The sequence below is a fragment of the Melanerpes formicivorus genome, unplaced genomic scaffold (genome assembly GCF_026170545.1).
Source record: "Melanerpes formicivorus ecotype bairdi unplaced genomic scaffold, bMelFor1.0.p_v2 SCAF_89, whole genome shotgun sequence".
NCBI classification, from domain to species: Eukaryota; Metazoa; Chordata; class Aves; order Piciformes; family Picidae; genus Melanerpes; species Melanerpes formicivorus.
In genome coordinates, this window is record NW_027142441.1 from 2,625,984 (window position 1) to 2,693,623 (window position 67,640).

The window sequence follows — 67,640 nt, forward strand, 5'->3', positions numbered from 1 at the left end:
AGGTACGGGGCACTGGAGATCGAGGGTGAGGTGGTCCTGATGCCGGAGGACACACCATCTGGGGTTCTCCCTGAGGTTAAACAGCCTAAGGTTAAACAACCTAAGGCAAAGCAGCCTAAGGTTAAACAGCCTTCCCCTGGCATCAGGACCTGCTCCCTCAAGAAAAAGAGGAGGGTAATTGTTATTGGTGATTCCCTTCTGAGGGGAACGGAGGGCCCCATATGTTGGCCAGACCCATCTCATAGGGAACTCTGTTGTCTGCCAGGAGCCCAAGTTGGAGATGTTACCAGAAGGCTGCCTAGCCTGGTGCAGCCCTCTGACTACTATCCTTTACTAGTTATGCAGTTAGGGAATGATGATGTTGTAACCAGAACTCCCAGAGCTATCAAAAATGACTTCAGGGCCCTGGGAGACCTGGTTGAGGGGTCAGGTGCTATGGGCGATGGAGATTGGAATCAATACAGCTGACCAATATGATTGAGTATTGTTCCTTTATTGTTCCAGTGTTGCAGGCCGATGGTGCAGGCCTGCGGTGTGAGTATAGCACAGTAAAGTAAAGCATAGAAGGAGAAGAGACAGGAAAGGCAGAAGTGTGTAGCGAGGGAACTGCTACAGCTTATATAAACTGGGAGTGCCCTGTTGGCACAGCTCCATTGGTTCCCTCTGAGTGACCACACATTGCACCATTACAGATTATTGGTCCAACTACTAATGACACAACGAGGTTGTTGATGCAGGTGCATGTCCTGTTGTCCCAAGATAACTGTCCATGTTTATAGCTACCAGTGTCTTGTTTTAGTTCCATGCTGCAGGCACAGCACTGTTTTGCTCCACTGCTGAGCATGGCCTAGCACCATGTCAGGCTCTAGGCCTGCACTGCCAGATTGCTCACACTGTTTGTCGCTGGCATTGCCACAGGATGGAGGCAGATGGGGCCCTGGATGATGGCAGTGCATGTGCTGGAGAGGATGAGGAGGAGTGCAGGAATCATCACCTGTAGCCCACCCTGTCCCTCCCCTCCCAGTGCTGCCTCTGGCCAGCAGGAGCTCAGAGAGACCATCCAGAGACCCCTGGATGCTTGATGCCCTGGGGAGCATGGTCATGGAGCTGGAGAACTGCTGCCCCACTTGCCTGGGCAGCTGGGAGGAGGCCAGCTTTGTGAGGCCATGCCTCCACCGATTTTGCTCCTCATCAAGCATCCTGTGGTGGGCTGAGAGGAAGCCTGAGATGCCCCAAGGCAGCCAGACAAGCTGACAGACTTTGCATGTCTCTGTGGGCAGGACATGGTGTTGAGCTTCACAGAAGACATGGAAGAGAGCGGCTCTGCTGGCGTGAAGCAGCCACCCCAGCCAGGGCTGGCACAGGCAGCAGCAGAGTCCCAGTGCCACATCGACCTGGGAGAACTTCCAGAGACCTTCCAGAGACCTTGCAGAAACTTAGACAGTTCTACTTGGCTGACTGACCTGCATAGAGGTCCTTTGAGGAGGAGCTTTAATCCATGTTCAGCTCTTGTAAAGTCAGAACTTGTTGGAGCCAAGAGGCAGAAAGACCAAAGGCAGAATTCAAATCCCTTTGTTGGCCTTGCAGGTGTAATTTTCGGGGTGCTTTCTCCTCTGTGGGTTTTGGGGCAGCTGGTGGAAATAGCCAAGATGGGAGGTGTAGGTCTGGGGCTTTTGGAAGCACTACACTTGCCTGTGCTCCTCTTCTGATCTCTTCTGTTTCAGTGTGCAGCTCAAGTCACTCCAAGAGGAATGGGGTGGAGGAGCCCAGAGTGAGCATGACTGAAATGGGCTGAACAGCCAGGCCCTGAGAGGGCTGCTCAGTGGCACCGAGGCCAGCAAACCGCAGGGTCACCCCCGGGGGTCAGCAGTGGGCCCGATCCTGTCTGCCATCTTCCTCAATCAGTGCTCTGGGTGATGGAGCAGAGTGTAAGCTCAGCAAGCTGGCTGATAACACCAAACCGGGAGGAGGAATGGTGCCTAGGCCAGAGGGGCCATGCTGCCATCCTGAGGCAGCTGGACAGATAGGCTGAGAGAGGGACCTCAAGCTATTCAGCAAGGGCAAGTGCCAAGTGTGCTCTGCAGGTGCAGAGCATTGGCACAGGGAGCCTGTGGGGTCTGCACCCTTGGAGATGTTCCACAGCCCTCTGGACGAGGTTTTGGACAATTGGCTGCGGATGGCCCTCCTTGAGCGGTGCCGTGGTGGGATGAGATGACTGCACCCTCCCGGTGACCTCCTGGCCATCCCTAAGTATCTTGTGATTCCGTGGAATGTCTGCCTAGAAGAGGATCCCACCAGCAGCACTGTCATCTTCAGGCAGCCATTGGCAGCTCCACCAAGAAGCTGTGGCCCCTGGAGAGGCATACAGGGAGCGAGCAGGTTGGCATAGCTTCATTGGCTCCCCACAACTGACCCCACATCCTACTGCCACACATTATTGGTTGAACTACTAATATCACACGAGGTTGTTGATGCAGGTGTGCCTCCTGTTATTCCCAGATAGCTCTCTGTGTTTAGAGCTCCCAGTACCTTGCTTTAGTGGCATGCTGCAAGCACAGCACTGTTTTGCTAAACTGGTAGCTACTTCTACACTTGGGCTGAGCATGGCCTACCTCTATGTCAAGCTCTAAGCTTCTATTGCCAGATTGCTCACACCACTTATTGCTATGATTGCCACAGTTCTCTGACTGGAGTAGTGGCCCATGGGGCCCAGATGGGAGTAGGGATATGGTTTGAGGAGGTAGGGGTGGCAGAACCCCCACTCCCTGTGCACCTGAGTGCCACTCAGAAGGGAGAGGGTGCTGGGGGATCAGGAAGGGAGGATTAAGGCTGAGCCTGAGAAGAGCAGGGCTGGGGGAAGCTGTTTCAGTTTGGTTTTGTTGCTGCTCTCCTTTCATTGGCAGCAAATCACAGCAGCCTTGCCCTGGTACCAGCAGTGCATCTCTCCAGGCTGCCCTAAGCTCTCCAGAGCAGCAGTTAGATTCATTCTGCAATCTAAACACAGACAAAGCCTGGGAGTGGAAACAACTTATGGCTTACATCCTCACGCACAAAAGTGACTAACAATAGCCAATAATAACTCATGCAGTGCAGCAATGCTTTTGTTGGGGCTCTTCTGCACTTTCATGTAGGGGCTGCACAACAGAAGCTGCTGTATTCTGTGGATGCTCACAGAGACGCTGTGTGAATAACAAAGGCAGTGTTTTTTCACACCAACCACCTCTTTACTGTTTGAAAGACTCCATTACAGACCCAACACCACCACACCAACCAGACCATGGCACTAAGTTCCACATCCAATCTTCCCTTAAACACCCCCAGGGATGGTGACTCCACCCCCTCCCTGGGCAGCCCATCCCAGTGTCCAGCTCCCCTTTCCATGAGGAAGTGCTTCCTAACATGCAACTGAACCCTCCCCTGGCACAGCTTCAGGCCATGCCCTCTCACCTTGCCCCAAGGTGCCCGACCCCTGCCTTACTGCAACTTCCCTTCAGGTAGTTGTGGAGTGTGATAAGGTCCCCCCTGAGTCTCTTCTTCTCCAGCCTAAACACCCCCAGCTCCCTCAGCCTCTCCTCATCAGACTTTCCCTCCAGTCCCTTTCCCAGCCTCATCACTCTCCTCTGGACCTGCTCCAGCACCTCAAGATCTTTCCTGCCTTAAGAGGCGAGAGGAGAGGAGAGGAGAGGAGAGGAGAGGAGAGGAAGAGGAGAGGGAGAGGAGAGGGAGAGGAGAGGAGAGGAGAGGAGAGGAGAGGGAGAGGAGAGGGAGAGGAGAGGGAGAGGGAGAGGGAGAGGAGAGGAGAGGAGAGGAGAGGAGAGGAGAGGAGAGGAGAGGAGAGGAGAGGAGAGGAGAGGAGAGGAGAGGAGAGGAGAGGAGAGGAGAGGAGAGGAGAGGAGAGGAGAGGAGAGGAGAGGAGAGGAGAGGAGAGGAGAGGAGAGGAGAGGAGAGGAGAGGAGAGGAGAGGAGAGGAGAGGAGAGGAGAGGAGAGGAGAGGAGAGGAGAGGAGAGGAGAGGAGAGGAGAGGAGAGGAGAGGAGAGGAGAGGAGAGGAGAGGAGAGGAGAGGAGAGGAGAGGAGAGGAGAGGAGAGGAGAGGAGAGGAGAGGAGAGACCTTCAAGATAATCGTGTCCAACCTATCATCCAACACCACCTCATCAACTAACCCATGGCACCAAGCACCCTATCAAGTCTCCTCCTGAACACCTGCAATGATGGTGACTCCACCACCTCCCTGGGCAGCACATTCCAATGGGCAATCATTCTCTCTGTGTAGAACTTCCTCCTAACATCCAACCTAAACCTCCCCTGGCACAGCTTGAGACTGTGTCCTCTTGTTCTGGTGCTGGTTGCCTGGGAGAAGAGACCAACCCCCACCTGGCTACAGCCTCCCTTCAGGGAGTTGTAGAGAGCAATAAGGTCACCCCTGAGTCTCCTTCTCTCCAGGCTAAGCAGCCCCAGCTCCCTCCTGTCTAACCCATGTCTCTCAGCACCACATCTCTGCCTCTTTGAACCACCTCCAGGGATGGGAATTCAGCCACCTACACAGGCAGCCTGTGCCAGGCATTGGGAACCCTTCCAGGAAAGAAAATTCCAGTATCTGACCTAAACCTCCCCTGGAGCAGATTAAGTCTGTTTACCCTTGATCCTTGGGAGAAGAGACCAACACCCTGAGATCTGGGACTGCTTCACCCAGTTACAATGCTGCAGCACGTTTCCAGCTGGCACTGGCAGCGCTGGGCCATGTGGCAATGGCAGCACTGGCAGCACTGGCAGCACTGGCAGCACTGGGCCGTGTGTCACTGGCAGCACTGGCAGCACTGGCAGCACTGGCAGCACTGGGCCATGTGTCACTGGCAGCACTGGGCCATGTGTCACTGGCAGCACTGGCAGCACTGGCAGCACTGGGCCATGTGTCACTGGCAGCACTGGCAGCACTGGCAGCACTGGGCCATGTGTCACTGGCAGCACTGGCAGCACTGGCAGCACTGGGCCATGTGGCACTGGCAGCACTGGCAGCACTGGGCCATGTGGCACTGGCAGCACTGGGCCATGTGGCACTGGCAGCACTGGGCCAGGTGTCACTGGCAGCACTGTCAGCACTGGGCCATGTGGCACTGGCAGCACTGGCAGCACTGGGCCATGTGGCACTGGCAGCACTGGGCCATGTGTCACTGGCAGCACTGGCAGCACTGGGCCATGTTTCCAGCTGGCACTGGGGCTCCCATTCTCTCACATCCATCCCATCTCTATTGCCCTCCCTCCATCCCAGTCCCTGTCTCCATCCTGTTCTCCACCTGTTCCACCTCCAGCCCCATCTCCATCCCCTTGCCCACCTGGTCCCCTCCTCTGCCCCTCCAGCCCAGCCTGTCCCTGTCTCCATCCCCTGCTCCCTCCCTGGGGCAGGTCTGGCTCCACAGTGTGCCCAGGCTGGGGCATGTGGCACAGATGCTGCCCATGACCCTTGCCCCCCAGAGGCGTCCTCAGGGAGCAGGAGGCTTCTGGCACAGCTCAGGGGAGCGTCCCCGCCTCAGGCTGTGCTGCAGGGCCTGGCCCTTGCCTGAGCACTGACCTCTGATTGGCTGCCAGGGCACTTGGAGCCCCTGGTTGGCTGCTGGCCACCTGTCTGTCACATACCTTCCCTGCCTCCCGGCTGGGATTGGCTGCCTGGGCCCTGGGGCTCCCTGAGCTCTGGGTTTAGGCCTTTGAGCCTCCAGCTGGGCCTGGGGAGCCTGAGGGCAGGGCTGGGGCAGGGGAGCAGGCTGGGACCCTGGGCAGCAGGCTTTGGGCCTTGAGATGGGCGCTTGGGCAGCAAAGGTGTGGCACTGGAGCGTGGGGGAAAAGCCTGGGCCTCGGGAAATGGCCTTGGGATCCAAAATGCTGTTGTGCCACCTGGAATGGGAGCTCTGGCCCCTGAGCAAAGGGGCTCTGAGGGCAGCTTGGGACCGAGAAACAGATCTCAAACCCTAAAGGTGAAACTGTGGGCCCCAGAACTGGCAGTTTGAAAATGGAAGTTAAGCTTTGGTCCCCGAAATACTGCCTTGGATGCAAGAAATGAGGCTTGGGATGCTGCAAACGAGACTGTGAACTCGGGAGGCGTGCAGCTGGCCTGGAACGGCTCCAGGGCCGAGACTCCAGCACAGTGGAAGCTGCCTCTGGGCTGGCAGGGCAAGCTGAACCCAAACCCTGACACTTCAGTCAGGGGAGAAGAGATCCTTGGCTTTCTTCCAGCAAAGAGCTGAGGAGCTGGTGGAGCTTCCTCCTCAGCTCCTGGAGAGCTCCAGCGAGGGACATCCTCTCTCTTGCCGCCCGGCTGCTCGGCCCTGGGGACAGCGCTGGTGCTGAAGCGGAGAGGCGGCAGGGAGCGGCCCCAGCCGGGCAGCCCGCAGCGGCCGAGCGGCCGGGCGCCAGCCAATCAGCGTGCGGCAAGGGCGCGACAGAGGTTACCAAGGCGACGGCCGGTGGCCCTTTGGGCGAGGAGCAGGATGCCAGGGTCTGAGAGCGGTCGTGGGAGGAGAGAGGTGTCAGGAGATGTGTGCCAGGGTTATCGGGCACAGCTGCAGGGCCTGACACTCAACAGCAAATCTGCCATCACCGAGCTGACTGTCCTGGCAAAGCAGAAGGTGGCCTTTGCCAGCAGCATTGCCTCCCTGGTAGAGGCACAAATGGCCAAGGTTTGGATGTTCCACTGCTTGCTGCTCCTAGCTGTGCTGCTGGGGAGACCAGCTGGGGCAATGGGCTGGGTGGGCTTGGGGCTAGGAGGAAGGGTCTGGGGAGATGTCCTGCTGAGGAGGGTGGGCAGAGCCAGGCAGCAGTGGGCTGAGGGGTGGCAGGAGGAGGAGACAGGGTAAAAGGGGACAAGGAGAGACAGGGAAGAAGGGAGGTGGGAGAGGGCCTGAGAGACTGGAAATGGGATGAGAGAGAGAGGGAGAGGCTCTGGAAGAGACAAGAGGATGGGTGGGATGAGTACAGCTGGGCTTGGACAAGTTGGGTGGAGGGCAGAGAGCAGGGGTTTAGGGTACATGGAGGTGGTGATGGTGAGCTGGTTAATGAGGGGACAAACATGAAGAGGAAGATTTTGACAGCCCAGAGGGCGCTGGGGATTTGGGGCTGGGTTGGCCCCCCAGCTGGGTCATTAACTTTGCCAGACTAACACAGTGTTTCTGTTGTTAATTGTAAATCATAGAATCAATAATGAATAAGGTTGGGAAAGACCTCAAAGATCATCAAGTCCAACCTGTAGATATTGTAAAATCCTGTATGTTTTGTACACATTCATTGCACTCCACTGTAGATTGCAGTTTTGCTTGTAAATACTTCCTTTTGCTTCCAACTGAGTTAGTCTGGCAAAGTTAATGTGGGGGGGAAATTTCAGCCTACCACAGTGGGGATGTAGACAGCAGTCCAGGCAGCCAGGAGGCTCTGGTTGCTGTGGAGGAAGCAGGCAGAGGGAAGCCTGTCTCAGATGGGAACCAGGAGCATAGGGTGAGATGTCAGGGGCTTCTTTCACAGCTAAGCTTAAGTTGCTGCTTCTACTCTCCACCCCATAGGGAGCTGGGGACTGGAGAGAGTGGAACAGCCCCCACATCACCCTCTTCCTGTAGCCAAGTGGTTGGGACTTGCCCCACCAAAAGCTCTGGGAGGTCCGTGTGGCTTGTGAGTGAAGCCCTGTGCCAATATCAGCCACAGTCTGATGGCCTGGCAGGCAGTGGGCAGCAGCCCCTTGCCCTTGCTATTGGCTTTTGCCCTCACATGGAGCCAGAATGCAGCATCTCAAAGATGGTGCCTAAGCCCTTGCCTTTAGCACTACCTGGAGGTTCAGGGTGAGGAAGAAGAAATTCTCCCTGACTGTAGAAACTGCATTAAGGTCCTAATCTGTCATCTGAAAGACATGGGCCAGAGAGAAAGAGGAGGCTTCCTCTGAGCCCAGCCCAGGTGCTTGGTGCCAGCAGCCCCAGCACAGGCTGTGGTTTTACAGCACCTTTTTAAACAAGAGCATTTTTTAAAGGAGAGGCTTCTTTCAACCCCCCTCCCATTTCTGCCAGTCCCCCCAGTGCAGACCTGTCCCAGTGGCTGGCTTTGCCTGGAAGAGAAGACCTCGATATTCCAGCCCTGCTGAGGTCCTTCTGCGATCCTGGAGCAGGTTACATTTGCAGCAGGCTGCACTGCTGAGGTCTGAGTCCTGCTCACAGCACAATGGCAGTGGCACTTGTCACAGAGCCTTCACTGCTGCACCATTCCCCTTCTGCTTGCATCTGAGCATCCATTGGCCAGATTCAGTTTCCCTATCAACAGGAAGTGCCAAGCCCAGACTCTTGGTGTTTGTAGTGGCAAGCCAAAAGAGGTTTCTGAGCCTGGCAATCCCTGGGTTTGCAGTGCTTCAGAGGGGCTCTGGTTGTGCTGAACTTCTCCCTCTCTTCTCATGATTCCAGGCTCCTCCATCGCAGAAGCTTCCTGTCATCTATCTTATGGACTCCATCGTCAAGCATGTGGGAGGAGCCTACCTGCAGGCTTTTGCCCCAAACCTGGTGGAAACCTTTCTCTCTGTCTTTGAGAAGGTCTCTGCACTTCAGAAGAGTTCTGTAAATGAATCTGTGCCTGGGAAATGAGCACTGTGCCCAGGGTTGGGTTTATTGGGTGGCTTTTATAGATCCTTGTCCTGGCTCTGTGCTGGGGGAGACTGCCCCTGCTGCTCTCACACAGGTGAATCATACTGAGATGAAAGATGTAAAGTCTTGGCTTGGGTCATAAGAGTCTGGCATTGTCCTGGACAGTTTGGTTACCCATGGCTCACCTGGGTGGATTTTTGTAATGTACAGATGAGGGAGTTAACAGATTCCTGGTTTAATGTCAGTGAGTAAATAGTCCTTGTGCCAAGAAGAGCCTGAGAATCAGATCCTTGTGGATTTCTGTCCCTCCTGTAGTTGGATTTGTCTCATTTGCTTCAGCTGTGGTGTGTGCAATGAGTGCTGACACTCTGAGGAGCGGCACTGAGAGCTGTTTCTGTCCTAGTGGGCTGGGATTTGAAACTAGTGCTAGAAGGGGAAAAGGCTCTTGGCAGGTGTTGCTATGCTGCAGTGCAAGTGTGTGTGTTGACTTCACTCAGCACTGAGAATGCTGCCAGGTCTTGGAGTCTTAACCAGCTCTAAACCCAGTGCAGTGATTGTGGTGTTCCTTGTGAGACCTGCACATCAAAGTCAGGGTTTGAAGGACTGGACTGGGATGGATTTCAGCTTCTGTGGCTCCCTGTTTGCTGTATGAAAGTGGCATCTGCTCTGGATGAGAGGAATGGAGCTTTGGTGTAATGATCTACCCTTAGGTACCAGTGAGGGTCTAAGTTCCCAGGATGCTTTCTGGATGGTTTCCAGAAGTCAAATGCCTGATGAAAGAGAGACTGCATTGTGATGGGGAGCATAGGAGACTCCAGCTCCTGTGTGCAGTGCAGATGGGGAGGGAGATACTGCCTTGGGTTTTCCCTCTTTACTGGTGACTGTTCTGCTGAACTGTGCATTTGAAGTTGCAGCTGAAGCTTGGCATGACTCATGTGGATAGTTTTCTAGGTTAAGTGCCTGCTGAGCTAACCAGAACTACTTAATTAATGTGTATTAATTAAATGCACAAAGTGGCAGTCACCTTTACTGGCTGGACTGGCCCTGTCGAAAGAAGCAAGCAGAATCCCAGCACTGCCATGGCCATGAGTGTTGTTATCAGTCAGTCCCAGGTCACTCTGCCTTAGTGACCATTCAGACACTTGATGAAGTCAGAACCTTTTGCTTAGCCACTTCTGCTCCTTTAGCAGTGATCAGGATGCTTCTCATGAAAATTGTACGATGCCTCCCCCTTCTCCCCACCCATGGGCTAAGGACGAATTATTTGTGCTGGAGTTCCTGCTCCTCTCCAAAGGCAGCTCCAAACTTTCTAGGCTGTTCTGTGTCTTTCTGTAACATCCCAACAGCACAGCCAAAGCCATCCACACAGTCAGTGCTCAACGGCTGAACTCAGAGACTGGCATTAGGACAGTTGCAGAGATTTTGTCCTCAGGTGGTTTGAGTTCTTGTTTAACTGAACTCTCAAGTTGTGAGATGAAGGAAATGTTACTTTACTGTAACTGCCTGACTTTCCTAAGGTAATCCAAACTGTTTAAAGAAATAAAATGGGCACTGACCCTGCAAGGAGGTTTGGTCTATGACTCACAGAGGGGTCCAACGGTACAGCTGAACTAAACCCGAATTGATGGCGAACAGCCCTCACCTGGCATCTGGTGGGAAAAGGCCTTCAGGGGCTGAAGAGCTGAGCACCAACACTTGCAGCAGTTTCTTTTCTCAGAGGCTCTTGTTTTGCAAGAGTTTTCCACCTTATTTTTTCAAGAGAAATTTGGCAAATGAACTGAGAATTTTGGTCAGGGAAAAGTGGACAGGAAATGCTCAGAAGATGGTCATGGACAATAAAGCCTTCCCATGGCCTTGAAACAGCAATTCCACAGCTGAGCCTCTCTGATGCCCTTGGCATGGGAGTGTGAGCTGCACTGCTGAGAGCTGCTGCGCAGCCAGGCCAGTGTGTTGAGATGCCAAGTGCTGAGAGCAACAGGACAGCCATGCAGCCTTCCTTCTGGCAGCAAAGCTGCAGGCTGTGTGTGGCAGGAGCTGAGGGAGCCCTGGGGTTGTTTTGTTGTTGCAGGTGGACACAGAGACTCGCAAGAGTTTATTCCTCTTGCGCTCAACATGGGACAGAGTTTTCCCCCTGGAGAAGCTGCATGCCCTGGATGTCAGAGTCAAGTCCTTAGATCCTGCTTGGCCAGTGACACCTCTGCCTGCAGCTGGGAGTGCTGCTGGCAGCCCTGTGAGCCCTCAGCCTGCAGCTCCCTCGGTCAGTGTGTGTGCCTGCTGTACGGACAGAGGGTCCCAGAGCAGCCATCCTTGTCTGTAGGCTGCTGGGTGAGAGTGCAGTGCCTCAGGAGTGCAGGGCCTGGGCTGTGGAGGCAGGGCAGAGGCACTCCTGAATGCAGAGCACTGGGGGGGCTTGCTTTGCCTATGTCAAACCTGTGCTCTGGAGGGTGGCCATGGAGGAAGTGCTGTTAGGCGACGTCCCCCTGTCACAGCAGCAAATTGGAGTGGGGGCAAAGGTTTCAAATGAGTTTGGTTCCATTGTGCCTGAAGAGTGCAGCTCCTAACAGCTGCAGAGAGTGAGCTCCAGTGCTGGAGGGTGGCAGCAGGGAAGGGAGCTGGAGTGAGCTGAGCATGGGGGCCGTGGGGGTGTTAGGTTGAGGCTGGGGCTGGGTGACCTTGTTCTAAGCAAAGCAGCTCCAGGGCTCCCTGGCTCCCTCAGTTTTACAGAGAACCACAGGCACCATGACAAGGAGAGAGAGATCCCAGAACATACCCAAGAACGTCCCATCCCCACCTGGGGGTACACCCAAAACCCCCCAGGGCTCTTTCCTCTGCCCCCAACCCAGCCTCAGGCCTGGGCAGGCCAGGGGAGGCAGCTCAGCCATTTCCCTAGGCAGCAGCGGGGGGCGAAAGAGGAAGCCAAGACCCCGCGTGGATATTTTACAGAGGAGCAGAGGACTGTGGGTGAAATACCTGGTTTGCTGTGACCACCCAGTGGGCTGGACCCTTTTGGGACCTCCCAGGTGTGGTCTGTGCAGTGGCATCCGGGCCAGCACCCAGCCTAAACCACCACAGTGGTGACACTTCTCTAGGGGGTCTCAGGCTCTTTGGGACAGTTCTTAGCTGTGCTGGCAGATGCCAGCCATCACTGTGCTTCTGCCTGGGAAGCAGAGCTCTGTGAGGAGTGGAGCTTTATGAGTTCATCTGGGGTGCTTGGACAGTATTTGTTAATTTAAAAGTGTTAAGGATTACACTCAAAATTGAGGCAAAACCAGGTGAATGTGCTGGGGCTTTGTTCTGAACTTCCCTCCAAAGTGATCCCTATGTATGATCTTGCTGCTGCTCAGACAGGAGAGAGAACTTCAGCACAGTCAGAAGCACAGGGTGGAAAACAAAGGAGAGCAAGTGCCAGAAAAGGACCTGTTGAGACACAGCCACCAGCTACACAGTCTCCACAAGGACTAGAGAGGAGAGCACTCAAAAGAAGACTGAGAAGTTTGTCTCCCATTTTGTCATCTCCTAAAGTTAGAAAGAGACATCAGATATGCCCTAAGCAGCCTCAGGTAGAAGAAGACACACAGGCAGCAAGAGGTGGCAGACATTCTTATCAGAGTAACATCAAAGCAGAGGTGCAGGATCAAAGGGCAGTGAACAGAGCCCAGGAAGGCAGTCTCCAAGGAACAGCAAGCCAGCATCCAGAGCGTGCAGCAAACTGGGATGGAGCAACCTCGGGCAAGAGGCGGCAGTCTGGTTGGGGAGAAAATCCAAAGTAAGTTACTGCTTTTGAAACAACTTCTGTGTCAAGTGGGTGGAAATTCTGCTGCTGCCTCCAGGCTTTGGGAGGCAAGGTTCAGGTTGCTAAAGCTGATAACTTGAACTCACTTCTACTGTGAAACGTGGAAGTGCCACACACTTAGATCCTAAGGCGATGCTGAGGTTTGGCCGTGATCAGTTCTAACAATGGAACAGCTCTGGCCTGAAGGACAGAGAAATCCCTGTCTGAAACCTGTCCTTGCTTTCAGCTCACAGCAGGGTGAAGAATACCAAGCACTTGCTGAATGCCCTCACCAAAGACACCAGGAAATATGGCCTGCTGCTGGAAGGATGTTATCACCCCGAGCACCAACGCAGCAGCACTGCTTAGGCCTCAGGTTTGAGGGACCTCCAGGTCAGCCCTTGGGGCCTGTGACAGTCTAATAAGTTTGTCTCTCTCTATGTGAGTCAACAAAGATAAAAGTGATAGCAGAGCCACTGGAAAGAAGGTGGAAAGAATCCTGTCCACCAATCCTGGATGCAAATCAGCTTGTGATTGCATCGTGATAACACGGGACTACAACAATGGACCCAAGGACCCAGCCATCACACCTTTAGGGCAAGATAATCACCACCTGTTTCCTGAGCTTTGTCTGGATGGAGACAGGGTAGACGGAGATTCCCCCCTCCTCCAGCCAGGGTCTTGCCCAAACACACAGATTTCCTGCCACTGGAATTCCTGAGGGACAATATTTGACTACATACCTAAGGACTAAAAAACTGTATAAAAGACTTGAGCAACTACTGGTTTGTAGAGAGAAACACAGGAGAGAAACACAGGAGAGAAACACAGGAGAGAAACAAAGGAGAGAAACAGAGGAGAAAAACGGGGAGAAAAATGGAGATGAAGAAAAACACAGGAGACGGGCCAGGCCGCTGAGAAGCCGGGACAATGCTGCTCCGGAGAACAGAAGCTGCCCGGAGGACCACAGCTCCAGCCCTCTACAGACCCAGGCTGCCCAGAGAATCCTCAGCACCGTTCCTGTATCAACCCAACATCTGCCCAGAGGACCACAGCTGTTCTCCAGCAAAAGCCTCACCACGGTTACTCTACAAACCCAACATCTCCTGCAGCACCTTTCCTCCACAGACTTTAACTGTCCTGGGGGGGATGAGGGGTGTGGTAATATAATTCCTTTCCTCTTCTATCTCTCGTCCCTCTCTCTCTCTCTCTCTTTTCTCTCTTTCCCTTCTTATGTCCACTTTCTCTATTTTCTCCCTCTTCCTTTCTTATGTCCACTTTCTTTATGTAATAAATAGTCTAGCTGTTGATACTTTGGCCTCGTTTGTGCCTTTAATTTCACAACACGGGAATATTTAAAAGAACTGTGTCTCCGGACCGAGACATCTAATGTCTCCGGACCGTGACATTTAAATGGCGTAGTCGGCAGGATTCCCGTGCAGTGAAAAGTATCACAGCAAAATTATTGCATTTCTGAGAACCCCGAAATGTGTGTGTGTGCCTGAGACGTACTTTTAGTACGAAGCGAGAGTGGAGTCCAGATTCGCGTTTCCACTCGCCCGCGAGGGAAGTGGCCGGAGAAGGACGAAGCGAAATTTTCAGAGAGACTGTGTGGGAGTTCTCAAAAGCTTTAAATGTGTGTGCTTTCTCGGGGAAGATTATCCGGGGTACAACTGTTGGTTTTATAGTGTGACCTCCTCGAGAATCCTCTGTACCCTGCTTTAAATTTGTGTGTGCATTCCCGGGGAAGATTATCTGGGGTACAACTGTTGACTTTATAGTGTGACCTCCCCGAGAATTCTCAGTACCCTCTTTTAGGAAACCCAGTGTTGGTGATATTTGTAAAGTGTGGCTTTCCCGAGAAGCCCAGTATTGAAGCAAAAGTTGAGAAACTTCTGCCGGTGTGTGTTCGCTCAGGGAAACAGAGTAACTCTTCCCTAAGAATCACAAGGTTGTTATCCTAGTGTAACAAAAAAAATTTGAGGTACAAAAGCTAAGAAGCTTTTGCAAGTGTGGGTTCACTCAGGGAAATAGTGTGACTTCCTTGAGAAGCCCAAGTTGTTGTTGTTTTTTCTTGTGTGTGACCTCTCCTGGGAAATCTATTGTGCATTTTTTCCTGGAGAAGATTATTTTGGAGTAAGCCTTTTAAAAGTGTACGTTTTTCCAGGGAAGATTTTGCTGGTACAAACAGTGTTTTGATCTGACTTCCCCGCGAAACTTAGTGCCCTATTAAGAAATGCTTTCTGAAACAAAAGAGATGGCCGGGAGTGAGAAGCTTTTTAACCTTTTAGAAGTTCACGGTGCCCGCCCATCTGTACAGGTACTTGACTGGGCCCGTGAAAATTGGCATAATTTCCAGAGTGTGGCTGATAGAATTGTGGCCCTGCAGAAAGATGCACGAGCAAAAGCCGGGAAAGGCAAAGGTTTTATTTGTGCGGTTTTAGGTGCCTGTTTAGCCGCCTCAGTGAAGGAGAAAGATGAATGGCATGAACAGGAGAATATAACTATTTCCTCTTTGCAGGACTTAGTTTCGTCACTACAAAGCCATGTTGCCACTTTGAAAGACGTAGTGGCAGATCTTAAAATTCAATTGGAAAAGGAGAGGAGGCAAAATTCGTATTTGGACTCAAAAGAGGGTGTGAATTACTTGGAGTCTGCCCCTATGTGCCCTCGGGCAGAACTGACAGTGGCTAAGGAAGCTGCTGCGCATATCAGACCTCTCATTAAAACTGAAGTTTTATATGAGGATGGGGAGGTTACCCCCACTATCACAACCAAAGAAACGCCTTTCTCCTACACTGAATTGGCCAAAATTCGTGCAGAATTTGCACGCTCTGCTGAGGAATCTGAGGTGGAATATGTCTGGCGAGTTTCAAAAACTGGAGGTGATCAGATTCTGTTAACAGAAGCTGAAGCCATGGGCTATTGGGGTGATAATGTTTTTCTAACTACAAAAAACAGAAGTGGACCCTGGAGTCTTACGCAAAGAGCTGCCTATTGGGCAGGGGGGTTTGATCCAAAGGAGAGGGGTGAACCCCTAATTCTGCGGGGAGGGATGAATCAGATAATGGAGAATGTGCAAAAAGCTGCATGCCTGCAGATGATATATGAAAGGGAACTAAAACATAATTTTGAATCCCCTCTTTCTATCCTGGTGGATGCAAACAGAATGACTCCTTTGATCAGGGGCCTCTCTGACTTGCTTAAAATAAGAGGTATCCAGCTTCAAAAAGAAATAGCTAATACCCCACTTTCTTCCAGGACATGGCAAGATGTGGGGAGGGAATTATTAGATTATGCTAGGCAGTATAGTGTACCTGAGGAAATGAAAAAACCTCAAACTAGAGGCTTGAGACATGTGAAAATGACTCACCCACCAAGCCCCCAGGGCCAGATGCGCCGTATTCCTAGTAGGCACCTGGCTGGGGGCAGGGAACACTTGAATACCCGGCAATATTGGTGGGGGGTGGGTCGGGAGAAAGGTATTCCAAAAGAAGTGGTTGATGGGGTAGCCACGAGACAATTACGAATCATTGTGCAATGTTGGCCCGAGCCTAAAAAGAGGGCTGAGGTCACTGCTCCCCTCTTGGTGGGACCATTTGATGAGGGGAAGGATATGTCCCCCAGGGCAACTAAGGGCTTCACTTCCCAGCGGTGAATTGGGGGGTGAAGCATGAGTCAGGAGATCACCAAAAAATTGTACTTGGTTTGGAAAAAGGCCTTTGTTTGTGTTTAGCTTGGCTTTGAGAGAACCTGAAACAATCAACGATACTTACAGGCCCATTCAAAGTAATTATCACCTGAGAGGGTGGCTCTGAATGGTAACCTGGAAATACCAGTTTTGTATGTTTCAAGGTTGTGTTTCTTATTTGTGTTTCTTATTTAAGTTCTAATGCTAAATTTAAGTTCTAATGCTGAAGACTACCTGATGTATTGTCAGAAGGACTTGTCTTGCTACAATATGGAAGACTTCTCAAGTTTTGCATCACAGAAGACATCTCTTCAAGGACTGTACTTTCCATAACCCCGCAGACATTCAGATCTGGACTGAAGCTCTCACTTCAATTCCAAACTGAAGGACTGACGGGGTGGGGGGGTATGGGTTTGTTTGTTCTCCTGGCTTCCAGGAGGAACAAGGATGCTTTCACCTTGTGTAATTACCTGGTTTAATTTTGTTATATTTTCTTAGCATTGTCAATCTTGTATAAATCCCTGTTGTATACAGTGATTCAACATGTAGTGTCCAACATGCAGTTTGTGTCTAATGATGGTGTACAACAGATTTGTGCTGTTAGCCAATCAAAACTTATGTCTATTGCAAAAATTGTTTAAAACTTCTTTCCTTCCTTTTCCACTTCTTTCCTTTCTTTCCTTTCTTTCTTCCTTTTATCTTTGATTGACGGGGTGGTGTGACAGTCTAATAAGTTTGTCTCTCTCTATGTGAGTCAACAAAGATAAAAGTGATAGCAGAGCCACTGGAAAGAAGGTGGAAAGAATCCTGTCCACCAATCCTGGATGCAAATCAGCTTGTGATTGCATCGTGATAACACGGGACTACAACAATGGACCCAAGGACCCAGCCATCACACCTTTAGGGCAAGATAATCACCACCTGTTTCCTGAGCTTTGTCTGGATGGAGACAGGGTAGACGGAGATTCCCCCCTCCTCCAGCCAGGGTCTTGCCCAAACACACAGATTTCCTGCCACTGGAATTCCTGAGGGACAATATTTGACTACATACCTAAGGACTAAAAAACTGTATAAAAGACTTGAGCAACTACTGGTTTGTAGAGAGAAACACAGGAGAGAAACACAGGAGAGAAACACAGGAGAGAAACAAAGGAGAGAAACAGAGGAGAAAAACGGGGAGAAAAATGGAGATGAAGAAAAACACAGGAGACGGGCCAGGCCGCTGAGAAGCCGGGACAATGCTGCTCCGGAGAACAGAAGCTGCCCGGAGGACCACAGCTCCAGCCCTCTACAGACCCAGGCTGCCCAGAGAATCCTCAGCACCGTTCCTGTATCAACCCAACATCTGCCCAGAGGACCACAGCTGTTCTCCAGCAAAAGCCTCACCACGGTTACTCTACAAACCCAACATCTCCTGCAGCACCTTTCCTCCACAGACTTTAACTGTCCTGGGGGGGATGAGGGGTGTGGTAATATAATTCCTTTCCTCTTCTATCTCTCGTCCCTCTCTCTCTCTCTCTCTTTTCTCTCTTTCCCTTCTTATGTCCACTTTCTCTATTTTCTCCCTCTTCCTTTCTTATGTCCACTTTCTTTATGTAATAAATAGTCTAGCTGTTGATACTTTGGCCTCGTTTGTGCCTTTAATTTCACAACACGGGAATATTTAAAAGAACTGTGTCTCCGGACCGAGACATCTAATGTCTCCGGACCGTGACAGGGCCCCATGGCCAACCTGGAGGAGGCATCAGGTTTGAGGAGCCACATGGTCAGCCACTGGGGCCACAGGGACTGTCAGGACAATTCAATACAGAGGTACCTCTGAGATTTGATGGACATTGCCAACCAGCCTCTGGATTTGACCTGCCCCTTGGCCTTCAAGGTGCACCTTTTCAAAACATGGCTCCACATGCTCCCTCAAGGCTGGGAATGTCACCATGTGGACAGGGGGGTCCCTTTGTGCAGCATCCTGAGCAGGGCTCCCATCGAGCATCTCACAGGATGCAGCTGCAGAGCACAGCTGGCCCAGGGGCACAGGATTGCCCTCGAAGAGCAGGTGCACAGCACTGGGATGTAACAGCTCCTCAGGGTCCTCAGCATGGAAGCTTCAGGAACACGTCAATGGGAAGTCCTCAGGTAAGAACTGATTGTGTTCCACAGTTTGCTTGGCAGAAATATTTTTGTGTGCACAATTAGCAGGTTTCTTCTTCTGAAAAGTAAAGATTTTCCTGCAAAGCTGCAGACAGAGCCAGTTGTGAGTTCAGACAAATCCTCCTCCCTCACCAGCTCATGGAGACTTTCAGGACATGTGTTGCTGGTCTTTAAGAATCTTTTGTTAAGAGTTGAACCTTTACAGTGGGTTGTAGCTCAGTTGGATGTTTCCCAGGAACTGATAGTGCCATCAGGATTTACAGCCTGGGAACAGACCCAGGCCCTGGGCAGCTTGTGGTGCTTCCATTCACCTGGCACAGAAGGCAATTCTCCACCAAGCTGGAAAGATGACATCAGTGGATCCACAGGACTGATGTTTCCAAGAGCTGTAGAATGAAAGTGGGGCAGCAGCACTCTGTTGTCATCTTGCAGCTGTCACTACTGCTGAGTGGCCTTGTTTAGAGAGACCTCCATGGCTTGGGGAAGCTGAGCATGTCCTGTTCATAAAAGTCTGTTGAGATGCACCAGCAGCTTTCTGAGCTCAGCTGCCCCTGTTGGGAATGCTCTCTTCAGAAGAGGGAAATTGTACCTCAGCTCAGTGACAGCAATGTGATTGCTGTCAGTAGAGAGCATCTGGGGATGCTCACTGAGCACCCAGAGCTCACTGACGGGGCCACAGCAGGGCTCGTGTCCTGCTGGCCTCTAATGGGATCAAACGTAAAGCAATTTGTAACTGCAGGAGGCAAACAACTCAAACCAAAGCTCAGCCTTCTGTGGAGCATGAACTGGTTTGCTGTCTGAAGCTTACTGTAGAGGCTTGCTGAAAACTGCTCCCAAGGTGTTTTTGGTGCAGGGGACACGATTTCAGTTCCTGGATGAGAACTGATGGCAGCTTTTGTAGAATCACCAGTTCCCAAATCCCTTTCTGAGGAGCTTTGTGCTGCTGAGCAGGAGCAGTTCCAAAGGAAAGGCTGTGTTTGGAAACATGACTGAAGGCTGGATAGGCAGAGAGAAAGGTGTTGGTCTGAGATGAACAGACAGGGTTCAATGAAATGTCAGCAAAAGGAGGATATTCTGAAGCTGTTCTGGTAGGAAGTGAAACTAGGGCAGAGGTTCTGCAGCCATTTGTGGACCTTCCAGTACCAAACTGGGATGGCTCACTCCTGGAAGACTAAATCATGTTCTGGAGACACACCTGCAGTTTCAATGGTAACCTTTCAGCAGTAAGTTTATCATCTCATGATGGCACACCAAAGACTGCAATGTTTACTTTCACAGGTTCCTGCCACGTTTGCCCAGCCAGGGCCCTGTGGCCAAGCTCAGCAGTATTGGCCACATCCTGGAAGCCTTGTTCCAAACCCTGCAGGTGTGTAACCAAAAAAAGGAACTTGGAGAATCATGGAATTGTTTCAGCTGCAGAAGACCTCCAAAACCATGGAGTCCAACCACCAGCCTAACACCCCCATGGCCATTAAAGCAGGGTTTTGTAACCCCTCAAGGGAAGGTGAAACCACCACTTGCCTGGGCACCCAGTTTCAGTGCCTGACCATCCTCCAGCGAAGACATTTTCCCAGATAGCAAAATTACACCTCCCATGCTGCAATTTAAGTCCAGCACCCCCAGGTCCTTTTCTGCTGGACAGTTTCAGCCACTCTGTCCCAAGCCTGGAGTGCTCATGGGGCTGTTGTGACCCAAGTGCAGGGCCCAGCACTTGTCCTTGTAACACTTCATCCCATTGGCCTTGGCCTATCAACCCAGGATGCCCAGGTCCCTCTTCAGAGCCTTTCTACCCTCCAACAGATCAACGCTGCCACCCAATTTGGTGTTGTCTGCAGCCACTTTGTAGTGTCCTGCTGTGCTAGGGCTGTGTGGACTAAGTGAAGCCTCCTCAGCAAGAAGGCTATAGGTGTGGTTCTGGCAGTAGCTTCATCTCTTGAGGCCTTCCAATAGTCTTCATGAGCCAGGTGGATTTGGTATGTACTTGTGCCAAAACCCAACAATAATTTCTGTCTGCTTTCCTGGAAAGTACCAGTCTGGGGCCTGGCTGGCATTTGCCAGGGGCTGTGAACATTCCCATTGCAGGAGTGGCTGGCAACAAAGAGCTTCTAGAAAGTCCTCAGTGCTTAAGTGGCCTGGTCCTGCTGAGACCTTGCAGCCTGAACTCAGAAAAATAGGACACTGCAGTGCTCCCTCTTGAGTGGGAATCTGTCCGTGGGCAGGCAGGACAGACAGCAACCTCTAGGTGAATGGTGAGGGAAGGGAAGAAACCAGCCAGAGACTGGGCATGAAGTGGAGAGAGCTGACAATGTGAGATCAAAAGGCAAGGAGCAGAAGGCAGGAGGGAAAGCTCCTTGTGGAAGATGCTGATACAAGCAAAGGCCATTTGTGGTGCTGAGCTTCTGTCTCCTTGCTGTGTTTGCACAGGAGCCCTTCCACTTTCACGTCCTGACAACCACCTGGGACAGCTCCATGTCAAAGAATTGTTTGCTAGGCTGCTGTCAGCAGGGATCCTGCACCTGCCAAACCCTGCTCCCACCTCAGCACGTAGGTAGCTCCAGCATGTTCTACCTGCTCAGTGTGTCCACAGCTGAAATGTAAAGCTTTGCTGAACTCCTGCTTGGTTCATTTAGCTGTAGAGAGCCCCTCACCCTCCTTTTCTCCAGGCTTGAATAATCCCAGGTCCCTGAGCTGCTCTTCTCTAGACCCCTCTCCAACTTCTTGCCCTTCTCTGGACATACCCCAGCCCCTCAATGTCCTCCTTGGGGTGAGGAGCCCAAAACTGACCCCAGTATTTGATGTGTGGCCTCACCAGTGCCCAGTACAGGGGGATGATCACTTCCCTGTTCCTGGTGGCTATACCACTGCTGACCCAGGCCAGGATGCTGGTGGCCTTCTTGGCCACCTGGGCACACCCTGGCTCATCTTCAGCCAGCTGTCCACCAGCACCCCCAGGTCCTTTTCTGGTGGGCAGTTTCAGCCACTCTGCCCCTAGCAGGGAGTGTTCATGGGGTTCTTGTTGCCCAAGTGCAGGACCCAGCACTTTGCCTTTGGAACCTCATTCCATTGGTCCCAGTAGATGATCCAGTCTGCCCAGCTCCCTCTGCAGAGCCTTCCTACCCTCCAGCAGATCAGCACTGCCACTGAACTCAGTGCCATCTGCAAACGTACTGAGGGTGCCTGGATCCCTTCCCCCAGATCATTGCCAAAGACATTAAAGAGAAGTGGCCCTAGTGCTGAGCCCTGGGACACCACTGCTGACTGGCCACCAGCTGGGCTTAACTCCAGTCCCCACCACTCTTTGGCCAGCAGCCAGTTCTTAACCCAGTGAAGCATCCACCCATCCAGGCCATGAGCATCCAGTTTCTCCAGGAGGATGCTGTGGGAGACAGTGTCAAAGGCTTCACTGAAGGCCAGGTAGAGGACACCCACAGCCTGTCCCTCATCCACTCAGCAGTCACCTTGTTGTAGAAGGAGACCAGGGTCATCAAGCAGGATCTGCCCTTCATGAGCCCATGCTGACTGGGCTTGATCTCCTGGTTGCCCCTCATGTGCTGCGTCCTGTGCAGAGCAGCCAGGCGCTCAGTGGTGCCTGAGCTGTGCTGCACTGGCACTCCAGTAGGACCAGGTCACACCTGACTCAAAATAACTCTCAGGAGTCTATCAGCTCTTTCTGATGAGGCACTGAAATGTTGATGAAAGAGATATCTTTATGCTATCTTAGAAGGGAATGAACCATCAGCCCAGCCAGCTGCTGAAGGGAAAGCTGCTGAGCAGCAGGAAGATGTTCCAGACCTCACTGACTTCCAAGTGGAAGAGCTTAGGCAGTGCGTATCGTGTCGTGAGTTACAGAGCGCTGAGCCTGAGGGCAGGGGGAGATCTCCACGGCTGATCCAAGGCAGCTGAGGGCTTGGGGAAGATCAGGCCTCACCTTGTAACCAAGGGGACCTACAGCTTTTGGTGTCAGCCTTGGAGAATTTGAGGGAGCAGAAAGAGGGAAAACTGACCTGGGGAAAGTCCAGGAGCTGCAGGGTGCTCCTGGCTCAGGCAGGCCGTGATGTCCACTGCAGTCAGGGCTTCTCCTTGCTCACTGCTGGGCTCCCCACCTTCATGGGAGCTGGCCAAGCTGAGCCCGAGGCAGCGTCCCTGCTGCGTGCACTGTTGGCTGATCAAGCTGCAGGCATGAAACACAGCCCTGGGGTCTCCTCAGCACTGCTTCCTGTGGGCCCTTGCTTGTGGTATGAATGTTTCAGCTGATGGTGATATGAAAATGAGGGAGAGTGTAGCTCTGTTGTGGGTTCTAACCCCCATGAGATCCATGGCTTTACTCTGCTCTCGTGGGCAGAGAAAGCAATTTGCTGAGGAGCTGCTGCTCCTTTTCTTTCCCAGGCAAAGTGCAGCTTTGGTTTGGTTCTCTCTGCAGGCGTTACAGCAGTGCCATCAATGCTCTGCACACTGGCATCCAGTGTGGCTCCTGTGGGGTGAGGCTGGCCACCTCTCAGGGCTATGCCGAGCACTTGGACTGGCACTATGGACAGAACCGGAGCCGGAAAGCTGCAGGCAGAGCAGCAGCACACAGGCAGTGGTACTGCAGCTCAGCAGTAAGTGATGCAGCCTGGCTCCTGGGGCATCACAGGCCAGGGGCTGCCTCTGTCTGGCCTGGTGCTGTAGGGCTGCAGCTGAAATTTGTATCAGCACAGAGCTGGTCTTGGGCAAACAATGATGGCTGAGATCTCTCCAGTGCCTGTCACAGTGCAGAAGACCATGGCATGCTGGACAAGAAGTAGCTGGAAGATCCTGGCTCTGTTTTCATCTCACTGAGAATGGAATTGCAGGGTTTTTATTGGAAAACAGCTTTGCTGACCTGAGCAAGCTGCTCTGTGCCAGTGCTGCACATGGGGAGCACTCACTCCAGCTTTAATGAAGCAAGATGTGTTAAATACAGTGCTTTTGGGGTGGTGGGGGTTTATTTTTTGCTTGTTTCCTCGTACTTTGCAGTCATTTCTAGCTGTCATTGTCTGAGTGTGAATTACAACTCTCTCCTCAGGAGTGGATTGAATTTGCAGCAGCAGCTGATCTGCAGGAGCCTGCAAAGAGCCAGATCTTCGAAAGAGCTCATGAAGCTCTGCTGAAGGCACGGCAAGCTGCAAAGAAGGACGAGATGCAGAGTGTCCCTGCTGGACCAGCTGAGGTAAGTTTCCACTTCCCTCTCTTAGCCCAGACACAGAGAATCCTCTGAGACTTTAAAGAAGTCTTTCACAGAGTGGCCAGAGGTAGGCAGGAGTCTTGCTCTTGGAGCTCTGCGGAGCCTCTCCACGGGTGCTGTGTTTGTGTGTGCAGTGCTTGTTTCCCACGGGCAGATAGTAGCACAAATCACCTGCAGCTGCACAAGATCTGCACCCCTGGGCATTCCACTACCTGAGCAGAACTGAGAGGGGCAAAGCATGATCATGTACTGAACATTCCCACAGAGGGAATGAGGAGAGCAAATGACTTAGAGCTGGAGCTTTGCTGCTCTAACCATGATTTGGGTTACTGGGGTTTGGTGCTTTGATACAGAATTGTCTTTCTTTGTAGCAGACAGGTTAGCACCTGTCAGATGTCAGATCTGTCTTCCAGGCAACTCAGTCTCAAGTCACCACCAGCTGGGCATTTTGCTAGGTGAATTGATGTAGCAATTAAAGCCAAATGCTGCTGGGATGACAACTGGGTTTAGCATGCTAAGCCCCCAAGCCACGGAGGCCTTTGATTTCATTTTCCAAAGCACCTTTTGTGCTTTCTTCTCCCAGTTGATTCTTTTGCACAGAAGTCCTAAAGCTGTTCACACTTCATCAGAAAGTTCTGCCCTTGATTTGAGACTCCAGGTTAAGAGGAAGAGTGAAGATAATCCACAAAAAGAAACTCAAATGAAAAGATGAAATCCCCTGCACTGGATTGTCTGATATGGCAGGGAAACAGCATCAGGTTGTGAAGTGTTTTGCAGGCACGAGCCTTGGCTAAAAGGTCAAAGCTGACCTTTCTCAGGTGACACCAGTCTCCACAGGCAGGTGATGATGATTTCCGGGGCTGCAAACTCTGCTCAGTGCCCAGCTAAAGATCCTGTGGTAGTCTCAATGCATTTACCCCTAGTTCTGAGACTCCTTTTAGCCTGTTACTAGACTCTTGCAGTTGGGGCGTTGAGGCAATGGTTGCAATAACCACATCCCTCCAAAAACTGTCCAGAGCTGTGAGATTTGCCAAGAGCAGTTCGAGCAGTACTGGGATGATGAAGAGGAAGAGTGGCGCCTGAGAAATGCCATTAGAGTCGATGCCAAGGTAAGCTGCCCTGCCACACAGGGGATGCTCAGCTACAGCACAGGCCCTGAAGAGCCACAGCAAAAGGGGAGGGCCCAGTGCTCTGGCTCTCCTGAAGCATCCCCATGTTACTGCTTCAGGCTCCAAGTGGCATCAATATCTCAGCCTCTGGAAGTTCTTGAGGTCCTGGTACCATCGGTACAGGGCCCTTGTGCTGCAGTGCTGGAAGACAAAGGAATGTCCCTCTAGATGGGGGTGGATGTTGGTTCTATTGTTTCTCCATACAGCTGGGCACAAAGAATTCCCAGCACTCAGCAGACTTCTGTCTGGTCATTCTTCCTAACTAAAGGCCCCCAAAATCCTTTCCCGTGGAGATGTGGCCTGTTCCTGCCACTGTTGATCTGGGCAGATGGGGTGAGCTGTGCAGCTGATGCTGCTTTATTCACAGCTGCTGTCATTTCTTGCTGTCTAGTTAAATGCCTCACAATTCTGTTTCAGATTTACCACCCATCTTGCTACAAGGACTAACATAAGGTAAGTCCTTACCCTTAGAAGCACTTTGCTTCCAGTGTTTCTGCTTGGTCTCTGCCTCTGCAGGGGGAAGGTGCTATCGTGACTGGGCTACCCTTGATTAGACAGTGTGGTAAGCTGAGAGCACAGAATAAGCTGAGAAGGATTTCTTGCTGTGATGCACCCTGGCAGGTCCTGTGTCCTCCGGGACTACAGCAAAGCCATGGTTTGAAAGCAGGTCCTGCAGTGATTGCTGGGCAAGCTGTGTGAGCTTAGGAAGTGGCAGCAGTGGAGCACCAATGGCTGTTGGGGTGTGGGACATCTGTAAGGCTTTGGGAGTTCCAGTTCCCCTGGGGACAGCAGCTTGTGGTGCTGTGTTAAGCATTTCAGCGCTGCTTGGCCAAAGCCTTTTCAAAGCCATTGTGGAAAACTGATGCTCTTAGAGCATAAATTTGTTTTCATCAGCTCTTGGTAAAGTAGAAGTTTGTGTTTTGAGGGCCTGATTATAAACATGTTGAGAATGACAGAGAGAGATAGGACAGGAACCTAAAAATGGTCATTTTAAGGCACGCTAATGTGACAGATGAAGGCACAAACCCTGTTGCTGCTGCACAACAGAATCACTTTATTGCCCAAAGCAATAGTATTTCTTACCCTGCACATGAACCCCCAGAACCGATAGAAGCCAGCCCTGTACACACAGCTGCAAACAGTCCTCTCTAACACTGGAAAGTGCTCCCTGCCTGGGGGTCTGGCTTTGGCAGAGTGATGCTTTTGGCACTCAGGTGATGTTTTTGTTTTGTTCTTCATAACCAAGTTGGCATCCTGCAGTTCTTCAGCTAGGGAAGGTTTTGTAATCCCATGCCTTCTGCATTAATCTGAGAAGGTTTTGTTGTTTGCAGCAGAGCAGCTGCCACATCTCCCTTCTCTTTGGTTTTTAAAACACCTTGGGCAGTTAAGGCACGACCCCTGCCCCATGGGACAAAGGTGCTGGTCCCTTCCATTCGTTGGAGGTGAGGTCCTTACACATGCCCATGGCATGTTGCCATTGTGGCGGCATCTGATGATTAGAATGGCTTTCTGAGGCAGTGGGGGAAAATGGAGCAGATGAATGGCTTAAAAACTCAGAACAAATGTAGCTTCATCTGACCTTTCTTGTGGGGTGGCTCCTGGGGCACTGCCCTTTCTTTGCCTCTCTAGCACGGTTGCCCAGGTGCCCTGCACGTGTGCCAGGACTGCCCCGCGGCGCCACGGGCTGTGCCCGGAGCCTGTTTGATCCCAGCTTTGCAAGACACAGCGGCAGGTCTCTGCTCTGCTTTCACTTGCAGAGGCGGAGCAGCGCAGCAGATGCCATTTCACACCGCACACCGGTGGCCTGTGTGGCCTGAAGCCACCATGAGTCCAGCAAGAGCACCTTCACTATGTGCATGAGCTCCAAGTGCCCCAGAGCTGCCCTTTGTGTGGCAGCCATCTGCCAGAGTTCATCTGCTCTTAACCTTCTTCCTGGGGAGGGGAGGCAGGCGTTGCCAATTTGCTGTGCTTGTTCCCTAGTGAGTGCAAAGTGTTTCGTCAAGGCAGAGACATTCTGGTGAAAGAGATGCTGTGAAACAGGAGCCTGTTGGAATTTATGAGGGATCACAGCCGTGAGGGCGAGAGCACCAGAAGCATCATTGCCTACTGCTGGAGGTCCAGGCAAAGCTGTGTGTGAGTGAGCAGTCAAATAGGGATGGCATCTGTTCCTTACCAAACGAGCTGGCAATATTAAAAGCTTGAAAAGCTGTCTGTTACTGACTGCCTCGATGAAGTAATTATTAATTCTCCTTACAGTTCCTGCAACATAATTAGAATCTGCTCATTAGTAAATAATGTGTCCCCCAGGGATCAGTGCTGGGCCCTGTCCTCTTCAACATATTCATCGATGATCTGGATGAAGGGGTAGAGTCAGTCATCAGCAAGTTTGCAGATGACACAAAGTTAGGGGCAGATGTTAGTCACTTAGAGGGCAGAAGGGCTCTGCAGAGGGACCTCGACCGACTGGACAGATGGGCAGAATCCAATGGGATGGCATTCAACAAGTCCAAGTGCCAGGGGCTGCACTTTGGCTACGGCAATCCCATGCAGAGCTATAGGCTGGGGTCAGAGTGGCTGGAGAGCTCCCAAACAGAGAGGGACCTGGGGGTGATGATCGACAGCTACCTGAATATGAGCCAGCAGTGTGCCCAGGTGGCCAGGAGGGCCAATGGCATCCTGGCCTGCATTAGGAATAGTGTGGCCAGCAGGAGCAGGGAGGTCATAGTGCCCCTGTACTCTGCTCTGGTTAGGCAGCACCTTGAGTACTGTGTCCAGTTCTGGGCCCCTCAGTTTAAGAAGGACATCGAAACACTTGAGCGTGTCCAGAGAAGGTCAACAAGGCTGGGGAGAGGCCTTGAACACAGCCCTGTGAGGAGAGGCTGAGGGAGCTGGGATTGTTTAGCCTGGAGAAGAGGAGGCTCAGGGGTGACCTCATTGCCCTCTACAACTACCTGAAGGGTGGTTGTAGCCAGGAAAGGGGCTGGCCTCTTCTCCCAGGCAACCAGCACCAGAACAAGGGGACACAGTCTCAAGCTGCACCAGGGGAGGTTTAGACTGGAGGTGAGGAGGAAGTTCTTCACCGAGCGAGTTGTTCGTCATTGGGATGTGCTGCCCAGGGAGGTGGTTGAGTCATCGACCCTGGAGGCGTTCAAGAGGAGATTGGATGTGGCACTTGGTGCCATGGTCTAGGCATGGGGTCTGTGTTGATAGGTTGGACTCGATGATCCCCAAGGTCCTTTCCAACCTAAGTGATACTGTGAGAGTGTGAGACTGTGATAACTCAAATGCATGCACAGCAGCTGTGAGTTCCACAAGCTGTGTAGAGCCTGTCACAGTTACAACCGAAGGCTGCCAGGCCTGACTGTCATTCTTCCATGTCACAGCAGCGCTCCCTGTTCTGCCAGAGCCATGGAAAAAGATGGGTTTAGCATTTGCTGCTGGTTAGATTTAGAGGGAGACGATCCAGGCCTGTCAGCAATTGTAACAAGCTACGGCACAGGAAACTGTAGCGAACAGCATTCAAATAACCTGCAAGCACTATCTGCAGAGACAGAGCTGCTCTGCATAAGGCCCTAAGACAGCAAACTCATCTCCAGTAAAAGGAAGAGACAGCCCCGGGAGCCTTTCCTGGTAGCTGTTGCCACCTGTGTTGTCCTTGCCTAATCAGATCACTTCAAGGGCAGGACTGAGCACCTTTGAGAAGGACTGAGCTGACAAACACCACTCCAAGCTCATGAGTTTATGCTGAGAGTCATCCCATTGTCCAGTCAGTGCAGAGGGTTGGGAAGTGGCACAGAGAAAAAAGAGACAAATGGGTAAAGTTTTATTTATTATTACTTATAATATTTTATAACAAGTAATTACTAATCATAATTGTCAGCTATCATATTCCATTGTAACCACAGACACTGATCTCACTACTGTTAATTACACCTTGTAGTTTATTAGACCCACTCATTACTCATTACAATGATAGACTCTCATAAAAGGAAAAGGCTGAGGTACTTAATAACTTCTTTGCCTCAGTTTTCACTGCAAGGGCCTCCAGCCACACTCCTGATGTTATGGAAGTCAAAGCCAGGGACGGGGAGGAAGAACTGCCCATGGGAAGTGCAGATCAGGTTGGTGATCATCTGAAGAACCTGAAAGTGTTCAAGTCCATGGGACCCGACGGGATACACCCAGGGGTGCTGAGAGAACTGGCAGAGGAGGTTGCTAAACCCCTCTCCATTATATTTCAAAAGTCCTGGCAGTCTGGTGAAGTCCCCACAGACTGGAACAGGGGAAACATCACCCCATCTGCAAAAAGGGTAAGAAGGAGGAACCAGGGAACTCCAGGCCAGGCAGTCTCACCTCTGTGCCTGGAAAGATCATGGAGCAGATCCTCCTGGAGTCACTACTCGCTCAAAAGAATAGTGAAGAGGTGATTGGGAGCAGTCAGCATGGCTTTGCCAAGGGCAAATCCTGCCTGACCAACCTGGTGGCCTTCTATGAGCAGGTGACAAAATTAATAGATGAGGGGAGAGCAACTGATGTCGTTTACCTGGACCTGAGCAAAGCCTTCGACACTGTCCCGCACCACAGCCTGGTCTCCAGGCTGGTGACACATGGGTGTGATGGGTGACCACTAGATGGATAAGGAACTGGCTTGATGGCTGCACCCAAAGAGTGGCTGTCAATGGCTCCATGTCCCAGGGGAGGCCAGGGACAAGCAGAGTCCCGCAGGGATCAGTCCTGGGACCTGTCTTGTTCAACATCTTTGTGGGTGCCATGGACAGTGGCATTGAGTGCACCCTCAGCAGGTTTGCTGCTGACACCAAGCTGTGTGGTGCAGCAGACAGCTGGAGGGAAGGGATCCATCCAGAGGGAGCTGGACAGGCTGGAGAGGTGGGCACAAGCCAACCTCATGAAGTTCAATAAGAGCAAGTGCAGGGTCCTTGCACTATGAAACTATGAAACTATGAATTACTCATGTTTATTACTCTTACTGTCCCTGTGCCTATTCCTGTTGTTCTTACCAGCATTCTGTTTTTCCCCTGCGTTTCACACACCTTCCATCTCAACCCCATCTACTTCGCTTTACACTGGATTCTTTTCTGATTATTTTTCTCTGCTTGCTCTCAAGCTTGCTGCCTCCTTTTCCTCTCTGAACCTTTCCACTGACACTGTCCAAATGCTTTTGGATTGTAGCTTTTCACCAACCGCTGCAGGCACTGACAAGGCAAATCGTTGATCCGCTACAATGAAAAGCTCATTCTGAGCTATCTTGAGAGGATTCATCATAGCTTCATAGTTTCATTCAGGGTTGGAAGGGACCACAAGGATCATCTAGTTCCAACCCCCCTGCCATGGGCAGGGACACCCCACACTAGATCAGGCTGCCCAGAGCCTCATCCAGCCTGCTCTTAAACACCCCCAGGGACAGGGCCCCAACCACCTCCCTGGACAACCCATTCCAGGGCTTCACCACTCTCATGGGGAAGAACCTCCTCCTCACATCTAGCCTGAATCTCCCCACCTCCAGCTTCATTCCATTCCCCCTAGTCCTATCACTACCTGAGATCCTGAGAAGTCCTTCCCCAGCCTCCCTGTAGCCCCCTTCAGATCCTGGAAGGCCACAATGAGGTCACCTGGGAGCCTTCTCTTCTGCAGACTGAACACAGTATCACTTAGGTTGGAAAGGACCTCGAGGATCATCGAGTCCAACTTATCAACACAGACCCCATGACTAGACCATGGCACCAAGTGCCACATCCAATCTCCCCTTGAACACCTCCAGGGTCGATGACTCAACCACCTCCCTGGGCAACCCGTTCCAATGACGAATGACTCGCTCGGTGAAGAACTTCCTCCTCACCTCCAGTCTGAACCTCCCCTGGCGCAGCTTGAGACTGTGTCCCCTTGTTCTGGTGCTGGTTGCCTGGGAGAAGAGGCCAACCCCCTCCTGGCTACAACCATCTTTCAGGTAGTTGGAGAGGGCAATGAGGTCACCCCTGAGCCTCCTCTTCTCCAGGCTAAACAATCCCAGCTCCCTCAGCCTCTCCTCACAGGGCTGTGTTCAAGGCCTCTCCCCAGCCTTGTTGACCTTCTCTGGACACCTTCAAGTGTTTCAATGTCCTTCTTAAACTGAGGGGCTCAGAACTGGACACAGTACTCAAGGTGCGGCCTAACCAGAGCAGAGTACAGGGGCACTATGACCTCCCTGCTCCTGCTGGCCACACTATTCCTAATGCAGGCCAGGATGCCATTGGCCCTCCTGGCCCCCTGGGCACACTGCTGGCTCATATTCAGGTGGCTGTCGATCAGCACCCCCAGGTCCCTCTCTGTTTGGCAGCTCTCAGCCACTCTGACCCCAGCCTGTAGCTCTGCATGGGATTGCCGTAGCCAAAGTGCAGCCCCTGGCACTTGGACTTGTTGAATGCCATCCTGTTGGCCTCTGCCCATCTGTCCAGTCGGTCGAGGTCCCTCTGCAGAGCCTTTCTGCCCTCTAACTGACTAACATCTGCCCCTAACTTTGTGTCATCTGCAAACTTGCTGATGACTGACTCTACCCCTTCATCCAGATCATCAACGAATATGTTGAAGAGGACAGGGCCCAGCACTGATCCCTGGGGGACACCACTGGTGACTGGCCTCCAGCCCCAACTCCTTCAGTCTGTCCTCACAGGAGAGCAGCTCCAGCCCTCTGCTCATCCTCCTGGCCCTTCTCTGGACACCTTCCAGCACCTCCACATCCCTCTTGTCATAGGGGCTCCAGAACTGGACACAGTACTCCAGGTGGGGTCTCCCCAGAGCTGAGCAGAGGGGGAGGATCACCTCCCTTGCCCTGCTGGCCACACTTCTCCTGCTGCAGCCCAGGATCTGATTGGCTTTGCGGGCTGCAAGTGCACACTGAGAGCTCCTGGTGAGCTTTTTGTCCACCAGCACCCCCAAGTCTCTCTCCTCAGGGCTACTTTCCAGCCAGCCACTGCCCAGCCTGGATTTGTGCCTGGGATTGCCTCCACCCAGCTGCAGGACCCTGCATCACACTGAATTGTAACTCTCACACTGAGCGTGCAGCATCCCCTGCCCCGGCTCAGCGCCGCCCCCGGAGAGCCACGCAGCGAGAACTGCCTGCAAGGCAGGGGCAGGACCTCCACAGCATGGCATACTTGAAGGGGCCTACAAGAAAGCTGGGGAGGGACATGTGACAAGGGCTGTGGTGACAGGACAAGTGGCAGTGGCTTTGAGCTGGAAGAGGGGAGATTGAGACTGGACATCAGGGAGAAATAATTTCAAGTGAGGGTAGAGAGAGACTGGAACAGGCTGCCCAGGGAGGTTGTGGAGTAAGCAGAAGGGGCTTGCAAACACCCCAAAAGTGTTGCCCATGCCTTTGATCTTTTTAAAGTGAAAATCCAGGCAAGTGTAATCTTTCTGTAAGATCCAGCCCTGGAGAACTGAGCAAGCAGGATTCCTTGCTGTGATTGATGACAAATGTTGGTCGTGCAGGGACATCCAGGATCAGCCAGTCCCAACCCCCTGCCATGGGCAGGGACACCTCACACTCCAGCAGGTTGCTCACAGCCACCTCCAGCCTGGCTGCAAACACCTCCAGGCAGGAGGCTTCCACCACCTCCCTGGGCAACCTGTGCCAGGCTCTCACCACCCTCATGGGAAACAACTTCTTCCTCACAGCCAATCTCAATCTCCCCACTTCTACTTTTGCTCCATCCCCCCAGTCCTATCACTCCCTGACACCCTCAAAAGTCCCTCCCCAGCTTTCTTGGAGCCCCCTGCAGATCCTGGAAGGCCACAATGAGGTCTCCTCAGAGCCTTCTCCTCTCCAGCCTGCACAACCCCAACTCCCTCAGGCTGTGCTCACAGCAGAGCAGCTCCAGCCCTCTGCTCCTCCTTGTGACCCTTCTCTGGACACCTTCCAGCACCTCCAGATCCTTCCTGGCACAGAGGCTCCAGAGCTGGCCCCAGAGCTGCAGCTGTGGTCTCAGCAGAGTGGAGCAGAGGGGCAGAATCCCCTCCCTGGCCCTGCTGGCCACACTTCTCTTGCTGCAGCCCAGGCTCTGCTTGGCTCTCTGGGCTGCAAGTGCTCCCTGCTGGCTCCTGCTGAGCTTCTCCTCCCCCAGCACCCCCAAGGCCTTTTCTCCAGGGCTGTTCTCCAGCCAGTCCCTGCCCAGCCTATAGCAGTGCCTGGGATTGCCCTGCCCCAGCTGCAGGACCTTGCCCTTGGTCTTGTTGAACCTCCTGAGGTTGTCCTGGGCCCAGCTCTGCAGCCTGTCCAGGCCCCTCTGGATGGATCCTTCCCTCCAGCTGCCTGCTGCACCACACAGCTTGGGGCTGAGGGAGCCTCAGTGCCACTCTCCATGGCACCAACAGAGATGTTAAACAAGCCTGGTCCCAGGACTGAGCCCTGAGGGGCTCCACTTGTCCCTGGCCTCCACTTGGCCATGGACCATTGCCAGCCACCTGGACCATTTGGAGGAGGAAGTTGTCATCTATGCATCCCAGGAACATCCTGGATTGCTGGTGCCTTGCTGTGTTGTCTCCCCAGCAGATGTCAGGGTGGTTGAAATCACCCATGAGGACCAGGGCCTGTGAACACAAAGCCACTTCTGTTTGCCTGTGGAGGGCCTCATCTGCTTGGTTCTGCTGGTCAGGTGGCCTGTAGCAGACCCCTACAGTAACATCACCTTCCCCTGGCTTCCCCTTAATCTTCACCCATGTGCTCTCCACCAGCTCATCACCCTTGCCCAGCTGGAGCTCCACTGATTCCAGCTGCTCACTGACACAGAGAGCAACACCTCCTCCCCTCCTGCCCTGCCTGTCCTTCCTGAAGAGCTGATACCCATCCATCCCTACCTTCCAGTCATGGGAATCATCCCACCCAGTGTCAGTGATAGCCTCTAGGCCATGGCATCCCAGCAGCACAGTGCCCATAATTCATGCTGTGTGTTGCCCAAGCTGCGTGCATCTGCACAGAGGCACTTCAGCCGGGCTGGCAGTGCTATCCTGTCAGGTGAACCCCCCCAGTTCCCTTGGGGTGTCCCAGTGCTTCATCCTTGGCTTGCCTCAGGGCAACAAGTGGATTATTAGTCAATGTGATTGATTTTTATTCAAATGGAATTCTATTCAATATTTGATTGCCTTCTTTGAAGGCAATGGTTTTGATCTCTGCTTTGGCAGCTGTCATTGAAAAAGTCCTGGCAGGTCTGGCTGATCATCAGCCAGCAGCATGCACACTGCTAGGGCAGACCTTCCTACAATGCTTTTCTGATCATGCACAAGCCCCTGCTGAGGCAAAGCCCCTAATTCCACCATGGGGACAAAAAGTTGTTGGTTTGGACCCTGCTGCTTCTGTTACCACTCACATTGTTCACAACCTTGTTGAGTCTGAGCCGTGCCGACTGTGCCGGTGAAGGCCCCGCTGGACAGCCACTGTTTTGTCCAAGCAGTTTGGCTGGATGCAGGTAGAGAAGCATCTCTGGATCCATGAAAGGGAAGTGTGCTGCACTAGCACAGCTACAGAATGATTCAGATGATCTGTTTCAAACCTCCTTTTGCAATGGAAAGTCAGTGCCACTCCTCCTGTCCTGCTCCTTTGCCTTCTATGGCATGGCCCATAAGAGTTCATTTGCTGTGTTTAGTTTGAAGCTTCTGTATCCATCAGGAACAGCTAAGTAGAGGAACATGGAACTAAGGATATGAAAGCAGAAAACAGATGATTTCTTAGCATTAAAATGTGACACCTTAAACAAAAGGAAGAGGGCTCATGGAACAGAGGCATCACACTGGGCATCACTTGCCCCTGATGTTCCACACTGCTGTGCTGGCTGCTCCAGCCAGTTCCCTTCCCTTCCCTTCCCTTCCCTTCCCTTCCCTTCCCTTCCCTTCCCTTCCCTTCCCTTCCCTTCCCTTCCCTTCCCTTCCCTTCCCTTCCCTTCCCTTCCCTTCCCTTCCCTTCCCTTCCCTTCCCTTCCCTTCCCTTCCCTTCCCTTCCCTTCCCTTCCCTTCCCTTCCCTTCCCTTCCCTTCCCTTCCCTTCCCTCCCACCAAGGGGAGCTTGCCCTTGCACCCAGACATGGCCATCATTTCATGGATTCAGTGAAGAGATGCCAAAGGTTTTGTGGCATTGGAGGACACAGAACCATAGAGAATGCAAACATCCATTAAGTCTGCCTGACAGGGTGTTTTCTGGTGAGAGAGGATGCTAGGAGGTACTCACAGGAGCAGCTGTGCTCCAGAGAAAGCGTGGGATTGGTGAGAGGCAGTGTGTGGGTCAAGCACTGCAGAGCAGCAGTGAGGAAACAGGTGCCCAGGTACTGCAGCCCAGCTCCCACGCTCCACCTTTGCTGCCAGGCCATACCAATTTTCTCTGGTGGAAAAAGGATCCTCTGTGGCAGAGCAACCCCACCATGGAGAGCTGCAAGCAAATGGGACTCTCAAAGAGATGGACTGGTTTGAGGTGAAAAAGGAAACGTAAAATGGAGCAGTCTGCAGCAGCACCTGGAAGCAGCAACGCTCCAAAACACCAAGGCAGAGGCTGCACAGCTTTAATGCTGCCACTCCAGTTTGCTGCCCAACACACTGCTCTGGCCACGCTTTGGACACCTGGTCTGCTCCTTCTGATGCGAGACAACCGGCCACTCCCCTCTCAGCAGCTGTTGCCAGGTTTCTGTCCCTCTGGACTCTGGTTGGCAATACAGTTCTTGCGTTTTTCCTCCTGTACCTCCCACCACAAAAATCCACTTGAACTGGGATGGCAGTAAATGCAGGAGCTGGCACAGAAGGCCCAGACTTTGGAGGTGGCTCCTCCAGATCCTGTGTGCATGGAGACTTCTCCTGGCTGGGAGCAGTAGTGTATTCCAGAGGTGGGAGGCGGATCTCCTTAGATTCTCCTCTTTCTCCTCCTCCTCCTTCCTCTTCTTCTTCTTCAGTTCTTTGATTCTTCTTCAGTTCCTCTTTTCTTCTTCTTCTCCTTCTCCTTCTTCTTGTTCCTCTTCGATTCTTCAATTCTTATTCTTCGATTCTGATTCTCCTTCTCTTCTTTGATTGTTCTTCAATTTTTCTTTGATTCTTCTTCAGTTCTTCTTCTGCAATACTTTGATTATTCTTCATTGATTCTTCTTTGCTTCAAGTCTTCTTCAATTCCTCTTTTTTCTTCTTTGATTCTTCTTCTTCTTTGATTCTTCATCTTCCATTTTTATTCTTCTTCATCATCATTTACTTCTTCTTCCTGTTCCTTAGTTCTTCTTCTTTGATTCATCGATTCTTCTCCTTTTTTGATTCTTCGTCTTTGATTATTCTGCTTCTGATATTCTTCTTCTATGATTCTTCTTTTTCTACTTTGACTCTTCTTTGATTCTGTCTTCTATCATTCTTCTTCTTAATTTACTTTTTCTTCTTCCTGTTCTTCAATTCTTCTTTGATTCTTCTTTTTTGATTCTTCTTTTTTGATTCTTATTCTTCTTCTGCTTCTAATCTTAGAATAGGATAGGATAGGATAGGATAGGATAGGATAGGATAGGATAGGATAGAATAGAATAGAATAGAATAGAATAGAATAGAATAGAATAGAATAGAATAGAATAGAATAGAATCAACCAGGTTGGAAAACACCTTTCAGATCATCCAGTCCAACCTATCACCCAACACCATCTGATCAACTCAACCATGGCCCCAAGTGCCTCATCCAGCCTCTTCCTAAACACCCTATTACAAGAGGGATGTGGAGGTGCTGGAAGGTGTCCAGAGAAGGGCCACAAGGATGAGCAGAGGGCTGGAGCACCTCTGAGGACAGACTGAAGGAGTTGGGGCTGTTCAGTCTGCAGAAGAGAAGGCTCCCAGGTGACCTCATTGTGGCCTTCCAGGATCTGAAGGGGGCTACAGGAAGGCTGGGGAGGGACTGCTCAGGATCTCACTTAGTGATAGGACTAGGGGGAATGGAATGAAGCTGGAGGTGGGGAGATTCAGGCTAGAAGTGAGGAGGAGGTTCTTCCCCATGAGAGTGGTGAGACCCTGGAATGGGTTGTCCAGGGAGGTGGTCGAGGCCCTGTCCCTGGAGGTGTTTAAGGCCAGGCTGGATGAGGCTCTGGGCAGCCTGATCTAGTGTGGGGTGTCCCTGCCCATCTTCTTCCTTTCTTCTTCGATTCTTCTCCTTTGATTCTTCTCCTCCTCTGTGAGATGTGCTGTTGACCAACTGAAGGATTTCGCCACTAGAAGGACCACCAGGATGCCTATTTTAGGAATTAATCTGATTAGAGACATGGTTTTGTATGAATATGTATTAGGAACTAGACTGTGCTTAGTGTGCGTGCTGGGGAGCACAGACTCCCCGGGCACCCAGGGCTGTTTTCTTGCCTTTTATTGCCTTGAATAGCTCTTTTCAAAACAAGAATTATTTTTAATCAAATTATAATTGGCTTTGCCATTTATAACATTCTTCATCTCCTCATTCTTCTGCTGCTGCTTCTTTTTCTTTTCCTCATTCTTCTTCAACTTTATCTTCCCTTTCTTCTTCTTCATCTTCTTCTTCTTCTTCTCCTTCTTCTTCTTGTCTTTGTGGTGGTTCAGGCTGGGTGCCGGCCCCTGATGCCACTGCACAAGCCACACCTGGGATGTCCCAAAGGGGTCCAGCCCGGTGGGTGGGCACAGGAAGCCAGGTATTTCATCCCCTAATGCCCTATAAAACATCCATGGGGGGTCCTCACTTCCTCTTTCTTCCCTTACCGCTGCCTAGGTAATGGGGTGAGCTGCCTCTCTTGGGCCTGGCTTGGGGGGAGACAAAGAGCCTTCTGGGGTTTTGGGTGTACCCCCAGGTGGGGGTGAGAGGTTCTTGGGTATGTTTTGGGATCTCTCTCTTTTGTCATGGTGCTTGTGGTTCTCTGTAGCTGCAGTCACCACACTTGCAGGGCCTCTGGCTGGTGCTGGGTGCAGTGGTGCCAGAAGAGCCTCTGGGCAAACCTCTTGCTGCGGTCACTGCAGACGTCTGAGTTTCTACGCTTAAGAGCTCAACACTTTTCAGAAAGGTTTAAAACCTCCCAAAAATCATCAAAGTTTCTTTAAAATTCCCCAAAGCCTCTGAAAATTCATTAAAATACATTCAAAACTCATAGCACTTCCTAAAACCACCTAAAGATGCATTAAAATATTTTTTAAAGAGGGTGGGAGAGATTTTAATCAGTCTTTGGGTTCACCCAACCTATCACCCAACACCATCTGATCAACTCAACCATGGCCCCAAGTGCCTCATCCAGGCTCTTCCTAAACACCCTATTACAAGAGGGATGTGGAGGTGCTGGAAGGTGTCCAGAGAAGGGCCACAAGGATGAGCAGAGGGCTGGAGCACCTCTGAGGACAGACTGAAGGAGTTGGGGTTGTTCAGTCTGCAGAAGAGAAGGCTCCCAGGTGACCTCATTGTGGCCTTCCAGTATCTGAAGGGGGCTACAGGAAGGCTGGGGAAGGACTTCTCAGGATCTCAGGTAGTGCTAGGACTAAGGGGAATGGAATGAAGCTGGAGGTGGGGAGATTCAGGCTGGATGTGAGGAGGAGGTTCTTCACCATGAGAGTGGTGAAGCCCTGGAATGTGTTGTCCAGGGAGGTGGTCGAGGCCCTGTCCCTGGGGGTGTTTAAGCCCAGGCTGGATGAGGCTCTGTCCAGCCTGATCTAGTGTGGGGTGTCCCTGCCCATGGCAGGGGGGTTGCAACTAGATGATCCTTGTGGTCCCTTCCAACCCTGAATGAAGCTATGAAACTATGAAAACAGTGCAGTCAAGGTGAAGCAGAAGCAGATTCGCCTCCCTTCAGAGCATATACCTGGCTCCCTGTGCCCACCCACTGGGCTGGACCCCTGTGGGACATCCCAGGTGTGGCTTGTGCAGTGGCATCAGGGGCCGGCACCCAGCCTGAACCACCACATTGGCCTTCTTGGCCCCCTGGGCACACCGCTACCCCCAGGTCCCTCTCTGCCTGGCTGCTCTCAGCCCCTCTGACCCCAGCCTGTAGCACTGCCTGGGGCTGTTGTGGCCAAAGTGCAGTACCCAGCACTTGGACTTGTTAAATGCAGCTCCTAATGATACAAACAAACAAACCAACCAAACCTTCTCACTTAATTTTCATCATGAAATATTCTTCAGTTTCTTAAGAGTGCTAATTATGAGAAGCTACTTAATTTGAGTATCAGTTCAGGAAGTGGCAAAGGAAATGGATTGTGAACAGAGAAATGTCAGCGGAGATGATGGCTCTGCAAGCTGTGGGCCTGCTGGTTCTCACAGGCATGGCCTGCCTGGCCCTTTGCTGTTGTCCTCCTCTTTTTGAATGGTTTTTGTTCTTTTGCTTGCTACAGAACATTCTATAATTTCAGCTCTCAGAAGGAGGCTCCAGGAAAGCTGGTGTCAGGGAGTGAGAAGAGTGGGGGGAATGGAGCAAAACTAGAAGTGGGGAGACTGAGATTGGTTGTGAGGAAGAGGTTGTTCCCCAAGAGGGTGGTGAGAGCCTGGCACAGGTTGCCCAGGGAGGTGGTGGAAGCCTCCTGCCTGGAGGTGTTTGCAGCCAGGCTGGAGGTGGCTGTGAGCAACCTGCTGTGGTGTGAGGTGTCCCTGCCCATGGCAGGGGGAGTGGAACTGGCTGATCCTGAAGGTGTTTTCCAGCCCTGACAACTCTGGGATCCTCTGATTCTGTACTTTATAGAATCATAGAATGCATTGTGTTGGAAGGGACCCTTAAAGGTCATCCAGCCCAGCACCCCTGAAGTAAGCAGGGACATCCCCATCTAGATTAGGTTGCACACAGCCCCAGCAAGCTTGACTTGAAATGTCTCAGTGGGTGAGGCTTCCACCACCTCCCTGGGCAAGTCTGTTCCAGCGTTCCACCACCCTCCTAGTGAAGAACCTCTTCCTGATGTTTAATCTAAATCCACCCTGCTGGAGTTCCATGACTTCCCTTGGCATTTCTCATTGCTCAGCTACCTGAAATCAGGAAGAATCTCATTTCTGTTCTGACCTGGAAATGTTTTCCTTTTGTTTTGGGTAAGAAATTAAATGCTCTTCTATCTCATGGCACTTCATTGTCTTCTGGAAATTGCATGTACTCTGCTCCCAAGACAGCTGAGGAGCATATGCAAATGCACAGCACCTGCTCCAGCTGGGGACACACAGAAGTTGTTTTGTCGATAGGAGTTAGCAGTGCAAGCACTTGGATAGCTAAGACGTTGCTGGGAAGAACTTTCTCCTCACCTCCAGCCTAAGCTTTCCCTGGCACAGCTTGAGACTGTGTCCTCTTGTTCTGGTGCTGCTTGCCTGGGAGAGGAGACCAACCTCCACCTGGCTACAACCTCCCTTCAGGTAGTAGTAGAGAGCAACGAGGTCACCCCTGAGCCTCCTCTTCTCCAGGCTAAGCAACCCCAGCTCCCTTAGCTTCTCCTCACAGGGCTGTGACCCAGACCTGCTGTCTCAGGTTGATGTTCTTCTTACATTGAGTGCCCCAGGTCTCTACACAGTACTCCAGGTGAGGTCTCAGCAGAGCAGAGTGGCACTCTCACCTCCTTCCATCTGCTGGGCACTCTTCTTTTGATGCAGCCCAGGATGCCATTGGCCTGAAGAGAAGAGACTGTGCCTGCATGTGCTCACCCCTGTGCTGCAAAACATTCACCTGTGAGCACAGTATTCATAGATCTAGGTGAACGTGGCTGCCAGAGCAGCAGCACCCAGGGCAGTCTGCACAGGAATGCATACAGGAAGAAGGGTTTGGGAAGTCTCTAGAGGAGACTCCACAACCTCTCTGGGCAGCCTGCTCCAGGGCTCTGCCACCCTCAATCTAAAGAAGTTCCTCCTCAGTTTGAGCTGAAACCCTCTCTGTTCAAGTTTGTCTCCACTGTTCCTTGGCTTATTGCTGTGCACCACCCACAAGAGCTTGCCCCCCTCCCCTTGCCCCCCAGCCCTCAGCTATTGATGGACATTGATCAGATCCCTCTCAGCCTTCTCTTCTCCAGACTAAACAGCCCCAGGGCTCTCAGTCTCTCTTCACAGGGGAGATGCTCAAGTCCCCTAAGCATCCTCCTGGCTCTCCCTTGGCCTCTCTCCAGCAGGTCTCTGTCTCTCTTGAACTGGGGAGCCCAGAGCTGGACACAGGATTGCAGCTGTGGTCTGAGCAGGGCAGAGCAGAGGGGGAGCAGAACCTGCCCAGCCCTGCTGGCCACACTTTCCTTGCTGCACCCCAGGACCCCATTGGCTCTCTTGGGCACCAGGGCACATTGCTGTCCCATGCAGAACTTCTCCACAAGGACTCCATGGCTGCTCTCCAGCAGGGCAGCTCCTAACCTGTCCTGGTGCCTGCTGTTATTCCTCTCCAGATGCAGGATCCTGCCCTTGTCCTTGCTGACCTCCATGAGGGTTACCTGCAGCCAGCTCTCAGCTCTTCCAGAGCCCACTGGATGACAGCACAGCCTGAGGGGTGTCAGCCACCCCCAGCCCCTAGTTCTGACTGCAGCAACTCCTAAGAATTCCAAATGATTTGTGAAACCCAGGTGGTTAACCCCTGAGCAATAAATGATTTGGCATTCTGAAGGGCTCACAAGAACCTTGGTTTGGTTTTCCCTTTCCCTGAGGACTCCAAGTTGGATCTTGCCCTGTCTGCAAGCACAGGTAGCATGAAGGCTGATGTGAGAAACTCACCTTGTGTGGCTGGCAGTTGGAGAGGTTCTCAAAGGGCTTGGTGCAAGGCACAAGGTGAAATGGTTTGGAACAGGGGAGCAAAAGAGGTTAAGAGAATATTTCATTGTCTGGAGCTCCTCACAGGAGCTATGAGCAGCATCCAGGCTCCCACAGGCAGCACATCCTTGAAGAGGTTGAAACAGGACCTGGGAGTGCTGGTGGGCAACAAGCTCTGCATGGCACAGCAATGTGCCCTGGGGGCCAAGAAGGCCAAGGGGGTCCTGGGGGGCATTCAGAGGAGTGTGGCCAGCAGAGCCAGGGAGGTTCTCCTCCCCCTCTGCTCTGCCCTGCTGAGGCCTCACCTGGAATATTGCATCCAGCTCTGGGCTCCCCAGCTCAGGAGGGACAGGGATCTGCTGGAGAGAATCCAAGGGAGGCTCCAAGGATGCTGAAGGGACTGCAGCACTGCCTGGGGAGGAGAGGCTGAGAGCCCTGGGGGTGTTGAGTCTGGAGAGGAGAAGGCTGAGAGGGATCTGATCAATGCCTATCAATAGCCGAGGGCTGGGGGTCAGGAAGGAAGGGACAGGGACAAGGACAAGGACAGCCTCTGCTCACTTGTGCCCTGGGACAGGCAATGAATGGAAGCTGCAGCACAGGAGGCTCCACCTCAACATGAGGAAGAACTTCTTGCCTGTGAGGCTCCCAGAGGCCTGGAGCAGGCTGCCCAGGGAGGTTGTGGAGTCTCCTTCTCTGGAGCCTTTCCAGCCCTGTCTGGATGTGTTCCTGGGTGACCTGTGCTGGATTCTCTGCTCCTGCTCTGGCTGGGACTGGAAGATTCCTGCACAAGGCAGAAGCCATTGAAGAGGAAGATGCGGAGAGGACAACTTCTTTCTCTCTAGAGCTAGCTGAAAGGAGGCCTCTTCTCCCCAGTAACTGATGACAGGACAAGAGGTCATGGGCTCAAGCTGTGCTAGGGAAGGTTTAGCTTGGATACTAGGAAGAAGTTCTTACAGCTAGAGTGGTCAGGCAGTGGAAGAGGCTGCCCAGGGAGGTGGTGGAGTCCCCACGCCTGGAGGGGCTCAGGAAATGTGTGGCCATGGCTCTTGGGCACATGCTCTGTTGGTGATGGTTGGACTCCATGGGCTCAGAAGTCTTTTCCAGCCTTAATGGCTATATGAAAAGGGAGGCAGAGTGGTCTCAGTTCATGCCACAGCTGCAGACAAACACCAAGATGAGGGAGTGGAGCTTGGGGAAGAAAGAAGAGAGCCCTTTGGTTTCACCTTCCCCCTGTGAAGCTGAGTGGGGCTGCCTGATCCACAGAGGCTAAGAACAAGAGCCCCAGAGCCCCTGCGATGATGGCAGAGAGGGGAAGGCAGACTGGAGCCCGTCCCAGGAGGAAAGGCCTGGCCCAGGCGCCCCCCGCGGGAGCCCCAGCCCCAGGGTCCCCAAAGGGGAGGCAAGAAGTAGCCAGAGGAGGTCTGAAGAGCCAAAAAACCAAACGTTTAGTGATCACCACAAACGGGGAGGGGGGAACCGCGGCGCAGAGGGGAGGGGACAGGGATGGGAACCGCGAAGTGGGGTAGGGGGAACCAGCCGCAAAAAGGGCTGGGGCGGGAGAGGGGAACGCGGCGCCGCGGAGGGGACGGGGACCGGGACCGGACCAAGGGAAAGCGGCGCCGCGGAGGGGACCGGGACCGGGACCGGACCAAGGGAAAGCGGCGCCGCGGAGGGGACGGGGACCGGGACCGGGACCGGACCAAGGGAAAGCGGCGCCGCAGAGGGGACGGGGACCGGGACCGGGCCGGAGGAAAGCAGAGATGCGGACGGGGAGGGGGAGCGGGACCGGGGGGCAGAGGCGCCGCGGACGGCACCGGGTGTAAAAGTGCGGAAGCGGGAACGGACACAAAGCAAGGGACGAAGAAGAGCTCCCACACCAAGGGAGAAGGTCGAAGAAGGGCTGGGAGCTTGGGCTGGGCTCCTGGCTGCTGAAGTCTTCACCGTAAGAGCTTCACTGGCTGGGGGCCGGAAGCAGGGAGGCTGCTGCCAAGCGCTGGGAGCACTTTGGGGCTCCTCTTCCTGCACTGCCTGCGCAGAGGGCCTGAAGGATGCTCTGGGGCTGCAGAGAGGAGAGGGGCATGAGGACAGCACTGGGGCACAAACAGCAAATGCAGCTCCCCTCCTGAGGCACATCCAGGCCCTGGCAGCTCCCTGTTGTCTTGCACTCCCCCCAGCTGGGGCTGCAGCCATCCCCCCCAGCACCAACCATCCCCATGCCAGGGCTTTGCCTTGCAGCTGGCACGGGGCTGGCACAGCAGCAGGCTGCAGCCATCCCCCCCAGCACCAACCATCCCCATGGCAGGGCTTTGCCTCGCAGCTGGCACGGGGCTGGCACAGCAGCAGGCTGCAGCCATCCCCCCCAGCACCAACCATCCCCATGCCAGGGCTTTGCCTCGCAGCTGGCACGGGGCTGGCACAGCAGCAGGCACTCCCTCCCTCCCCCAGGCCCCGCCCCCCGCAGCCATTCCCTATCCCTCGCCGCTGCCGGGGCCCCAGCGCCACTCACCGCCGCCTGCGCCACAGGGCTTCAAAAGCTGCCCCCTGCGCTCATTGGCCGGTGCCCGAACACAGCCTCCCATTGGCTCTTGAACGCCGACAGCCCCACCCCCTCCCGCCCGCGCAGAGCACCATGGGAGCCGTAGGCCGCCGGGGCCCGGCCGCCATCTTTGCCCTGAGCCCCAGCCCTGCCCTGGCAGCTTCTCCTCCCAGCTCCCTGCCGGCAGCTCCGGCCCTGCCCAGCCCCCGCGGCCAGCCCAGCGCCGCCTGCCCCTCAGCAGCGCTGAGAAGCCAGCACCGGGCACCCACCAGGGCCCGCACGGGGCACCCCCAGGGCTGCCCACGCATCCCCCAGGGCTCTGCGCTCTCAGCCGGGGCTGGAGGCACTCTGGGGCTGCTCCTGCTGCGCTGCTGCTCAGAGGGCCTGAAGGATGCTCTGGGGCTGCAGAGAGAGGAGAGAAGGGCAGCAGGCAGCTCTGGGGCACACCCAGGCCCTGGCAGCTCCCTGCTCTCCTGCCCTCCCCCCAGCTGGGGCTGCAGCCACCCCCAGCACCAACCATCCCCATGGCAGGGCTCTGCTCCAGCTGGCACAGGGCTGGCACAGCAGCAGGCTGCAGCCACCCCCAGCACCAACCATCCCCATGGCAGGGCTCTGCTCCAGCTGGCACAGGGCTGGCACAGCAGCAGGCTGCAGCCACCCCCAGCACCAACCATCCCCATGGCAGGGCTCTGCTCCAGCTGGCACAGGGCTGGCACAGCAGCAGGCTGCAGCCACCCCCAGCACCAACCATCCCCATGGCAGGGCTCTGCTCCAGCTGGCACGGGGCTGGCACAGCAGCAGGCTGCAGCCACCCCCAGCACCAACCAGCCCCATGGCAGGGCTGTGCCTCCAGCTGGCACGGGGCTGGCACAGCAGCAGGCTGCAGCCACCCCCAGCACCAACCATCCCCATGGCAGGGCTCTGCTCCAGCTGGCACAGGGCTGGCACAGCAGCAGGCTGCAGCCTGCCCCGGGGCAGGGCTCACTCCTGGCAGAGTGGCTCCCAGGGCAGCCTCACCTGGGGGGCAGAGGCCTTGGCAGCTCGGTGCCTGCTGTGCAGCTGGGGGATACAGATCTGCTGCCCACCCCCGGGGGGGCAAAGGGCTTTGAGGAGGGCAAAGAGGCCATTGGCACCCAGGCAGGCTCGGGGCAGAGGCCTCCCTGCAGCCCAGAGGGCACTGGCAAGGTGCAGCTGCAGCCATGGGGCTGGCCCCACAGTGGGGAGCACAGGCAGCTGCTGGCAGCTCTCTCACCTCTCAGCTGCCTTCTGCTTCAGGGCAGAGGCTCTGCAGCCCAGGGCAGCCTGGGCACAGAGGGTGCCTGTGTGGCACAGGCCAGCGTGCAGGGCCTGCAGCCAGGGCAGGGATGGTTAGTGCCAGGGGGGATCCTGACTGCCCCTGGCACGGGGCTGGGCCATTCCCTGTCCCCATGTCCAGCTCTCCTCACTCTGAGCTATTTGCAGAGCCCCAGAAGCAAGGAGGTCTCCCTGGGGGTGTCCTGCACCAGCAGGGCCAGGTGGGGCTCAGCCTCTGCACAGCCACAGGGCTCCAGAAGAGCCAGAGCCTCTTTGCTGCACCAGCCAAAAGCCACCCCCAAATCCCCAAATCCCCCAAGGGCACAGCCCTGACCCTCACTGCCAGCAGAGCAGATGCCCAACCTGCTGCCAGCCAGCACTCCTGAAGCAATCTGGAGGATGCTCCAGGGCCAAAGGGAGGAGCAGGAGCAGGAAAAGCTTCCCTTGGAATGCTCTCTGCCCTGTGCAGCCGTGCCCAGGTGAGCTCAGCCTGTGCCTGCTGGCCAAGTGCCTCCTGCCCACCCTCTGCCCTCCACAGAGCTGCAGCCATCCCCACAGGGGTCACCCAGCCATGGAGGGCAGGATCCCCCAAGCCACAGGGAAGGCCCCAGGGCAGCACTCACTTGGGCACCGAGAGGGCATCCTGCTTGTGCTGCCAGCCTGGGGGCTCCAGGCCCCTGCAGCCCAAGGGCTCAGGGCTGCTGCCTGAGGCTGGCAGCCTGCAGACCTGGTAGGTGACATTGAGGTCATGGCTCCTGGCAGCAGCTGCAGCCCTGGGGCAGAGAGAGACAGAGCCAAGGAGCAGTGAGGGGCTGAACCTCAGCCCCTGGCACCCAAGGCAGGCTCAGCACCACCAGCAGCACCTCTGAGCCCCCTCCTCAGCTGGGGCACAGCCTGGGGGGAGCTCTGGGCCAGGCAAGCTTTGAGGCTGAGGGATCCCCAGGCTGGGACTGCAGAAGCTGGGCTGGGAGGTCACCTGTGGGCTGCAGGGCACCCAACAGCAGCCCCAGAGCTGTGCTGGGCCTCAGGCACACAGCACAGGCAGCCTCCCTCGGGAGACCTTCCCCAGGAGCTTCCTTCTGCCAGGAGATTGGGGCAGAGACAGCAGCAGGTGGTGCCAGGGCAGCCCTGCCAGGGCAGCACCTCGGGGAGCAGAGGCAGCAGCAGAGCCCTGGGGGAGGCAGCTCCAGGCCTGGCAAGAGGCACTGAAGGCTCTCAGCTGCTGTGCCTGGAAACCTTCCCTGCTGACCCTTCCAGGGGAGCTTCTCCCCTGGGACTGGCTCTCTAGGAGCCAAATCCCACCTCAGAGGGCAGGCACTGCTCTGTAAGCCAAGGCCTGGGCCCTCCCCCACCTCCAGCACCCTCAGGGGGCTGCACACCACAGGAAGGTTGAAACTCTCTGAGCAGCCAGGAGGAAGTGGCACAGGGAGGGGGCACAAGGACACTCACCCCTCTGGCTGGCTGGCAGTCAAGCCCTGCAGGAGGAGGGCTGCTTCCTTTGCTTCCTGCTGCACATCTGCCTGCTGGCTGGCTGGGGCAGACCTTTCCTCTGCAGCCTGCAGCAAGCCCCCAGAGCAGCATCAGGCCAGAGCTGAGCTGAGCCTGGGCCCCCAGCTGCCCCTTCCCTGCCAGGCTCAGAGCTTTCTCCAGCACTCCACAGCCCAGCACCTGCTGAGCCAAGAGCTCCCAGAGCAGCTCAGCTCCCAGCTTGCCCAGTGCAGCCCAGCAAGGTACCTGAGCTGCCTGCTGGGTCCCACTCACCAGGCCAAGCCCTCCTCTCACCTCCTCCAAGGCCAGCTGCGAGGGAGCAGGACACCCAGCTGCCAGCTCCTGCTGCTCTCCAGCCCTCTCCCCACCAGTCAGGTCCAGGCACACCTTGGGCACAGCCTCCTCCAACCTGCAGGAGTCACAGCAGCAGCCCCTGAGCCAGGGAAGAGCCTCTGGGGAAGCCATCCCTGGGCCTGCCAAGGTTTGGGAGGGAGCCCAAGGAAGCTTTGGCCTTTGTCCCCCAGCTGTGGGGGCTGGGGGCTGCCAGGCTCCTCACTCCAGCTGGGCAGTGGAGAGGCTGTGGCACAGCAGCAGAGCAGCTCAGCTGCGTCCTGGCAGCCGCTTGGGCTGCAGCCAGCAGCCAAACTCTGCAAGCTCCTGGCCCTGGGGGACCCCAAGATGCCAGCCCAGGCTCCCTCCCTCCTGCCCAGCAGCCTCACCTGGGCAGCTGCAGCAGGCTGGAGCCGAGGGCAGGCAGCAGCACTGGCGCCTGGCTCTGTGCCCCCCGGGCAGCATCCTCCTAGGCACGGAGCTTGGCCTGCAGCTCTGCCACCTGTGAGCAAGGGGCAGCCCTGGCTCAGAGCATGCCCTGAGCGCCAGCAGCTCAGCAGGCTGGGTGCCAGGCAAAGCAGAGCTGCAGACAGAGCCCAGCCCTGCCCCCGGCAGCTCACCTCCGCTCTCAGCTGCGCACACAGCACAACGTACGGACAGACGTGGGAGTCCGGGCTGAGCAGGTTGCTCTTGAGCTGCAGGGAGGGAGGAGCGGAGCTGAGAGCAGCCCCGGGACAGCTCCTTCCCCTCTGCTGAGGCGGCAGCGGGGCAGCTCCTCAGCCTGCCCTGGGCTGGTGGGGCCCGGGCGGCTGCAGCCGACTCTGAGAGGGGCTCCAGAGGCAGCCCGGCTGCGGCAGGGAGGCGGCAGGGAGGCAGCAGCCTGCCCCAGGCTCCTTCCCGGGCAGCCCCAGCAGCTGCCGGCCGCGGGGCGAGGTGCTCCCCGAGACCTGGATCTCCTTGGCCCTGCTGGCACACCTGAGGGTGTTGAGGGTGTCCTGGCAGCAGAGCGGCGAGGGGCTGAGGGCAGCCAGCATCAGGGTGCGGCCGATGGAGCCCTTCAGCAGCCGCCTCAGCTTGCTGTCCCGCTACGGGACGTGGCTCTGCTTGCCCTGCCCGGCACAGCGAGGCTCCGCTCAGGGGCTGGCCCTCGGCTCCCAGCCCTGGCCACGCTCAGCCCACGGCAGCTCTGCCCTGGGGACGGCGCTCAGGGCCCCTCGGCGGCAGCCTTCCCTCGGCCCCAGCCAGCGCCTGGCTGACGCTGAGCAGGGCCAGCAGCGAGCGGTTGATGCTGGCTCCCTCCCGCAGCCGCTCGCCCCTGCTCTTGGCCACCGCGGCTCGCTCCGAGCCGGCCAGGTCGCCCAAGCTCATCTCGGCCACCGGCAGAGCCCCAGCGAGGCCCCCGGCGCGGTCCTGCTGCTTCACCTGTACCTGGCAGGGCACAGGCAGGGCAGGCTGCGGCTCCGCAGGGCGCTCGGGCTCGCCGCTCGCAGCCGCGGCAGCAGCCCTGGCACGCCGGCCCTGGCACAGCATCGCCGCCTGCCCCCCTCCGGGCAGCGGTGCCAAGGGCTGCCCCAAGCACCACCCCTCACCTGCAGCACGGCGTGGGAGCGGGAGGAGGAGGCGTTGGCATCGGTGGGATGCTGCGTGCGGTTCCTGCTGCCCCCGAGCAGCATCTGCAGGAGCTGCTCTGCCGAGCTGGGCTGGCGGGGAGCAGGCAGAGGGCAGGGATCGGCGCAGCCCCGGCACGGGCACCGAGCGGCCACAGGCACACAGGCTGAGGCCTCCTGCGGCTCTGCAGGGCTCCTCTGGCCTCGGGCTCAGCGCTGCTGCCAGCCAGCACCCAGCCGGCTGGCACCCCCGGGTCCCCACAGCCCCTGCCCCGGGGCCCCACAGCCCCTGCCCCGGGGCCCCACAGCCCTCCCCTCCCCCCTCCAGGTCCCCCAGTGCCCGCTGGCACCCCTGGGGCAGGCGCAGCGCTGCCCACACCTTGTGCCTGCTTCCACCCCCACCTGCTGGATGGAGAGACCCTGAACCACAGCTCCTCTCTCCGGATCCTCCCGGATGGGCAGAGGGCCCTTGGGCTCCAGCAGGTCACGGATCTGCTCGTTGTAGACCTGCAGCAGGCAGCTCCAGCTCGGGCTGAGGCTTGGGGCCCCAAAGGGCAGCAGGCAGAGCAGCTCTGGACCCCAGGGCCTGCTGCCCACCCAACAGCACCTCTGGCACCTGGAGCCAGCAGGAGCAGCTGAAGGTGCCCTAAAGGCAGAGGACAGCTCAGGAGGCTTCACCAGTCAGGCACTGAGCCATTGCTCCTCCAAAGCCCTTGCAGCCAGGAAGCCCTCATTGCCCTGTGGCCCCCAGCTCCAGAGGGGGCAGACCAGCAGCACCAGCTCAGCAGACTGGGTAGGGGCAGCCTGCTTCCAGTCTGGGGCTGTCCTGGCCACTGGGCACAGCTGGCAGCACAGGGGTAGCCCTGGCACTACAAGCCCAGACCTTGGAGATGGTGGCCTGGCAGCAGGAGGGGCACAGCTGGGCACAGCCTACCTCCAGGTAGGAGACCAGGACCTGGTAGCTCTTCTGCTCCTTCCTAGCCTCCAGCCTCCTGTACAGCTCCTCCATGGTGAGGTAGATGATGCCAGGGCTCTTCTCTGAGCCCAGCATGGGGTAGGTTTTCCCTGCTCCTGTTGCTCCGTAGGCAAACACTGGGAGGAGAAAGGGAGGAGCCCTGAGAGCAGCCTTCCTCAACAGCAGCACTGGGGGGATGCTCCCAGCTCTGCCTCAGCTGGAAATGCCCCTGGGGACACAGCCCCAAACCCAGCTCCTGCTATGGGGCACTGCTGCCTCCCACTCACATCCTGTCCAGCAGGACCCCCAGGGCCCTCTGCACCAGGCTGCTCCCCAGCCTGCACAGGGCTCCCAGCTGATGCCAGCCCACAGGCAGGACTCCACACTCATCTGGGCTTGTCTCTGCTCTCTTCTTGCTGGCCTGGGCCCTGCCTGCCCCCACAGCCCTCAGGTGACATCTCCAGGTCAGCACTGGCCCTGCCAGGTTGCTCTGGGAGGGGATTGTGACAGATGCAGGTGGGGCTCACAGAATAAGCTCTCTTCACCTCTTCTGGCATTTTGAGGCCCTGGAACTGTCTTGCTAGAGGTCTACACATGTCACCCAGGGGAAAATGTGCCTTCCTCTGCTTGTGCAGCAGAGCAGCTGCTTTGACACCATTCTGTCACTAGGCCAATCTATAGCTGGATCTCGGGTTTAAGCCCCACTGCACCTAAAAGAAGGAGTTTGCTCAGATGTGGCTGTTACATTGCGCTCCAAACCCTCCTTCCCCCATCTCCACCAGTGGAGGCCTGAATGGGGAAAGACAAAGGCAGGAAATTGCCTTCCCCTGGGACAGGTCAAGGCTGCTGGAGGGGGAAGTGTGCTTGGGGTTGGCACTATGATTAGCAGGGTGCTTGGCACCCAGTGTGCCTTGGCCTGGGACACATTGTCTCTGAACAGCTTAAGCAGGGTGAGCAGCAAGCTGTGGGGGCTCTCTTGCTCTTGCCTTCCTCTTGCTCACTCCCATGTTCTGCTTTCCTCTTGGCCTCGCTGCCTTGGCGGCAGCACTGCAGACACCAGCCCTGGGCCCTGGCTTCTCCCTGGCCCTGCCTGCCCTGGGGCCCTGCTCCCTGGCTGCCTGCCGGCAAGCTGCGGCTGTCTCGCACCCTTCCGACAGGGCTGCCGCAGGAGTTTGGCCTCGTGGCAGCCGTGCCTGAGGACACTTTGGTTCTGGCAGGGCCTTTCCCTTTGGGCTGTGCCACACGATCCGCAAATCAGGTTACAAAGCGGCAGCTCTGGAGCCTGCTGCCGGCCAGAGACCTAGGGAGCATCTCCCAGTTCCTGCTCCATCCCCGGGAGCACAACCTGCGCTCTCCTTGGCTCTCCCTGAGCTCCTGCCTGGCCTCTGGTTTGATCAGTGGGGTGAAGCTGTTTCGTGGTTTAGCCTTTGCCATTTTCTGAATGCTCTACACTGCACTCAAGCTGCCCAGGAGCATCCTGGGGGGATTTGCAAGCAAACAGAACCTGTCCACAATCTGAGAAGTGTAATACCTAATCTTGGGGGGGAGGGGGGGAAATAAAGAGAAGTCTCTTGTTGTAATTCCTGCCTGGTTAGCTTAACCCAAATCAAATCAGTGCCTTAAAAGCCAGCAGACAGAAGCAAACTTCTGGGAGTGGTTCCTGCTTTTGTTTAGGCACATGCAAGTCATTTGTCTGCAACAAAACCCCAACTCCTCTGCAGAGCAGGGAACAGCTGAGTGCAAACAAAACCCCACTGCTGAGTCAGAAATGAATTCAACTGCAGATCTAGGCAGAGGGACACAGCCTGGCAAGGGCAGAGGGTGCTGTGGATTGTGCTTCCTTAACAGACCCATGGTGGCATTTTTATCACCCAGAAGCTGGACTTCCCTGCTGGTTTTCCAGCTGCTGGCTTGAATGGACTTCAGGAGGTGTTCAGGAACACACCTGGATTCTCCTCCTAGCTTTGATACTGCCCTGGAGAACAGCTTGTGCTTACTTTGAAGCAGAGCTGTAACTGGGAATGCAAGTCTGGAAGGATCTTTGACAGCCAAAGGCTTGTTCCCCTCCAGTCAGATGTAAACTCTGAGCATCAAATGTGACAATGATCTTTGCTCCTTCTTCCCTGTGGTTGAAATTCCCCCCCAACATTACCTTTGCCAGCCCAGCCCAGCTGGAAGCAAAGGAAAGCTGTATTTATAGGCAAAGGGAAATCTGCAATGGGGTGCAAGGAATATGTACAAACTCTCCAGGAGTTACAGTATTGAGATATATTCACAACTGACAACCAGCACAAGAACCCCACTGGTCAAGGCCCAGGGGAAGCTACTAGCTGGGGTCTGCAGCAGCCCTCCTCAGCCAGGGAGGGATCCCCTGGGCCCCCGGGAATGGAGGGGAAGAGAGGAGGAGGGGAGGAGAGGAGCTGCTGCGAGGCCACCTTCAGATCCCTCCTGGTGCCACTGCCCTCAGCACCTGCCAGGGCCAGGGGCTGGAGCAGGACAGGGCCAGGCCCCCCCCGGCTGCGCCGCGGTGCCAGCACACAATGGGCATCGCCGAGCCCGACGGCCACGCCCTGACAAGTCCCGCCCCCCCTTGGCACTGCAGCCAATCAGCAGCGCTGCTCCGCCTCAGCCTGTTGCCTGGACACCGAGCGCGAGGGACACGAGGACGAGGAGGAGGAGAAAGAGGAGGAGGAGGAAGGAGCTCAGTGGCCTGGGACGGCTGAGTCGAGGCCAGCGAGCGTGGCGCCATGGTGCACAGCATGCGGAGGCTGAAGGAGCTGGAGGAGGGGCTGGCGCCGGCAGCCAAGAGGCGCCGGCTGGGGCTGGGTGAGGAAGGGGCTCCGGGCTGGCCGCCGGCTGCCTCGCCCAAGGAGCTGTGGCAGCAGGGGGCAGAGTCTGAGCGTGCCGGTCGTGGCAAGGGGGATCAGCCCGGGGGGAAGCAGCTGGAGCCCTGGGTCGAGGCTGGCAGCCACCGCGGCAGCCCCAAGGAGGAGCTGACCAGCAAGCAGGGTAGGTAGAGAGGGCCGAGGGGGCTGCTGGTGCTCCTCAGCCCTGTGGCTCAGCGCCCCTCTCCCTGCAGGCGGTGAGCAAGCCCCAGCAGCAGGAGGGGACGGGGTCCCCGTGCCCCAGCAGCTGCCCTTCCCCGTGGGGCGCCTGTCCCTGCGGTGGGAGCGGCTCTGCGGGGTCGGCGCTGGGCTGCACAACCTGGGGCTCAGCTGCTTCCTCAACGCCACGCTGCAGTGCCTGAGCCACACGGCGCCGCTCGCCAACTACCTGCTCTCCGAGGAGCACGGCCGCAGCTGTGAGTGGGGAGCCTGGGCCGGGCGGCTGGCGGTGCCAGGCTGGCAGTGCCAGGGTGCCCGTGGGGAGCGGGAGCTGCCTGCCTGTCCTGCGCTCGGCACCTCTGCAGGTGGCCCTGGCAGGGGCTGCGAGTGTTGGGCTGTGCCCTCTCTGTCCCTGCTGCCCCTGTCTGCACCAGAAGCTGTTCTGTCTTCTCCTGGCCCTAGCGGTGCTCCGCAGCTCTGCAGCCTGGCACCGGCGAGGTGCTGCCTCTGCTGGCTGCAGCCAGGGCAGGGCAGGAGGCTGCCTGCGGGCAGCAGCTGCTGTGGGAGGCTCGGAGCTGGGAGCAGGGGGAGCTCTCAGGGCTCACAGCCCTGTCTGTAGGGCTCTGCTGGGACCTGCCCCTCAGGGCCAACCTGTGCCCTCCTCCGGAGAGTGCCTGTGGCTGTTTCCATCCCCATGGACGCTCTCTCCTCGGGGGGAGGGTGGGGGGGAGGGGGAGGGCTGTTGCAGTGGTACTGTGAGTGGGATGGCATCAGCCAGGGTGAGGTCTGCTGGCCCCTGTGTACCCAGGGTGCCCAAGAGCTGTGCTGCAGCACAGAGCTCCTAGGGACCACTGAGCGTGGCTGAGCTCTGTTGGAAGAGAGATCCCTGCAGCCTCTGTCCTGCCTCCATCTCTCCTGGCTTTGTCCTTGACGTCCTGTCCTCTGCTCTGCTGCTCCAGGTCGCCAAGAAGGCTTCTGCATGCTGTGCCTGATGCAGGACCACGTGGGGCAGGCGTTTGCCAGCAGTGGGCAGGCCATAAAGCCGGTGTCCTTCATCCGGAACCTCAAGAGTAAGGGAGGCTGCCCTGCCCTGCCCTGCCTTGCCCTGCCCTGCCCTGCCCTGCCCTGCCCTGCCATGCACTGCCCTGCCCTGCCCTGCCTTGCCCTGCCCTACCCTGCCCTGCCCTGCACAGCCCTGCCCTGCCCTGCCCTGCCTTGCCCTGCCCTGCCTTGCCCTGCCCTGCCCTGCCCTACCCTGCCCTGCCCTGCCTTGCCCTGCCCTGCCCTGCCCTACCCTGCCCTGCCTTGCCCTGCCCTGCCTTGCCCTGCCCTGCCCTGCCCTGCCTTGCCTTGCCCTGCCTTGCCCTGCCCTGCCTTGCCCTGCCTTGCCCTGCCCTGCCCTGCCTTGCCCTGCCCTGCCCTGCCCTGCCCTGCCCTGCCCTGCCCTGCCTTGCCCTGCCCTGCCTTGCCTTGCCCTGCCTTGCCCTGCCCTGCCCTGCCCTGCCTTGCCCTGCCCTGCCTTGCCCTGCCCTGCCCTGCCCTGCCCTGCCCTGCCCTGCCCTGCCCTGCCTTGCCCTGCCCTGCCTTGCCTTGCCCTGCCTTGCCCTGCCCTGCCCTGCCCTGCCTTGCCCTGCCTTGCCCTGCCCTGCCCTGCCTTGCCCTGCCCTGCCCTGCCCTGCCTTGCCCTGCCTTGCCCTGCCCTGCCTTGCCTTGCCCTGCCTTGCCCTGCCCTGCCCTGCCCTGCCCTGCCCTGCCCTGCACTGCCCTGCCCTACCCTGCCCTGCCTTGCCCTGCCCTGCCCTGCCCTGCCCTGCCCTGCCTTGCCCTGCCCTGCCTTGCCTTGCCCTGCCTTGCCCTGCCCTGCCCTGCCCTGCCTTGCCCTGCCTTGCCCTGCCCTGCCCTGCCTTGCCCTGCCCTGCCCTGCCCTGCCTTGCCCTGCCTTGCCCTGCCCTGCCTTGCCTTGCCCTGCCTTGCCCTGCCCTGCCCTGCCCTGCACTGCCCTGCCCTGCCCTGCCCTGCCCTGCACTGCCCTGCCCTACCCTGCCCTGCCTTGCCCTGCCCTGCCCTGCCCTGCCCTGCCCTGCCCTGCCTTGCCCTGCCCTGCCCTGCCCTGCCCTGCACTGCCCTGCCCTGCCCTGCAGCAGGGACTGATGCTGGGGCAGAAGCTGTGGGCTGGGAGCAGCTCTTGGCAGACAGCTCTCCTGAGGTGACTCAGGGAGCCTGCCAGGGGCTGGGGGCTCCGTGGGCTGCGGGGGGCTCCTCCCGTGGCCGTGAGTCTGACAGCAGGTTTGGGCTGCGGGGGAGCAGGGAGGGAGGGAGGAGCTGCATCTGTTGCAGCAGATGCTGAGGCTGGCTGCTGCCCCTCCTGCAGACATTGCCCAGCACCTCTGCTTGCGGCAGCAGCAGGATGCCCACGAGTTCCTGCGCTACAGCATCGACGCCATGCAGCAGGCCTGCAGGAACGGCTGTGCCCAGTATGTGTGGCCCTCCTGCCCTGTGCCCTCACCAGTGCCCCGTGCCCGTGGGAGGGCTGACCCTGTGCCCCAGGCTGAACTGCCAGAGGGAGGCACTGAGTGCAGGGGCCGCACTGGATGGCCCAGCTCTCTGCCCCTCTGTGCCACAGTCCCCCTTCTCCCGGCTCCTCTGCCCCAGCCTAGCTGTGGCCCTCTCCCCCGCTCCTGAGGCTGCTGTGGGTCTGGATCCTGTGCCAGCTGCCCGGGAACCCGGGGTGCAGCTGGCTCAGGTGCAGCTCTGTGGCTGTGGGTGAGCAGCTTTCCTCTGGGCCCTGCGCTGCCTCAGTCTGCAGCGCACAGCTCTGAGCCGCGGCCGGCAGCTTCTGCTCCTTCTGGAGGAAGGTGCCCCTGGGAGCCTGGTGCCAGCCCTGGAGCTGTGGCCCTGGGAGAGCAGCCTGGCAGAGGCTGCGGCTTCCCTCTGCCTCTGGAGCTCTGCAGCCTGTGTGCTGGGCAGAGCGCAGCGGGGGGAGCTGTGCTGAGGACACGGGGGGGGCCCTCGGGCGTGGGGGAGGGGCGGTGTGAGCCCTGCTGCTCCTGTGCCTAGGTTGGATGGCCAGAGCCAGGCCCCGACGCTGGTTCAGCAGATCTTCGGCGGCTCCCTGCGGTCCCGTGGTGAGTGTTGGCTGCCAGCTCCTGGGCCTGGGCCTCTCAGGGCTGCCCGGCAGGAGGAATCATTTGGGAGCACTGCTGAGCGTGTGCAGAAGATGCCCAGCTGCAGCTGCTGGGGTGGGTGCAGGGCCATGGCAGGCTGCGCTCAGTGCTCTTTCTCTGGCAGTGACGTGCTTGGAGTGCAAGAGCACCTCGGACAGCTACGAGCCTTGCCTGGACCTGGCGCTGGAGATCGGGGTAGGGCGGCAGGGTGGGGGCTGGGGAGGAGCTCTGCTCTCCTGGGCCTGTTCCTGCAGCTGCAGCATCGCTGCCCTCAGGGCTCCTGAGCCTGCCGGTGCCAAGGCACAGCCCAGGCAAGAGGGAAGCCGCTGCCTTGTTGAGCTGCCTGCTGTGTCTGGCAGGGCAGTGCCCGGTGCCTGGGCGTGAGGCTGCGTGGTGCTGGGGCCCCTGCAGCTGCCCCTCGTGGTGCTGGGCACTGCCAGCTGGTGGGGCTGAGGGGTTTGCTGCAGCCTGTGGCCCTGTGCCCACGCTGGGTGTGCTCTCTCGGGGCCGTGGCGTGGACAGCCACTGGTGGCCTGAGCTCTGCTCTGTCCTTGCAGGAGGCCAGGAGCGTGGTGCAGGCGCTGGGGCAGTTTGTGCAGGCAGAGCTGCTGTGCGGGGAGAACGCCTACAAGTGTGGCAGGTGAGGCTGGGGGCTGCGGGCGGCCGGGGGGCGCTGTGCTGGGGGCAAGCAGGTGTGCCCCCTGCTGGCTGCGGGAGGGCTCGACTGCCTGCTCCGCGGCTCAGCCCTGAGGGCCGTGGCCGTGGAAGCCTGCCGCGAAGGCTGCCTCCTGTGGTGAGGAGGAGCTGGGCCGGCAGCCGTGGCCGTGAGCAGGGGCCCTGGAGCAGCGGCTGCTGTCAGCAGGGTCAGTGCCAAGGGCTTTGCTGCCCGGCCAGGGCTGGCAGGCAGCTGGCTGGCACAGCAGCTGGAAGAGCTGGAGCTCTGCCTGTGCAGGTGCCAGCAGGAGGTGTCGGCCAGCAAACGCTTCAGCATCCACCGAGCCCCCAACGTCCTCACGGTGGCACTGAAGCGCTTTGCCCCCTACGCCGCAGGGAAGATCACCAAGGTGAGCGCTTGGCAGCCCAGGGCTGAGGCTCTCTCCTGGCCCCAGGTGCTGCTGCCCAGAGCAGGCCGGGAGGTGCTGCTGTGGCCAGCGGGAGCTGTGCCGCGCTCCTGCAGCCCTTCCCCCGCTGTGCGCTGCAGGCGGAGTTCGGCTCCTCCTGCCGCCTTCCTCAGCACCCCCTCTGCACCAGGAGGCTGAGTGCCCTTCTCTGGAGAGGTGGCCCTGCTGGGAGAGCTGTGCTGCTCTTGCCCCAGCACAGAAGCCAAGCCCTGTGCCGGCTGCTGAGCCCTCCTGTCTCTGCAGGAGGTGCGGTACCCCATGCTGCTGAACCTCCGCCCCTACATGTCTGTGCGGCGCAGGGACCCCGTCCTGTACAGCCTCTATGCGGTGCTGCTGCACTCTGGGCACAGCTGCCACGCAGGGCACTACTACTGCTACGTGAAGGTGAGCCCAGGAGCTGTGGTGCCACCCCCTCAGGGCTGGGGGGTGCTGGGGGGTCCCTGTAGGCCCAGCAAGGAGGGTGCTCAGCAGATGTGTGTGGTGGGGAGCACTGGCTGCGGGGTACAGGCTGTGCTGTGCCGCAGGAGGGGGGAAGGTTCAGCTCTGGCAGAGCCCCCTGGCCTGCCCTGGGCCTCCTCTGCCTCGTGGGGAGAGGAGCTGTGCCCACGGGCGCTGCTCCTGCTGCTCCTGCTGCCAGGAAGGTGCCTGGGCACAGCCCAGCCCTGCTCTCTCTTCTGCTGCTGCAGGCCAGCGATGGGCAGTGGTATCGAGCGGACGACGAGCGGGTCGGCTCCGCAGCCCCCCAAGAGGTCCTGCAGCAGCAGCAGGCCTACCTGCTGTTCTACCAGAGGTGAGTGTCTGCTGCCTGCTGGCCCCTCTGCCCCCTGCTCCCAGCACTTGGGACAGGGCTGGCACAGGGCTGGCTGTGGGCAGGAGCTTGGCCCGGGTACCCCAATGCCCTGTGCATGCCCTGGCTGGGAGGAGGGTGGCAGGGAGGGGCCCAGCCCCTTGTCACGGTTTCACTCTCCCTCAAGAGCACCTCATGCCCTCAGAGCTTTGGCTCCTCTTTCTCCTCTGCATCTCTGAGAGAGGCTCAGCCCCTGGCAGCTCATGCCAGCCCTTCTCTGCCTTCCCCAGGATCCCCAGCCTCAGGAAGAGCTGGCAGGGGCCCATTGCCAAGGCTGCCTCCAGCCTGCCCGGCCGCACTGGCAGCGTCCCAGAGGAGGTCAGGAAAGCTGCGGGCAGGGGGCTCCTGTCTTCAGCAGGGGTGGGCCAGGGGAGCCCTGGAGGCTGCTCTTGGCCAGTGCTCCTGGGTGCTGGGAGCTGCTGCCCCTCTCTCTGCTCTGCCAGGGCAGGGGGGCTGCAGCCTGGCAGGGAGGCAGGCGCAGGGCAGGAGGGTTTGCAGGAGGCATCCTGCAGAGCCAAGGCCTGTGTGGGGCTGGGGAGGGCTGGGGAGGGCAGGGTCTGCGTGTCCTTGGCTCCTGGACTTGTCACTGAACTGCTCTCCCTGTCTAGAGAGCAGAGCTGCTGCCAGGGAAGCAGCTGCCTGGGCTGGAGGAGGTGGGAGGCCCTGTAGCCCACAGCGCCTTTGGGATGGGGTCGGAGCTGCTGAGCGGAACCAGCCTGCCAGAGCTGCCTGCTGAGCGCCCAGCAGCCAGGAGAGAGGTGTCAGCTGTGTGCCAGGATTATTGGGCACAGCTGCAGGGCCTGACACGCAGCAGCAAGTCCTACATCAGCAAGCTGACCGTCCTGGCCCAGCAGAAGGTGGCCTTTGCCAGCAGCATTGCCGCCCTGGTGGAGGCACAAGCGGCCAAGGTTTGGAAGTTCCCCTGCCTGCTGCTCCTAGCTGTGCTGCTGGGGGGAGCAGCTGGAGCCAGCGGGCTGGGGGGGCCTGGAGGGCGAGGAGGGCCTGGGGAGATGTCCTGCTGTGAGGCAGGAGAGGGGCAGAGCAGGGCAGCAGGGGGCCGAGGGCTGCTTTCCAGCCTGCCCAGAAGCCTGGGGGTTAAAAGCTGTCTGCAAGCCTGTCCCAGGGGCTGGTTTGGCCTGCAAGAGCAAACCTCAGTGTTCCAACCCTGCTGAAGTGCTGGCTCTGAGGTGTCTGAGCCTGGCAATCCCTGGGTTTGCAATGCTTCAGAGGTGCTTTGGTTGTCTCAACTCCTCCCTCTCTTCTCATGATTCCAGGCTCCTCCAGCACAGAAGCTCCCTGCTCTCTACCTGCTGGACTCCATCATCAAGAACGTGGGAGGAGCATACTTGCAGGCTTTTGCCCCAAACCTGGTGGAAACCTTTCTCTCTGTCTTTGAGAAGGTCTCTGCACCTCAGAAGAGTTCTGTAGGCCAAAGCTGTGGCTGGGCAGTGAGCCCTGTGCCCAGGGGTGGCTTTGCTTGGGTGGTGAAGCACACCAAGTGCTTGGCTTTTCTGCATCTCTGTCCTGGCTCTGCACTGAGGGCCATGGTCCCTGCTGGTGGTTTGAAGCAATCAAGTGGGCCCTGAGCCTCCAAGGAGCTTGGATCTGTGTCTCCCAGATGGGTCTGAGGGTGCAGCTGAGCTGAAGCAGAGCTGGCTGAATTGGAAGTGCTAGCCCTGCTCTGGCATCTGGTGGGGCAAAGTCCTGCAGGGGCTGGAGAGCTGAGCACAAGCCCCTGGGCTCATTGCTTGCCTCAGAGGCTGTTGCCTGATTCCCTTGGCATGGGAGTGTGAGCTGCACTGCTGAGAGCTGCTGCACACCAGGCCAGTGTGTTGAGATGCCAAGTGCTGAGAGCAGCAGGACAGCCATGCAGCCTTCCTTCTGGCAGCAAAGCTGCAGGCTGTGTGTGGCAGGAGCTGAGGGAGCCCTGGGGTGGTTTTGTTGCTGCAGGGGGACACAGAGACTCGCAAGAGTTTATTCCTCTTGCGCTCGACGTGGGACAGGGTTTTCCCCCTGGAGAAGCTGCATGCCCTGGATGTCAGAGTCAAGTCCTTAGATCCTGCTTGGCCAGTGACACCTCTGCCTGCAGCTGGGAGTGCTGCTGGCAGCCCTGTGAGCCCTCAGCCTGCAGCTCCCTCGGTCAGTGTGTGTGCCTGCTGTACGGACAGAGGGTCCCAGAGCAGCCATCCTTGTCTGTAGGCTGCTGGGTGAGAGTGCAGTGCCTCAGGAGTGCAGGGCCTGGGCTGTGGAGGCAGGGCAGAGGCACTCCTGAATGCAGAGCACTGGGGGGGCTTGCTTTGCCTATGTCAGACCTGTGCTCTGGAGGGTGGCCATGGAGGAAGTGCTGTTAGGCGACGTCCCCCTGTCACAGCAGCAAATTGGAGTGGGGGCAAAGGTTTCAAATGAGTTTGGTTCCATTGTGGCTGAAGAGTGCAGCTCCTAACAGCTGCAGAGAGTGAGCTCCAGTGCTGGAGGGTGGCAGCAGGGAAGGGAGCTGGAGTGAGCTGAGCATGGGGGCTGTGGGGGTGTTAGGTTGAGGCTGGGGCTGGGTGACCTTGTTCTAAGCAAAGCAGCTCCAGGGCTCCCTGGCTCCCTCAGGATGTGCAGTGTCACAGGTTCTGTTCTGTTTCTAGGCAGAGGAATGCACTGCCCCTGCCTGTGCCAGGGCTGCTGCCTCTGCTCCTCCAGCACAGCCTTTGAGCCAGGAGCAGCTGCTGAGGCAGCAAGTGCTTGAGAAGGAAAAGGAGCTGCTGGAGCTGCGGCAGAAGCTCTCAGAGCTGGAGCAGGCCCAAGCACAGGTGAGCAGGACAGGTGGTGACACTTTGCTGGGGGGGGCTCAGGCTCTTGGGGACAGTCCTTGGCTGTGCTGGGAGCTGCCAGCCCTCAGCTGGTGCTGCTGCCTGGGAAGCAGAGCTCTGTGAGGAGTGGAGCAGTGCCAGTTCATCTGGGGGGCTTGGGCAGGACGTGGTGACCTCAAAACTAAGACTTGCACTCAAAAGGGAGGCAAAAAAAGGTCCTGAGTTTCCCTCCCCAATGATCCCTGCCTGTGATCCTCCTCTTCCAGCCCTTCTTGTGGCTCACAGCAAGCCAGGCTTCCTCAAAGCTCTGCTCTGTGGAAGGACAAGGAGGCCTGGCTGCTGGCAATCAAGTCCATTGCTCCTCAGGCCAGGCTGGTTGGAGGCCAGCCTCTGAAGATGGCAGCTAAGCTGCAGGGCTTTGCCTTTGCCATTGAAAGTTTGCTGTGCTGGCAGCTGGAGGCAAAGCCAAGCACCTCAGAAGGGCCACAAGAGGGAAAGTGTCTCAGGGGCTGGGCAGCTGTGTGGCCTTGAGCAGGAGGGCTGGGGAGAAGCAGGAGGCTGCAGTGAGGCCCTGTGTGAAGGGCCACAGCTTGCAGTGCTGCTCTGGAGCCCTGATTCTGCACTGGGCTTGGATTGGATCTTTTGTAAGGGGGCTCCATGGCTGCAGTGCTGGTGATGAGCAGTGCAGGGCTCCTTAGCAGGGCAGGGGCTGAGCCTCACAGCTTTCAAGACACTTCTGGTGGTGGCTTTGGTTTGCAGAGAGGATCTGAGCAGCTCAGAGTCAGAGCTGTGCCAGGCAGCCCAGTGGTGGATTTGTCTGTCTTGCAGGCTGCCTCTCTGGGTGTTCAGCAAGGATCATCTCCTGCAGCTCCAGCTCCAGCCCCTGCTGAGCAGCACAGGGCTGCCACAGCTCATCTGGCAGCTAAAGGCCCTGCTCAGCCTGCTGTGCAAGCTGAGGAGAAGCAACCCTGCCCAAGTCCTCCCCAGCGTGCTGCCCCCCAGGCAAGGGACAGCACAAAGGTGTCTGGAGTCAGCAAGCAGCAATCAAGGCTGAAAAGACATCTTGAGGATAAGGCAGAGGGCGAAGAGAAGGAGGGGAAGAAAAGGAGGAGCTGCAGGGAGAAGGAAGCCAAAGCAGAAGCCGAGACATGCAGAGGCAGAGCAGCAGGCAGCAGAGGCAAAGGGCTGAGTGGTGCTGCTCACAGAGCCTCAGAAGAAGGCTTAGAAGTTAGTCTCCTCCTTCAGCAACTCCTCAAGTTAGAGAGCTGCCTCAGATAGCCCTGAGCAGGCTGAGGGGGCAGGGGGCAGGCCAGTGGCCAGAGCCGGCGGAGATTGCCCAGAGAGCAGAGTCTGGGAGGAGCTGCAGGAGCCAAGGGCAGGAAGAGAGCCAAGGAGGCTCCCTACAGCCTCAGCACTCAGAGGTGAGGAGCTCAGCATCCTGCTCTGCTCTTCAGGCCAGGCTTTGCTTGGCCCTGGCTGCTTTCTAGGCTGGGATCTCTTGCCCTTGAGGGTTGTCAAGGCCTGGTGCAGGCTGCCCAGGGCAGTGGTGGAGTCCCCATCCCTGGGGGGTTGGTGTGGTGCTGAGGGCCATGGTTTGGGGGTGCCCTAGCAATGGGAGCATGGTTGGACTGGAGCTGAAAGAGCTCTTCCAGCCAGAAAGGTTCTCTGCTTCTGCTGGCTCTTCAGGCTCTTGGGCTTGGGCAGGAAGTGCTGGCTGCCTCCTTGGAGAGGTGTCAAACTCCTCCTGGGGCAGGAGAAGCCAAGAGCAGGCCCCAGGAGAAGTGTCAGCCTCAGCAGGCCCTTGAGGAGGAAGTGGGGAGCGGAGCTGGGACCTCCAAATGCTGCCCACAGCCTTGGCTCAGCAGAGCTGATGCTGAGGCAGAGCCTTGCTGACAGTGCCCTGGGGCTGTGCTGTCTCTGCCTGCAGCAGAGCTTTGCTTTGTGCCTGGGGCTGCCCTTGGCTCCTGGGCAGCCTGCTGTGCTCTCTGGGTGCTGCTGTGGTGCTGCAGCCCTGCAGTGAGCACTGGAGCTGGCTGGAGCTTGTAGAAAGGATCCAAGTGCTGCTCCAGCTGACAAGTGAGATGAGCAGAGGCTGCCCTTGGCTCTTCTGCCGGGGTGGGACCCCCTGTGCCCCCAGGGGGGATCCCCTGTGCCCCCGGGGCAGACACTGGCCCAGAGTCCAGGTCCCTGTGAGCTTGAAGAGGAAGCCCAGGATGTTTAAGTGGGCAGTCAGTTCCTGTTGCTCCTTGATTCCTCCAAGCCCCTTGGCTGACCTCCTCAGACCTCCAGCATGTTTGACACTGAGGGTGGTGAGAGCCTGGCCCCAGTTGCCCAGGGAGGGGTAGGTGCCCCACTGCTGGCACCACTTCAGCTCAGGTTGCTTGGGGCTCAGAGCTCCCTGCTGTGCCTGCAGCTGTTCTGCTGAGTGCTGCTGCTTGGGCTGGCTGCCCTTGGAAGCTCCCTTCCCACCTCAAGGCCTCAAGGAGTCATCCAATGGAACTCTCCCCCCAGGCTGTGAGGCCAGGCTGCCTCTGCACATCCAAGGGGAAGGCCGAGGGCCCTGGCTCTGCTTCAGCCTTGAGCAGCTGGACCCTGGGCAGCTGTTGGTTGGCTCCAGCAACAGCTCTGAGGTGAGCAGCAGGGGCTGGCAGGGCTTGGGGGGAAGTCCCACTGTGGAGACAGGCTGTGGGAGCTGGGGCTGTTCAGGCTGGGGAAGAGAAGGCTCCAGGGAGAGCTCAGAGCAGCCTTCCAGGAGCTGTGGGAGCTCCAGGAGAGCTGGGGAGGGACTTTGGCCAAGGGCTGGGGGAGAGGAGGAGAGGGAATGGGGTGAAGCTTGGGGAGGGCAGCTTGAGCCTGGAGCTTAGGAAGAGTCTTTAGAGTGAGAGGAGGGAGAGCCTGGCACAGGCTGCCCAGGGAGGCTGTGGCTGCCCCCTCCCTGCAGGTGCTGAGGGCCAGGCTGGATGAGGCCTGGAGCAGCCTGGGCTGGTGGGAGGGGTCTCTGCCTCTGGTGGGAGTTGGAACTGGATGAGCTGGAAGGTCCCTTCCAACCAAGCCATTCCAGGATCCATTCTATGAAGTCCTGGCTGCTTGGCATCAAACCCCCAAAGGCTGAACTCCCCTTTGGCTTCTGCCAAGCAGCAGCAGGCAGCATCCTCTGCCTTTGCCAGCTGTCAACTTGTGCTGCTCTGGGCTGGACCTGCAGGCCAAAAGCCCAAATGGAAGCTGATGGAGATTCCCTCCCCCTCTCCCTTGGCTGGGAAGGTCAAGCAAATCAGGCAGAAGAAAGGAGAGGTAAGATCAGGACAGCAAATGGTCTGGAATCTGTTGGGCAGAAGAAAAGGTCCTTGTTCCACTCTCTTTGTGTAGATCTCAGTCCCAGGGCAGGTTCCAAAGGGATAGGGTGAAGGGCAGGGGGCAAAGCATCCAAAGGCAGCCCCAGCTGGCACTGGACTCCCTTGGTGCCAGTGGCTGCAGCTCTTCAGGAGGTGTGGATGCAGCAGGGAGCAGCAGGGGGGGGATGCAGCAGCCCTGGGGAGCCTTCTGTGCAGCAGTGGCTGTGCAGGGGAAAGAGAGAGCAGGAGCAGAGCTCTGCCCTGCCTAGCAAGGCTTGCTGGGCAGGGAGGGGCAGTGGCATAGAGCCCCTTGGAGCCAGGGGCCCCCTCCTCCTGGGAGGGGGAAAGCCAAGTCTCTCTCTGCCCAGCCAGAGCAGCTGGGGCTGGGCTCTTTTCAGCCCCCATCAAGGGGGGTGTAACCCTGCAGGGAGGTGCTTGGGCAGGACACAAATCAGCCTCCTGGAAGGAAAGAAAGTTCCTTAGGGGTTTCCATGGGATGTCTTGCAGGTGATCCTGCACAACAAAGGAGCCATCCATGCCTCCTGCAGCTGCAGCTCTGGGCTCCTGCTTCAGCTCCTGCCCCTGCCAGGGCCTCCTTTGGCCAGAGGAGTTCCAACTCCTGCAGGTCTGCTTCTGTCCCCCTGTCCTGGGGCACTTGGGAGAGGAGTTGAGGTGCAGTGTGGAAGGATCCCCTGAGCCTGGGCCCTTGGCTGTCAGGTGAGAGGCTGAGTGCAGCCCCCTGTGCTGTGAGAGCAGCTTTGCAGCCTGCCAGCAGCAGTGCAAGCTGCAGGCTCTGCAGTGCTCTGCAGCCAAGCCAAGGCCTCCTCTGCTGTGTCCCCCCAGGGGCTGTGTCTCTGCACCCCCTCTGCGCTTCCATGTCCCTTGCCTGCGCTTCGGGGACGGCTCCTGGGGTGAGTGTGGCCTGGCCTTGGAGCACAGCCCGAGGGCTCTGCAGCCCCAGAGTGCAGCCTCAGAGCCTCCAGCACTGGTGGCCCTCCAGAGCAGCCTGCAGGAGGTTCAAGCAGGGCTGCAGGCTGCCTGGGCAGGGCTTTGCCATCCTGAGGGCACAGCGGCCCAAAGGCCTGGCAGAGCAGGGTCTTGTGGGGTCCCTGATGGTCTGATCGGCCCCAGGCTGCCAGTCCTTGGCAGCAGGATGGCTGTGAGAGCCCCAGCAGGGCCCAGGGCCTGGGACTGCAGGAGCAGGGAGTTGAAGCTCTGGCCTAGCCCATAGCTGCTGGGGGTCAATGTTGCCAGGCTTGGAGACCATTGCCCCCCTGAGCTGCAGGGTGAGATGTTGCTTGGTGCTGGGAGGGCCACTGGCTGTCACTGCCAGGGAATGTGGCCAAGAAAGAGCTCTGCCTCAGGCCCTGGTGTGCTCAGAGCCCTGGGCTCCTTCTCCTTGCCCAGCAGAGGCCCAGCTCTGCTGCCTGAGCACTGAGCTGCAGGTTCTGCTGCTTCAGCTCAGGCTCCCAGAAGGCTTTTCCCTGAGGGGCTCTCAGCTCTGCCTGGGAAGCCAGTTCTGGGCTGACTGAAGAGCTGTGCTCAGCCTGGCCAGGATGCCTCTCTGTTTTCCTCCTGCTGAGGGACTTGGCTAAGAGAAGTGCTGGCCCTTGCTGAGCTGCAGCCTCCCCTCCCTCCATCCCTGCCCTGTCTCTTGGCTTCCTTGTGAGCAGACAAAGCCAGAGGGATGCCAGCAGGGAGCAGCCTGGGCTCCAAGAGGAGAAGAGTCCTCTCCAGCTGCTGGCCTGGAGAAGGCTCCTGGTGCTTGCTGTGCCCTGCTGGCCACCCTCTGCTGAGAGCAGCCTTGGCCTTCTTGGCCAGGAGGGCCCCTGGCTGCCCGATGGGGAACTTGTTGTCCCCCAGCAGTGCCAGCACAGAGCTGCTTGGCTTCCGCGGCAGCTGCAGCTGCGAGCCAAGGGAGCCAGGGCCAGGGGCAGTCTGCCCGTGCCAGGCTCTTGGCAGCAGGAGGCAGAGGAGCTGTGTGCAGAGGTGCAGAGCTGTGTCCTTTCCCCTAGGCTTCCCTCCCAGCCTGTCCTGTGGCCTCCCCAAGCCCTCCCCGCTGCCCCTGGCCCTCGCCCTCCGCCTGCCCGGGGCCGGCGCGGCAGAGCCCAGCGTGCCCAGCACTGCCCAGGGGCTGGACACCTCTCTGCCCTGCTGGGAGAGGAGAGCCAGGAGCTGCCTCAGGCCCTGTGAGTTCACCATCAGCCCTGGCAGAGGCACCATCCCTGCCCTGAGCTTCCAGGACATCCAGGTAGGGAGCAGTGGGGCCAGAGGGGCTTCAGCAGCTGGGGCTGAGGCTGCCCTGCTCTGGGAGAGGGCTTCAGTGCTGCTGGCTGGGAGGGGGAGGCCAGGCAGAGCCCTGCAGCAGGGCTGGGCTGTTGGGAGCTGTGCTGCTCTGGGGCTTGCCTGAAGGAGCAGCCTTTGGAGCCTGCAGGAGAAGCTGCAGCTCCTGCCCCCCAGGCTGCAGGCCAGAAGCCACTGCTGAGGCTTTCAGAGCTGCTTAGGCTGATTCCTTGGCCTGCAGCTGGGCAGAGGAAGGCTGAGGGCAGCAGGAGGCTGTTGCAGGGAGAGATGTGGCTGGAGGAAGCAGTTAGCTTCTCTGCCTGCTCTTCTCCCTCCTGTGCTGTGGGCAGGATGAGTTGGATTCCCTGCAGTGCTCTGCAGGGGGACTGCAGAAGCTGTGGTGGCTGTGAGCTGAGCAGGTTCTGCTGGGCCAAGCTTCTGCAGCAGCTTCCCCCTGCACAGCTGCAGTGGTTCTGCTGGAGGCAGCAGCTCTGCCCTGCACTGCTGCTGTTCCCTGGCCATGCAGTGCTGAGTGGCAGCCTGCTGGGGCCTGCATTCCTCTCACACATGGCCTGGGAGCTGCCACAGGCACTTCTGCAAGCAGCTCTTGCCAGCAGCCTTGTGGTGCTGCCAGGGCCTGTGCTCTGCAGATGGAGCAGCACCAGGGCCAAGGCCTCCCTTGCTTCCCATGGCCTGGGAATGGCAGGAGAGCAGCTGTGGGGGTGCTGAAGTGTTTGGGGCTTTGCTCTCCCCCCAGCTCACCCTGTGCTCCAACACCCAGGGCTTGTATGAGCTGGCTCTGGTGCTGGATGTGGATGGTGTGGGCCAGGAGCTGCTGGCACTGCCCCTCACAGCCAGGGACCAGCACTTTCCTTGCAGCCCTTTGGCTCTCCTGCTGCCTCCAGCCCCTGCCATGTGGTTTGCTGGCTCCAGCTCCCCAGGAGGAGCCTTGCATCATGAGCTGGTTCTGCCCAGCCAGAGCTGGGAGCAGCAGGGCTTGCAGGCAGCCCCCTGGAGGAGCATCTGCCCAGAATGGCCAGGCCTGGCCCTGAGCCTTTTCCTAAAGGACACAGCAATTCTGTGGCTGCTTGGCACTGCCCCTCCCCTGGCACAGCCTGGGGCCATTTCTCTTGTGCTATCACTCGTTCCTGGGGAGCAGAGCCCAAGCCCCAGCTGGCTCCAGCCTCCTTGCAGGGACTTGTGGAGAGCCAGGAGGGCTCTGCTCTGCCTCCTTTGCTGCAGGCTAAACGCCGCCAGTTGCTCCCAGCAGCTCTGCTCCTGCCCAGCCCTGTTCTCCAGACCCTTCCCCAGCTGTGTTGCCCTTCTCTGGACCCGCTCCAGCCCCTCAAGGCCCTTCTTGGAGGGGCCCTAAACTGCTGCCAGGATGTGAGGGGTGGCCTCAGCAGTGCTGAGCCCAGGGGGCCGATCCCTGCCCTGCTCCTGCTGGCCACGGGGTTGCTGATCCAGGCCAGGCTGCTGGTGGCCCTTTGCAGCCTCTCTGCTCTAGGCAGCTGTGTTCTGCTCCCTTCCATGCCACACGAGGGGTCAAGCAGCCTCTC

At 57.1% G+C, this 67,640-nt stretch overlaps 2 protein-coding genes and 1 long non-coding RNA gene across 3 annotated transcripts; all 3 read left to right on the forward strand.

The window, feature by feature from the left end:
- The first annotated feature begins 6,481 nt into the window (after positions 1–6,481).
- On the forward strand, positions 6,482–25,035 carry LOC137454996 (uncharacterized). Its single transcript, XM_068165484.1, has 9 exons — positions 6,482–6,670; positions 8,429–8,554; positions 10,674–10,862; positions 21,523–21,630; positions 21,916–22,040; positions 22,637–22,814; positions 23,261–23,404; positions 24,436–24,528; positions 25,006–25,035. Exons 1-9 carry the CDS (start codon positions 6,482–6,484, stop codon positions 25,033–25,035), a joined length of 1,182 nt encoding a protein of 393 aa, XP_068021585.1.
- A 27,204-nt stretch (positions 25,036–52,239) lies between these two features.
- Positions 52,240–58,404, forward strand: LOC137454997 (ubiquitin carboxyl-terminal hydrolase 36-like). Its single transcript, XM_068165485.1, has 13 exons — positions 52,240–52,501; positions 52,572–52,793; positions 53,496–53,606; positions 54,908–55,010; positions 55,594–55,661; positions 55,825–55,895; positions 56,258–56,340; positions 56,653–56,764; positions 57,065–57,205; positions 57,508–57,611; positions 57,899–57,986; positions 58,277–58,359; positions 58,392–58,404. The coding sequence occupies exons 1-13, from the start codon at positions 52,240–52,242 to the stop codon at positions 58,402–58,404; spliced, it is 1,461 nt and encodes a 486-aa protein (XP_068021586.1).
- Positions 58,405–60,317: 1,913 nt separating this feature from the next.
- On the forward strand, positions 60,318–63,173 carry LOC137455001 (uncharacterized). Its single transcript, XR_010990732.1, has 3 exons — positions 60,318–60,466; positions 61,295–61,887; positions 62,978–63,173. It is a non-coding gene; the product is annotated as an uncharacterized lncRNA (long non-coding RNA).
- Positions 63,174–67,640: the final 4,467 nt, after the last annotated feature.

Bases quoted from the DNA above. Each gene is read 5' to 3' on its own strand.
- LOC137454996 (XM_068165484.1), top strand. From the start codon at position 6,482: ATGCCAGGGTCTGAGAGCGGTCGTGGGAGGAGAGAGGTGTCAGGAGAT. The intron at 6,671-8,428 runs GTTTGGATGTTC...TCATGATTCCAG, and splicing joins TAGAGGCACAAATGGCCAAG to GCTCCTCCATCGCAGAAGCT. The intron at 22,041-22,636 runs GTGCGTATCGTG...TTCTCTCTGCAG, and splicing joins CAAGTGGAAGAGCTTAGGCA to GCGTTACAGCAGTGCCATCA.
- LOC137454997 (XM_068165485.1), top strand. From the start codon at position 52,240: ATGGTGCACAGCATGCGGAGGCTGAAGGAGCTGGAGGAGGGGCTGGCG. The intron at 55,011-55,593 runs GTATGTGTGGCC...TCCTGTGCCTAG, and splicing joins TGCAGGAACGGCTGTGCCCA to GTTGGATGGCCAGAGCCAGG. The intron at 56,341-56,652 runs GTGAGGCTGGGG...CTGCCTGTGCAG, and splicing joins AACGCCTACAAGTGTGGCAG to GTGCCAGCAGGAGGTGTCGG.